The sequence below is a fragment of the Solenopsis invicta genome, chromosome 15, assembly GCF_016802725.1.
Source record: "Solenopsis invicta isolate M01_SB chromosome 15, UNIL_Sinv_3.0, whole genome shotgun sequence".
NCBI classification, from domain to species: domain Eukaryota; kingdom Metazoa; phylum Arthropoda; class Insecta; order Hymenoptera; family Formicidae; genus Solenopsis; species Solenopsis invicta.
Genome location: NC_052678.1, coordinates 9,000,085 through 9,062,575, shown reverse-complemented (window position 1 = coordinate 9,062,575; position 62,491 = coordinate 9,000,085). Strand labels below are relative to the sequence as shown.

The 62,491-nt window shown below is 36.8% G+C and overlaps 3 protein-coding genes across 3 annotated transcripts; 1 reads left to right on the top strand and 2 right to left on the bottom strand.

The window, feature by feature from the left end:
* Positions 1–7,024: 7,024 nt before the first annotated feature.
* LOC105193095 (scavenger receptor class B member 1) lies at positions 7,025–46,923 on the top strand. Its single transcript, XM_026138552.2, has 6 exons — positions 7,025–7,869; positions 34,158–34,495; positions 36,279–36,776; positions 38,059–38,257; positions 41,418–41,626; positions 44,786–46,923. Exons 1-6 carry the CDS (start codon positions 7,812–7,814, stop codon positions 45,026–45,028), a joined length of 1,545 nt encoding a protein of 514 aa, XP_025994337.1. The 5' UTR covers positions 7,025–7,811; the 3' UTR covers positions 45,029–46,923.
* Positions 46,924–47,354: 431 nt separating this feature from the next.
* LOC105193094 (scavenger receptor class B member 1) lies at positions 47,355–51,374 on the bottom strand. The gene is made up of 4 exons (XM_011157430.3): positions 50,411–51,374; positions 49,941–50,215; positions 49,532–49,775; positions 47,355–49,292 (listed from the first exon to the last, which is right to left on the bottom strand). The coding sequence occupies exons 1-4, from the start codon at positions 51,089–51,091 to the stop codon at positions 48,951–48,953; spliced, it is 1,542 nt and encodes a 513-aa protein (XP_011155732.1). The 5' UTR covers positions 51,092–51,374; the 3' UTR covers positions 47,355–48,950.
* A 3,176-nt stretch (positions 51,375–54,550) lies between these two features.
* On the bottom strand, positions 54,551–58,393 carry LOC105193107 (ATPase family AAA domain-containing protein 3A homolog). Its single transcript, XM_026138557.2, has 4 exons — positions 57,930–58,393; positions 56,146–56,620; positions 55,039–56,062; positions 54,551–54,900 (listed from the first exon to the last, which is right to left on the bottom strand). The coding sequence occupies exons 1-4, from the start codon at positions 58,378–58,380 to the stop codon at positions 54,781–54,783; spliced, it is 2,070 nt and encodes a 689-aa protein (XP_025994342.2). The 5' UTR covers positions 58,381–58,393; the 3' UTR covers positions 54,551–54,780.
* Positions 58,394–62,491: the final 4,098 nt, after the last annotated feature.

Here is a 62,491-nt window from a genome sequence, read left to right as displayed (position 1 = left end):
GTGTACAAAAAAATATTTTTCCTCCAGTTCTGAATGTATCTAAACGCCTTCCGAAGAGTTCCGGTCGATTGCATAATTTATTAGTTAATAATAAATTATTAACTCCCGCCAAACACGTTTTTTGTCATATATGAGTGAGACGCTGGTCTTTATTCGAGAGTTCTGTGTACCAAAAAATATTTTTCCAATAGTTCTTAACGTAACAAAGCGCCTTCCGAAGAGTTCCAGTCGGATGCATAATTTATTAGTTAATAATAAATTGTTAACTCCCGCCAAACACGTATTTTGTCATATATGAGTGAGACGCTGGTCTTTATTCGAGAGTTCTGTGTACCAAAAAATATTTTTCCAATAGTTCTTAACGTAACAAAGCGCCCTCCGAAGAGTTCCGGTCGATTGCATAATTTATTAGTTAATAATAAATTGTTAACTCCCGCCAAACACGTATTTTGTCATATATGGGTGAGATGCTGCAGCGTCAACTAATAAATTATGCAATAGACCGGAACTCTTCGGAAGGCGCTTTGTTACGTTAAGAACTATTGGAAAAATATTTTGTGTTAAAAAATGTGATGTATTGTATAATTAGTTTTTGTTAGTGTTGTCGACTTTCTTTATTTATATAATAAATTGATAAACCTGAGAAACTTACTGACTCTTGTTGTTATATTCAAATTTCCGAAAAATTAACTTTTTCCGGTTCTGACAGATTTAATGTGTTTTCAAATTTATATTTTTCTAAACATGAAATTCGGGTACTTGATGAGATTTGTAATTCATAATTAACATTTTCATTATTAAATTGAGTTGCTTTTGGTGAACGAGAAGGTGCACCGTCTAAATGAATAATCTGTTAAAAAATGATCAAAATAATTTATTAATTATGCGACATTTATAATATACGTATGTCGTACATGTATGTATACATACAAGTATATATAAAGAGAATAAAGTGCATGATGAAAACACCTACATAATTTGATTTTATGTAAGATTCCACCCGGTCAATTTCGTCATTCCAAGATATCCTTGGACACGGAAGTGTTGCAATTTCTTTCTTTAATTTCGTTACTTCTATTGCCATATTTTTTATATCTACCTTCTCTTTTATTACTTTCTCTTTTTTTTTCGAGAGAGAGAGAGAGAGAGAGAGAGAGAGAGAGGGGGGGGGGACTGGATGCACAGCATACACACATTTAAATTTTTCCGCATTTTTTGAGTGGGCGACATTGAATTGATTGTATCCTTGAGACAAAGTGCAGAGTTTTTTTAAGAAAACTGGTTCCTATCGATGACGTTTCGGCGACACAATCAATCATGAGAGCGGCAGCTATACGGTAATAATAAATATATCAAGGAGTTTTGGAATAGTCTTATCTGTGAATAATTATCAACACTCGGGAAACAAGGATACCTGTAAAAGATAAGAGAACCATAAGATTTAAATTGTGAATTACTCGGCTCCTCTATTGATTAGGCGATGCTCGAGGGGCCATTCACTAATAAAATCAGGTGTACACCTAATTTGTAATAACGTGTAATCAATAGTGAAATCAATTCGTAATCACGTGTAATCTTGCAATATATTTTGAAATCATTTAAATGAAACTAAAAGCGTAATTAATAAGCGAGTTAATAATTTTTTATTAAATATTAAATAACGGAATCGACCGGAACTCTTCGGAAGGCGTTTAGATACGTTCAGAACTATTGGAAAAATATTTTTTGGTACACAGAACTCTCGAATAAAGACCAGCGTCTCACCCATATATGACAAAATACGTGTTTCGCGAGAGTTAACAATTTATTATTAACTAATAAATTATGCAATCGACCGGAACTCTTCGGAAGGCGTTTAGATACATTCAGAACTGGAGGAGAAATATTTTTTTGTACACGGAACTCTATTATGTAATATTATAAAATAAATGTTTTATAATAATTTTTTTTTTTTTATTAAATAAACTATGTTAAACGCTAGAACTCTTTCTAGAACTCATCTAGAACTATAGATCTTTTAAAATCCTACAAGAATTGGGTCTGGAAAATGACGCAGGACAAACTGAGACGCTGCGTGAACCTGGCGTCTCACTTTGTCCTATACGTTTTTTTCGCTTTAAAGGCCAGAACTATTTGTTTTATCTATCAGGAACTATAGAACTATTGTAAATAAAGTCAGAACTCTCAACATTTCGTGAGTTTCCATGAAATGATACGCCAGCTTCACACACACCACGAAGTCACATTATAATACTCAATCGATCCAATTACTCATGCTTTCGTGTTACGCGAATGCGGTGCAAAAGGAGAATTTTAGAATAGCGTAGCGTCGCAGATGATAGTCGCGCGATTTTAGATCGTGCCTGTTTATCCTTTAATCACACGTGAAATTACGTTCAGATCAGAACGTCGCGTTGTAATTAGACGGTAATTAACTATTCCATCTTAGCGTTCGTCCGACGATATTTTCAAAGCAGCGTTGCGACGAAGTCGCAGATAATGCGGTTCGAAGGATGAGGTCGGGTGTTGCGAAAGATTCGTCGTTGACTTACTTGCGTCGTCTCGCCCCGCAAATTACAGCGCGGACGATTACAACGTTCGCCGGCGTTCACGGCGATGGGGGAAGGGCTATTAACTCTTTCAGACCCGGTATCTGACAGACGTATCTTTTTCTTATTTATTATGTGAACGTGTAGTTTGTGAGACACCCGCGGCACACAACAGTTCACGGTCGTGATCTGAGTTATCACCGTGATTATTCGATGCCATCGTATCTTTAGATATAATAATACCTGTTTTTAAATACAATAGATTCGTGATGATATAACAATAGTAAATATATTAATTATACTACAATGCAGCGCGCACTTAAGAATGAAACAATGAAAAGAAAGAAAGGACTTTCAGCAAGGTAGACCTTGCTGAAAGAGAGCTGCTGTTTATGCAACCTTCTAGTTTTTTGGACGTTAAATATTCTTTATTTGATCGTAAAAAAGTTATGTTTTTTACATTTAATACTAGAGTACGAACAACTTATTGTCAGTAAATGATTATTCTTAATAGTTATTACTTAACAATTAGCAGTGGAAGAAAAAATATGTAATAAAAAAAAAATATTAAAAGTAATATACTCATGAAAACAGCCAGTCATTTTATGTAAGATTCTTTAATTTATTCTTCTTTTTACACATTTTTTTTGTTAATAAGTGGCGATGATTCAAAGTGTCTACCGTGTTACATAACGCGCCGTCGAACGGCACGCAGAAAATGTCGGTGGAAAATACAGCAATTATGTCGGATTACTCTTGGGTTTTGCACATATATTTGAATAATGTTAACCTGTCGAGCAAATTTATCAGGAAGCTATTGTTTGCACAGTACTAAAATTAACCAATCTTTTCAGTTAAAGAGACAAGGCTCGCCTTTGGTAGATCGAACTTGAAATAAGAGCAATACATAATTCAGTAAATTACCTACATCTGAAGCGTTTCGAGCAATAAGAGCGTTCTTTATACTAACGGCCCGTTTGATGTGCACTCGATTAAGGTGGATCGAAATAGAAATACTGACTTTTACCAAGTCAATATTGTCCGTTTGTCAATATCTGATAATTGTGAGACTTCATCACAAAGTCGCTTTACATAAATTTCGAATATATTAAACTATATTGTTGATTTTTTTTTTTCATAGAAATTAATTGACAGCTCGTACGTAAGATTCGCTTTTTGATAATTAAGCGACCAAATCTAATTTATATATTCAGATTTATATGTTGTCTCTTATTTTTTGTCGGTTGAACTTGAGAACGCTAGAGGAACTTTCGGCACGAAACACTGACGTTCCGGTTTTTAATTCTGACGTTAGACATCTAGATCATTTGGCCCGAGTGCCATTCGAACTTCCAGCTATTAAATCTTTCCAGACGATAGTCTTCTAGAACGTGGATCTAATATCTAATCATGCGTACGAGCGCTAAACGCTATAGGTAAAATCGCAGACACAACGCTCTGAGCAGAGAGCCGGTGAAGTATATTTCTAAGAATTTGCAATGTGAACTTTTCCACGCGTAAGATCCACTCGATGGCACTAGAAGTTCCGCGTATCTACAGAAGGACGTAATCGTCTGTTTGTTTTTTGAGCATGCACGCGTTCCTCCCTCGAAGATCTATCTAAAATGAATATTCGAATTTTTGTTGGGCTTGCAACGATTTCTTATTTTTATTTTTGTCTCTTTTCCTTTTTTTGTTCATTTTCTTTATTTTTATTTTTATTTTTTATTTTTTTACTTGAATTATCATATTTTTTTGTATGCATTTTGAATATCATCTCCATCGCGGACGCACCGATCAGGCAAATTAAAGAAACTCGAGAGACGCGATAATGTGTAACGAGTGTCGGAAGGAGGAAGCCTCTTACAAAAACTCGTAGTTTTCCTAGCGTTAACCTACATTTACGTCCTCAATCCCCTGCCATTACGATGGTCTCGGCTGGCGATTGTCGATCACGAAGGCGGTAGCGGAAATTGAAACCGGGTTATTTTTGGAAGACCTCTTTCTCGATATCTCGCTAGATTGTGGGGTCCAGTTACAGCCTTTTGTATCGTTCATCGACCTTTGCAGGATTTACCGTATCGTGGTTTTGCGATGAGTAATAAATTTTGCATGTTTCGAGATGAGAGGAAGAGATTTTAATGCGTGGATAAAATAGCGGTTGTACCAGTCGGCAAAAGTTTGCGACACGTGAAATATGATTATCGTCTTCCGAGATTATGCAAATATTCTAAACGGTGTTTTTATGAGAAGGATTCAAAACATTTACTAAACCATCTTTGTTAGACCTTTTAAAAGATTGTGAAATTTATAACTTTAATAGAACTGGATGATACCAGTTAAAAAATTAAAAGTTAAATAATAAAGTTAAAAAGTTATAACTTAGTCAATTTTAAATGATTTAATTATTTTAATTATTAATTTTTTTCTAAGTTAAAAATTTATTTATATAAAAGAAAAAATACATTCTCACATAAAGAAACAATATTTTTTCGTTATTTCATATAAACTTAATTCACAAATAAATTATTAAATTTAATGATACATATTAATAAATTATTTTGAGTAAAAATTTGCAAATTTCTAATTTATTATAAATAATAAATTTGACTTTTTAAAATTAATTTTTAATTTAAGTTAATTTAATCTTTACGTAAATTTTAACTAGTTAGTTTTTTGTTTATGTAACTTAACGTAACTAAATTAATTTTATAAGCCCTTAATTTTAACTTAATTTAGTTAAAAAAATATATTAACTTACCCAATCCTGTTATATAAAATTTGAAATTTTTGTTATTAAGATTTAATAAGAAATTTGTGAAACGAAACGTACGGTCACTAGGTAGTTAAAGAATAAATAAAAACGACTTGATATATTGCATTTGGAGTAAAAAATGATATTTTAATACAATCTAAAAATTAGATCTAAAAATTAATTAATTTACAATTTATTATTTTATTATTTTAATATTTTTGTTAAACGACCATTTACTGCTGCAATATATTCTTACGCTTATAGGATCATTAAAAAAGAAAGTCGATTTTCAAGTGAATTTTATGCGCGTCAAAAAATTGATGGGTATTTGTGTGTCGAGCTCTAGAGTGACAAGTGCTCCGCGTATCACCCAAGTGCCTGTAAAACACGTAACGTTCAGGAGGACAGTCACTGTGCTCCACCTACGCAGCCCTCGGATTCCTATTATTGCTTGCCAAACCAGCCGCGTCGGGGAGGTAGGTCGCCGAGTAACGGGGAAGCGCGGAAGGAAAGGATTCGCGGCTCCACGTGGGGGACTCCACGCGAACGTGGGCAGAGGGAGGGCAGAAGGAAGTGGAAAAAGTGGAAAAAGAGAAGGAGGACTTATCGTGCAGGGTAAGGCGCGATGGAAAAAGCGAGAGGAGGCGATAGATCGTGGTGGTGGTGATGGTGATGGTGGTGGTGGTGGTGGTGATGGAGGTGTAAAAGCAGGTATACAGGCACCTGCGACAACTGGGTGAAACAGGAAGTAATGAGAGGGGGAAACATATCACGGCGCCGGGAATTTGTAGAAGAATCATCCTACTGTGATATTCCGTTTAATATTCACTTGGAACAGATATCTAGGTTTCTATTTTGAAACACCAAGCTAAAAATCAGTTATCAATATTACGTATATTACGTATATTAATGTAACATCGATCAATTGTCTAATTATTTTATAATTGTGTTTTGCAACTAGTTCACAATCTTGAGTTAATTTTAAGCTGTATAAACTGAATTCAACCAGTTGACGAGTGGCTGGAAAATATTGTCTCGTTTATTAAAAATTATTCCGTTTGACTGTCTTCCGATTTGGACACAATGGTAAAACCGATATTTTTAACGGACGAAGATATAGGTGAGGAGAATTGAAAAAAAAAAAGAAAAAAGAAAAGAAAAGAAATTCTACCGATAGAAGACGAAGGAGATATGGGGTCCGCGAGCGAGGCAAAACGTTCCTGCGCAGCAGGCGCGAGAGAAGCACCGTAAGGGGGGCCGAAGAACGGAGGAGCGCGAAACGTTGCGTCCAGCAGCAGCAGTTGGAGCAGCTGTAGTAGTAGTAGGCACCGACCAGGCGTACCGAAGGGGGCAAAGTGGAGCGTCAAGTGGGGGCAGAAATAAATCGTTCACCTGAGTGTCGTGCCGTGGATCGGTGGTCCCGCAGTGTCTCGGCCGATCTTACATCGATCGCATCACCTACGTCAGATCGTCCAACACTCGCGGGCAACAACACGCACTTAACGCACGTATACACGCATACGCCGAGGAACGCACGCTCTCCCGATTCCGCTCAATTTCATATCGATTCTCTCCTCCTCCTCCTCCTTCTCCTCTCTTTCTCTCTTTTTTCTCCTTCCCGCTCCTCAATCTCTCTCATCCTCTCGTTGATCTCTCCTCTCTCTCTCTCTCTCTCTCTCTCTCTCTCTCTCTTTCTCCTTTCTCTGTTCTCCTCCACTTGAATTCTCCTCTTCCAGCTCTCCTATCTGCATCTTTACGTTCCTCCCGAGTCGTATGCCTCTTCCTCGCCGAGGTACATCATCATCGTCGATCGTTCCCACGATCACTGTCGCGGCCACCAGCGGTCGAGGAGGCAGCAACAGCAGCAGTCGCCGCGTGTACTCGTCGCGTGCTCAGATCGGACGACTTGGACGACTCGACCAAGAGTCAACGGGCGCAGAAATCGCACGATCTTGGGACTGATACCGCCGCGTCGTGAGAGGGATCCATGAGACATGCTCTGATCAGCGAGGGGTGCACGTTTTCTCGGGCGACGAGCAAGAACGACGACGAAGACGATCGGCGCTAGAGAAAGAGAGAAGTAAAAGCGCGCTATTTTTTTTATCCGGATCGTACCAGCATCTCCGGTACATAATAACGGCCGACGATCCGACCGGCACACTTAGCGCACACCGCGAGAGGAGGACCGACTTTCTCCAGTTGCAGTCGAGTCGCGCGCGCGCGAGGCAGCGCTTCGAGGTCGCCGCGAGAAAACGCCGCCGCGTGCCGCGAGGACGAGGTGGACCGTACGCGCGACTCGTTGAATGAGGCCTCGAAAGAAGCCACTTTGACAAGTCGGTTGTTGCCCGTGCATGACGCAGCGTGTCGCCTTCTCAAAGGCGTATCCAGACGCTGCGAAACACGAGGAGAGAGGCACCGCGCCGAAAGAAAACACGCGTTCGCAACTTCGCGCCTCTTGTGTGCTGTGATCTCGGGGTGAACGCTCGGTGAGAACGTCGCCATTCAGAATGAGGGTGCATCGCGGGATCTGCGCCAAACTCCAGAGCGGCTTCCTCAGACGATGGTGTACGTATCCGACAAAATATTTAATTCCTTGCCGCCGTCCGCGTCGTTCGATCGCGACGCGAATCGATCGCTTTGATGCACAGGTTACTCCGAAACTCTGTTCCGCTCGGCCGAAAATTTGAAGAAGTTTTTGGCAACGTTAAAGCAAACGCATTCCGTACACGTAAAGTATCTACGTACGCTTAACTTACAATAATCAAAATCAAAGTCTTTTTCTTAACAACTGTTTTCTTCTATATTAAGTACAAGACTCTAATTTCCATTTAATATTTAATGAAGCTTTGAATAACATTTGCGCTATCCGAATACAAATGCGCAGGCTGTAAAAATGATATCGAGCTATAAAATTCTAAATTGGATACTTTTTCACTAAATTCTAATTAAAAAGGATTGGAAACAATTTTATATACCAAGGCTATTTATTTATATATATTTCTAAAATGTATTTACCTTGGTTACCAATAAACAAAACGTCGCGTGAACATGATAAGCGATTGAATGTGAAAAACGTGTATACGTTCGATGCATACTTCATACGTTTATCGCCGTGGTATATTCAAAGACATACGCGATACTGTTTGCACACCGAGTTTGCATATTTGACGATTAAATCATGTAATGTGACCGATGATTGCCGACGTTGCGAATCGATCGATCAGACGTCGTGGTAATTCAAACAGCGATAATGAAATTGAGGTGAAAAAATTTCGCGGCAGATTTGAAGGTAAAACACGTCTGAATTTCTTATAATAATCCTCATTGAATTCTTCTTGATATATATTTGATGATTATAATAATAAGCAAATACTATATGTATCAATTTGAGATTGAGGTACTGGATATAAAAGAAAATTATAGCGTAATGTTAAACATTATTGTATTTTTTTAATTATTATCCGTATTATACTTTGTCGATAAGCCATTATTTGTTAATCGGCAAAAAAAGTTTACATTAAGAATTATATAACATAAATCATAAATTATTATGACATAAATTATAATTTATTTTTAGTGAATTTTATAATTTGTGTCAAAAGTCCGGGAAACTATAAAACTATTTATAATATGTATGTGTTGCATAATACACATCAAACATTTAAAAAAGTATGCACATATATATATTTAAAAATATACATTCATCATCCATTTCCAGATGATTCGTAGATCTTGGTTTAATCATCACATTGTGATGTCACGATTACTTTAGGAAGATTAAATTATTAATTTCTTATTTACTCAATTTTGAGACTTCTGTCGATTGAACAAAATTTTTTTTCTCAACATATTTTTACATGCAGTTTATTATATACTACACTGAAAAAAGAATTGAGTAATAGCTACCAAATGTTGAGTGAAATAGTGCCAATTAAATATTTGGTTAATGTAACCAAAAATATGTTTATTTTTCTAAATATTTTGTAAATATTACTAAATTTGATAACACTTATTAAATATTCAGAAAAATAAAATTAATTTTTCGCTACATTAACCAAATATTTAATTGCCATTATTTCACTCAATTTGATAGCTACTACCGTCTACCAAACTCTTTTTTCAAGAGGGAATCGAGAATTCTTGGACCGATCGAGAGCTTAATTAATGTGATCATTAATGACAGTTATTCTGAGAGAATATTACGTAAACCTGGTCTTCGCCTAACAAGACTCTAAATTTATCCAAATTCCTAGCATAACATTAATTCCTTTACTGGTTTCGCAATTTGTCTGCTTCGAATCGTTGTTTTTCTACCGGGCGTTCGCTCACACGACGTAGTTCGCTATCCTCGCTACACTCGAAGGCACGAATCGAGATGAATGTCTGGACCAGGAGGCTGCGATTAACCCGATCATCGCGAGTAATGTCACGGCTCTCCGCCGCTGCTCTTAATTCGATTCAATGGATGTGTCATCGCGCGCACACACGGTCGACCACACTGAATCATTGCGGTTTATTCAGCCCGGCGCCGTGCGTCTTTTTTAGCGCCGGTGCATCACCGACGACGTCGACGATGACGACGAAATGCTGACACCTTAGGGCCGTTGTCGCCTGGCGATAAACACACAGGCAGATTCGTAGGCGTTTGCATTTGCGTTCGCGTTTGGTTACTTTCACCTCGGATTCGCGACGTAGCCCGAAAGTTTTTCACCGGGTCCGTTGCACCTCGCGCGAAATGAAGCGTGGCCCGACGTAATTTCGGCGAGCTTTCGAATGCCGCTGTTATTAATAACCCATTAAGCATGGGTTATTAATTCGCGGGCGTTTCCGGAAAATTAGAAAATCTTTCGTAAGAATAGAAGACAGCGTGAGCGCATTACGCCATTAGCTTCTCGAGCAACCTCGCGAATCGAAGATAAAAATTTATTTTTATCAAAAAACTATCTCTCCCCATTGTATTTCACTGTTTTTTTTTTTTTATTCATTTAATCTTCGATGAAAATCTGATTTTTTTTTGTCGGACGAAATGATAAATAGTATTGTGAATATTGTTGAATTATTGAGTTGTCACGTTTCCGCGTTTGTTGTCACTCGATAATAACGTATTTGCCATGATTCGCGGAGTTCGTGTATCACAGCAGCATCAGCAAACTCATCAGTTAGGTGCTCACCAGCTTCAATCACTGATCGCGTGTCTGCTACGAGAAAGACGTCACGATTGAAGATTAATTCCGATGAAGAGAGTCACGTTACGCTTTTATTATTCTTACAACCACATGATGATGTAACGAACCATTTCCATAATATTCTTCCTGGATCTCGTCTTTAATAGAACTCTATCTTTGTCGAAGAATTTTAATTTCCAAGTCTCGTGACGAATGGCACAACGCGTCTCGAATTTTCCGTAGAGTCTTTAACTAAGGGATCACCGTTCCTCCCATGTGACCTTATGACATTTTACATAAGTGTTTCATAAAGACATGATAATCCTTGATATGCGCGAAAAGCGCATGTATGATTGAAACTGACGAGTACGATTTCTCTTATGTAAGATTAAAAGTGCAGAAATATAATGAGAGGAAGAAAATGAAGAGATAAAAGAAGAAAATAAAGAAGCAAGAAAATTATACTGAACAATCAATTTTTTTGTATTAAGGTTGTGTAGATAATTTTCTGTCAATTTTTAGCTTCTGAACATAAATTTGGATATAAAATGTCTTTATTACGTCTGGACAAATCTAATTAATAACTCTGGATGAGATATGTTGTAAAATACAGCGTTTAAAGATTTGAAATAAAAAATCTACTTTAATGCTATACGATAAAAATAGTTCAGATACAGGTAAATTTACCTAATCTTGCTCATAAGCTGACTTTATCCAATTCATGAACTCATTCAGAGATTTGTTTTAGTAATAGAAAACAAATTTTTACAAAATATAACTTCTTTATCCTCAAAATCTTGATATGATAAAGACATTCTACGCTCAGATTCGTGTTTAACAGCTAAACATATATAGGAAATGATTTATTAAATTTCAACCGCAAATTTCATGTTGCTCAGTGTCATTATACTTGATCTTTTGCGTAATTCGAGAGTGACCGTTTCAAAGATATTTTATCTTTTCTATTTAAAGTTACAATTTCCTTTTTGGAAACATGTTTGTGCACCATCTTAATTCGCGTAAAATATAACTTGAAGAAAAACCGTTCGATTGTCTTACATTGGTTATCCTCGTCAAAGCGACACGTTAACTTGAAAAGTCGATTGGTTGGATTCACTAGTTGGATCAACAACTGCCGTGATCAGCGTATTTTCCTTTGTGTCGTGTCAGTCAAAGTGGCTTTTGTGTGTTTTATACTTGTATTATTCGTTACAAGTCTAGTACGAGAGGTCGATCGATTTGGTCAAAGTCCTTCTGGTCGACAATGATAATGATAATGGAAATACCGCTGCGTAGAACAAAAAAGTTGCTTGTCGGCGCGGAGTGGGAATAATTAATAACTATTCAAAGTTATATCGTAAATAATCGACATCTATCTCGAGATGGACGCGTTATTTGTTCGCCTGCAGAGGATGAACTTTGCCACCATTAGCGTTCATGTCGGCCTCGGACTTACCTGTCCATGGGCGAGTTCCGCGATCGTTAGCCAAGTGCATTGTGTACCTGCCTTCTATCATTCTCTCCCCCTCGTAACGCTTGCATGTGTAAGGCATACGTTTCTACATGGGAATGCCAATCGATATCTTAGCTACGTAGTTGGAATTTTTTTTGGTCCTTGAGTTTATCCTTGAATTAATAACAAATTAAAATTGTATTTTAAATAACGTGACACGTTACGCAATTTACAAAATTACTCGAGATAATATCTTAATAAGTCAACAGACATAACAAGTTATAATTAACGCGAGAGAAGAGATATAGAGGAGAGATGAAGCGTAGGAATAATTGTAAATTATTATGTCACATATTGAATTGATATTTATAGAGTGAACTTTATATAATATGATGAATGTGCACATGCTTCTCTTAAAATGCGTTTTTGAAAAATACTTTTCTTTTTGCAAAAGTGTTGTATATTATCTCTTCGTATTTGTAAACAGAGGTAGGAATAAATGAAATGTCATAATCAATGTGAGAAAAGTAGTCGGCGAGAGAAAAATAACAGTGTATTATTACTGTTGAACGCTATTTTTCCTGTCACACAGGTGACACGCTTGGCGCGATAGATATCTGAGACAGGCCTGGTATATTTTACATATTATGTGATGATTGGCGTAAGAACAGGAAGCACTCTTATGTAAGAAGAAGTAATCGCCGCACGCAGATACCTACGTGCACGCGCACCTTTTTTTTACTTATATACATTACTTCGTTATACTTTTGTTTGGACGAGGGTATGCTATATCGAATCCCATTATCGTCCCGCGAATACGTTATATTTGACACTCGAATAGAAATCGTAAATTTCACGTAAAAAGACAATTTCTTATTCAGAAAATTATTCTCCGCCGGGGAAGACTATATACACAGCATGACATGAGAGAATATCCATTGTATTTAATACGAAAAATATATTCTTTGTCTTTGCTCGTCAAATGATAAAAAAAAAAAATACAGGAGAAGATAGTATTATGGCTACGCCTATTAGTTCCTTTATTAGATGACGTTATTAGGTGAATTCTATAACACACTAGAAAAAATGTTTTGTTGTGTAACAAATAATTTGATTAAAATGTACCGAATAAAATTATTTAGCTAATAGAAATAAATATTTAGTTGTGATTAGATTTTTTTTATTTATACGTATTTCGTAGAAGCAACCAAATTTTTTGTTGTATAAAACAAGTTACTTGGTCACAGTTAAAAAATGCCTCGATTAGACATTCTTTGCTGAAGACACTACATTTTTGTTCTAATGTAACGATTGCTTATGGAATTAGTAGCCCGCTGTTACGCAGTGGCGCTAATATGCCAGTACACAATAACCGATAATTATTATAAAACATTTTTATTGTTTAACATTTTGAAACTTATTCAAGGAAATTTTTTCGAAATATTTTAATATTTATTTAATTATACATATACTTTGTTCTTTTTAAACATTAAGTGTATTATCATGTGAACATATATGTACTCTCAAGTGTTTTGTTATTTAACTTTTTATTCAGCTATACACATTTCAAGTTATGTAAAATAATTATTCATATAATAGCATAGATTTTATTAATATGGTTATTTAAGCGAGATTTACATATCGAAAATTTTTCTTCGATAAAACAATTATCATTCTAGAGGACTGCATTCAGAAATATTAGAGATATTTTATTCTTGTTGTTTAATGTTAAACAAGGATGAAATGATATTTTTAATGTTTTTGAACATTGTCCTCTAGAATGATAATTGATTTATCGAAAAAAATTCTCGATGTGAATCTCGCTGACATTATACTACCTTTTCCTACTTAAATGCATATATAGAAATGATATAAACATACTTTAAAATATATAAAATATTTAAAAATATTTAAATATATACAGAACATTCACCCAGAATTTTAAATTAAATCTTTTAGCATTTTAAATATATTTTAATTATGTTATCTTCTCATATTGGAATATCTTGGCGTTTACTATTTATTTCTCTTTTCTCGAAAGAACTGTTCGGCGCATCTTCCTTAAAACTTTTTCCTGACGAATTAATTATGAATGTTGATAACTCTGTTCGAGTTCTCAAAAAAGTGTTACTCGTCCCCGATTTTTCGCTTCTCTGGCGAAAGCGACTAATTTATCTATATTTTGTCACGAACGGCATAAATTGTAACTTTACGAGCGTAGATTGTGGTAATAAGGAAAATTCCTGCAACAAAACGTTTCATTGCCTACGGCTTTATTTGCCCCGGTATAGAGAAATGTGAACTCTAGTAGGTACTGGCGAATAATGCCGTAAACACGATCGACAGGCGCTACCGTACCCTCGCGCGTTCGCGCAGTTCCTTGTCGACCGAGGTAAAGAGAAAGAAAAATTATAAGGCGCGAGCGAAGGTTTTATCGAAGGCCTGCCTCGCTACACTTACCGCGCTTTGTAACATTGAATATTCCGACCCGTAAGACACGCACGCCCGGCAATGTGTCGAGTATGCGTGATATTGCGACAAGTATCTAAACTACAGTACGCATTGCGAACGTAAATTAAGAATTAATACTTGAAACTGATATTTAATGACTCTGAGGTACGGTTTGCCTGCCGCTTGTATTTTGCAATTGATAGAACTCCTTTCTCTGCTTTGCGTTATGACAACAGCTGTGATCTAAAAACGCAACGGTAGACCGCTGAACTCGGCTTGCCTCGTTTGAGACGGTAGATGCACTGAGAAAAAAATTTAGTAATAATAATCTAACTTTGGTGAAAGAATTTCAATTAAATGTTTGATGAATATAATCAAGTATAATATTAACCAATCGGTTATTAAATGCTTAAGTTACCAAACGGTTACTAGATATTACTAAATATTTGATTATATTTACTGTATATTTAATTCAAATTATTTCACAAAGGTTTCGGAATTATTATTTACATAAGTTTGATTATTATTACTAGACTTTTTTCAGCAAACTGTTGTAGCTCTCTGTCTCTCTCACATTTCCTTCGAATTCTGGCTAATTTTCTTCCGCCGTCATTCCGAATTTTTTTTGTAATTAGAGATACTATAATTTCACATGATGAATTTCTCTCGGTGTTCCCTAACGCTCGTATCTCTTGCGAGCATGACGATCGACAAAAAGAATCGGCGCGTGATCTTCGGCGTTCCGAGTTCAACGAACTCGGTTCCATTTGTGCTCCCATTGAATCGTCGAAACGGGGAAACTTTGATGTTTCTCATCATATGGGCCTCTATTTATGATAGCAATCAACCGCGCGAGCGCGGGGAGATTCTCTCCTCGCTACGTGCGATTGCAAAATGCGCGAGAGAGAGATCGAGCAATGCAGCGGCATATGCAGAGCACGAAGTTGAGCTTTAATGAAATTAACTCCGCTCTCTTCCTCGTTCGCTCTCTCGTCTCGATAGAGGATGCGGACAAACGGCAGTGCATTAGATTCGTTTTCGCTCGCTTATCTCCTTTCGCCAATCTCGCTTATCTGACGAAATCGGTAGCTCATCTTACATATACTCGTTCAAGAAAATTCGAGAAAGTCGATTTTACGTGTTGTAAATATTTACATCATTCTCTAATGTTCTCTCAAGCGTTAGAGCGTTATTTCTTTATGAGATTTTCATTGACTCAACGACTCTTTTTGCTCATTGTTAGTATTGATGTGTAAATCAAGATTTTTCGATGCTGAATCGAATCGAATCTAATTTCATTTTATTGTTCGAATCTGAATCAACAAAATTTTATTTGAATCTTTAAAACAACTTTTAATTAACAACACAGCTGTTGTTAAGTTAAATTTTAATAAAAATAATAAAAAGGATTTTATGTAAAATAAACTTACATTGATTATATGATAGTCATTTTAATATGATTTAATATGATTTTTTAAAATTATAAATATATATGAACATTTTAGATTCAAAATTGTTTGAATAGTTCAAATTCGAATCATAGGTAAGATTTGATTCGATTCGTATTCGAATAGTTTGCTGTACTCAATTTTATTGATTCCGTGATACGTGCAAAAAAAAAAATTATTCTCAACGATGGATAATAGATTATGGACATCGTGAAATATGCGATTGAAACAGATTGAGAGTCATTGAACCTGTCGGAGAGCGGATTGGTTCCCTCGCTTATAGACGGGCTCCGCAAAGTATTTTTATTTCGAGAACACCGTCGTCGAGGTGGACTTTATGCGCGTGCCGATTGGAGATCGACTTGCTATTGCAGCTCGGCGGTCCGTGCACCAACGACTGGCTGCGTTATTGGCTCGACAGGAATGCAGCATTCGATCGGCGAGGCGGTGCCACGCGGACGGAACGCGCCTTGGCTTGAACGAAAACCTGCCTTGCAACGGCTGCCTTTTAGCGACTCTCAAAGCTAGAACGACGGATCTCTTTAGATCTCGTCGTCGCGCGAAATTACGATGCTAATAAGCAACGGAAGTGCATTGTTCACGCGCGTTCATGGACTTTAATTTATTTCTTTGACGTATAAAGTACGACATACGCAGTTTATACGCTGAGATGTTTTACAAAATAACAAAAAGTAGGCAGAGATTCTACGCTATACAAGCGCTACACTATTATTTAATATTAGATAATATTCTTGAAATATTATTTATTATTAATAAAAAGTAGTATGTCCACTCCGGATAATATTGCATGAATATTATATGAGAGGTATAAATAATATTTTAAATTATCGGGAATATTATAATTTTTAAATGTAATAATTATAAAACTTGTTAATATTTTACGCATAATTTACATCAATTTTTTATCGCGATAATAGAACATTTTTGTAATATTCCATGAATATTATATAAAAACGGACATACAACATAATACAATATTAAAATAACATTAAAAGTATTAAACAATATTATTTTAACATGATTTTATGAATTCGTATATTTTAAGAATATTGTAGCGCTTGTAAGAGAGATGCTATCAGCAGCGAGTTTTCAGGAGTTTTTCTTCGGGCCCAGCTTATGTTCATACGTTTTCAATCCTTATCTTAACAATATTCCGTTACACTCTGTCCTCGAACGAAGATACAGGTCGTGTGACTTTTTACATGTATGTCATGTGAATTAAGTATCAGGAAATTAAGAGAGATGACTAGATATTATCTAATTCTCCGTAGTAATGTAATAGATATATTATCTAACTGTTGCCACACTCTAATGAGATAATATCCATTCAATATACCATATGTATAGATTTTATCCCGGTGCAGGGAATATCGGTGTTTGAATACGACGACGGCTCTTTGAATGCGATACGGAAGGATGGAAATAAAAATAATGGAGTATTGTGTTGAGTGCGAGTTGACGCTTGACGTAACGGAGATCTCTGTTTTCCACGAGCGAAGTCGAGGCAGCGGAAGAAGCTTTCGGTTGAAAGGTTAATGAGGAGGAACGACGTAACATGTCACGCGAAGATTAGCGGTGACAAATGATGGTCAGTGTTGATTACGTCGACGGTCATGTACCGAAGACGTTCCGTAGGAGTGCACTTGCATAACATCAGTAACATCAATTTGAAAAGATTAATACAATCTATCGGCGGCCCTCATTACAGCCTTCGTTCGACTCGATCTTCTCTCTGAAATCCCGAGCCACTTTCCTGCGGCTTTAGAAAAACATCGGAAAGACATGGAGCACTTTTCTTCGTTTGTTCGAAAGAGAAATTGTATACAAGAGACGGAAAGAGGTTTTATTCTACTTCTCCACAATCCGTGATAAACAGTACCGATTTATTCGCGAAATAATAAGCGAGAAATATAATCGTCTGCGTTTTCGCGCAGCGTAGAAAGCAATCTCAATTTCGACGGTGAGATTTTCAATTTTGTCGTTCGCTGTCAAGGAGAAAGAGCAAGAAAGAGGGAGCACCTTTGCACCTTTTCATACTTTCTCTCGTCGTGTCGTACTTATATTCCTAGCTGCTCTTACAGCTCGGCTTAACGACGACTGTAATCCGCGTTAGCTCACGAAGATGGGAGATCCGGCGCCCGATACGCGCTGTGTCATAATCGCGGAACGCGGACGCCTGTCTCTGTAAATCCGGCTCGATTCGCGCAAACTGTGCCAGATTAATTAATAACATCCGACATACGCATGCTCTAGCTCTTATCGCACGAGCCTGTTAGAGAGCGTGCCAGCTCACGCGTTCACGTGAATGGCTAGAATTCGCGGGGATTGCGCGGCCGTGTGATTACCAGCATCCGCGAATCACGCCTACGTTAACAACGTAATATCTTAATATTTAAGAAAATATCCGCTGCCTGCCACCGCAAAATCATGTTATTTCATGTATCTATTTGATTACTCGTGTCATCTAATATAGTAGAAATTAAAAAATTGATACACGATTCTGGAGAAGATTTCTCTTCGAACAATTAATTTTCCTATTTATTTTTTGCTTAACGAGAGCTACGAATTTTACAAAATTACCCGCATACCTTTTTAATGCGTTACGTGTGCATTTGTAAGAATTATATGTAGAAAAATTCGTCGCTAATGCAACTGGGTAAATTAAAACTATCCGGATAAAACGACCGGTGTACAAAGATTAAGATACAGTAATAACTAATTATATAATGATTGTGTTAAATAATAAATTTAATAAGAGAGAATGGGTTACGTTAGCATCGCGGATATTTTTATAGCGCCAAGTTCTTTCGAGGAGAAAAAAATCGCATTCATGCTGTCACTCGTACATATATTAGAAATTAATCGATCGTTTTCTGCTGTGCAAGGCGATAGAAGTGTTTGTTATTAATTTTTACAATTCATCCACTCACGACGTACAATAAAAATGATCTTATCTTTCGAATGATGCATTGTTAAATCCGCGGAAAAAGAACAAAAGAAAACTTTGCTACCTCTTTACGTTAAGATGATGTATACACAGATGAACCTGTAGGGGATCGATATAATATAATTATTTATTAAAGGCCCCTCTCTTCTCCTCCCCTCTTCTTCAAAGAGGTAAATCGATCTTGAATCACTCTCGAAACTAACTGGACTTTCACTTAGTCTTTTTCGCGCCAACAACGGCTTGCGCGCGGCACCGTTACTTTTGTGCCATCGGCTGGACCAGCGGCCTAAGAAGTGTAATAACAGGCGGCGCATTGCCTGAATAGAGGCTTGGCGCGGGTAAAAGTTAAGAATAGACACTACAATGAGTAACATCTTTTGCGGCAATTACTGTTAGATGAGCAGCTTCGTGCAGCCCGCGAGAAATTACGAAAGTAGCTGCGTCTATAAGAGCGCTGCGACTGCAACTTGCTTGCCGCAACGCTTATCTTTACATACAATTCATCCAGTTTCGTAATGCGCCGTGTGACGGAGGAAAAAGTGGCAATAGCCGTTTCCAGCACCACCCTCACATGGCAATTACACGCTTATCCCGAGCGCATCTCGGGACGATAGCGCCGTTCAACCAGATCGTTTGTTAAACTTTGCAAGAACAACGAAACCATATGTTAACCATATGTCGTTTCGATAAAGGTAACGTGCGATATCAGATTCGACTAAATACTGTTTTATATTTGAATATGATGTTTAATTACATCCACATGTGAATTTTCCGTTCAAATTTCTCTGCGAAGATGACGTAAACTCGGCGATCGTAAAAAAAAAGAAGTCTAGGAGGATGTACGTCGAGTACAACCGTTTGAGCTCTTCCTCATCCTTTTCTTATGTTTTTGCGTATGTGATTACAATGCGTTAGGTTTACTTCCTCAGTTTTACCGAGATTTTCGCATTCAACTGCCGTTTACACGCACGGCACGATCCACTCGTTTAAGGCTGCAATTTTATAATCGCTCGGTGTGCGAATGCACAGGTACGTTAGAAAGTTTCTGCGTGCACCGGCGCCACTTGCCAATATCTACATATATCAGGATTGTGTAAGTCATTATATTTTTTAAACTAATTTAAGTTAAACTTAATAGCCTATAAAATCAATTTAATTACTTCAAAAGTTACATGAGCAAAAAAACTAATCAGTTAAAAGTTACATTAAGGTTAAATTAATTTAAATTGAATTAAAAGTTTATTTTGGAAAGCATTATTCGTATTAAATTTGAAATTTGAAAGTTTTAGAATTAAATTATTCAAAATAGTATAGATTATCTAACAAATTCAATATTTGATTTGTAAATTAAGTTTACATGAAAAATAGAAAAGAAATTTTTTTTTTTGTAAAAATGCATTTTTTTCTTTTACATAAATAAATTTTTAACTTGGGAAAAAGTTGATGATTTAAAGTTTGTGTTTCAAAAATAACTAGTTAAAGTTAAAAATGAAATCATTTAATTTTTAACTAGCTCTTATCTAACTCTGATACATACATTGTACACACTTACGTGATCATAATACATATACATGTACTTTTATTTTTATATCTGTAGCAATATTTTTAGCTACTTCAGCAAAAACGTTCTTTCCGTGTTTGTATGTACACGTAAAATACGTATGTACGTCTAAGGAAAAAGAAACTTATCGAACAGACGTGTTATTTCGCATTTCTTCTTCCACGGTACGGAATAACGGGAGTCTATAAAGGAAATCGTATGACCGCGTATTTAGCCAACCACATCGCTCTGATCCATTTATGATAAATGCCTACGCTCGTATTCTCGATCCGAAAGCGATTCCGGCAATTAATATTTCATCACTTCTCTCCGCTCTGGTGTCTGTGACTGAAAGGGGGGACTTCCGGCGGTGCCGGTCTATGCGTAGGCGGGCGGGTGGGTGCTGAAAAAAGGCGTCATGTCCCACGAGGGATACTTTGCATTGTCAACGGCCGCTCGGTGATAATATCGGGCACGCGCGTGAGAACGGATCGCTTATCTCCCGAGGAGGTGGGAACTGGAGCGCCGAAAGTCCCGGCTCCACGATACGCCTAATTACGGACGCTTTGCATCGCGCGTCTTCTTCCTGACGTCCCCATTTGTTTTCTCCTCCGTCTACCCTTTCCAACGCTCAAAGATCGCTCCATGGATCGCGTTTGCGAAAAGAACGGAAAACGGATGGATTCTAAGAAAGTGACGCTGGGAGATCGATTGTGTACACTCGGAGAAAGGTTTCTTCGAGTCAAAAAATATTCAGTTTGAATCAAAGAAATTTGTGTGTTGCTAATATGATTAAAGCAAAGTTTCTTTTGTTTGAAAAAATTTTTTTGTTATTCCTTTTATTAGAATTAAAGAAATAATTTGGTTGCGCAACGCAAATCTTTTTGTTAAATGAAAGAAATATATGTTTAGCCAGAACAACTACATTATTTCTTACATTTCCATCAGTACCTTCGTCGAATTAAATAATTATTTGTTTAACTTAATCAAATAATTTGAACAAATAAATTTATTTTTTGCGAAGGTATTTTCACTTCAACTTACAAAAATCAAATTAAAGAAACAACTTCATCAATTTAAGTCTAATTTTTCTCTGAGTGTAGTTTGTAATTTCATTAGTCAATAGTTAATCAATTTGCTCATTTTTGTAATCTCTACAAAGTGTTGTGTGACACGTAATCGACTACCTGAGAAGCGAGCCATTTACATGAGCGGTAAACTGTGCGACAAATTGCAAGATAAATTCATCATTATAGTCATCTCAGAGTGCACAAGCCTGCAAAGCGATTCTTCGTACGAATACGAACGTGACTCATCCCTTTCTCATTATCCCCGTGAATTAATCGAGACCTGCAAATTGTTTCTACGGCGAAAGTAAAATAGAAGATATAAAGCAAGCAATTAGGAGAAACCGCGTGCTATTTTGAGAGCAAACGTTCGCTTAAATAAAGTCAAACATCGTATTCCGCGAAGAAACAGAATGGATGGATCGCGCGATCTATTTAAATAAAAAGAAAAAAAAACTTTATTCTCGATACGGTCTGTAATAGTAATAAAAAGATGCATTTCATTAATCTCCATTACTCGGAACATTATTTACGAACAACGTAAAGTGGTAATTGACTTACGTGGGATTCTCGCAATCAACCTTGGGCGCATTATATAGGTACGCTATGAATAGACGTCGGTGCGCGATCGTACAGATAGAGACAATAGGAATTTCCGCGACGTTGCGCTCGGACGTTGCGCGTTTTTCCTCGCGCGCGGACACGTCGCGCGTCGCGGGAAATCCTTTCACCGAGCGTTCGCCCTTTTCCTGCTTTCTTGCACATTGCACGCGGCGCACACCGTCTTTCCGTCATTCGCGCACAGATAAATCGCGTGCGCGATAATGAGACGTAATGTAACGCTTCCCGTCTTCCTAGCCCGTACGTTGCCGACGCCGACGACGACGCGCGAATCCGCCGCGGTTCTGGTATGTCTCATGCGCTCGTCCGTGTCGCGTTCATGTTACCGGGTGACACGTACTTAATATCGCCAAGCGTGCGTTACCTTCGCGATATCGCCGCGTTAACGAGCGTTTCCGCTTTTCCTTTCTGTCGTTGTTATCGTCGCACCTCGACGCGCATGTGTGGTCGTGTGTAATTGCATCGCTCGTCCTCGCGCGTTTCCTCGCGAAACAGTCGGATGCGGTGAATGAAGATGCTGTACATATTGTCAATCCGTACGAGAACGCGAACAAAGCGGATCCGGATCGACGGAAGAATGCCTCAGAATTGGAGGTCTGAATAAAATCGTCAATTTTTATTCAAATCAAATAGAGATATGCAAACTATTCGAATATGGAGCTAATCGAATCATGTAAGATTCGATTCGAATTTGCATCTCTAAGAAAATCTCGTCGAAATTGTACTATTCAACAATTTAGTATCTAAAATACGAAACATTATTGATACAATTTTTGAAAATCATATTTAAAATAACTTTATATTCTATCTACAGAAATCTTTTATTATCTTTATTAAAATTTTATACAGCAATATTATAATTGTGTTATTAATTAAAAGTTATGTTTTAACAATTCAGTTCAATTCAATTCAGGTCAACATTTGTCGATTCAATTCGATTTGAATTCGAACACAAAAGAATGAAATTTTACTTTATTTGTTTTGACGTAAAAATAAATCTTAATTTGCACATCTCTCTACTGACAAAATAAAGTATATTCTTCAACGTTGTTTGCTACACTCCAAAGCGCGGATACATTTGTTGAAGATAAATGATCTTTTGTAATTCCTTTTACTCTGTATTTTTTTATGCAAAAATCAAATTTTAATTGAGGTTTATTTTCTATTGTACGACGTTCGAGATTTTGCATGGAGATACAAGACGGCTGAGAATTTTCATCATTGGGCTTCTCAAGTTTTTGCGCCTCTCGGTGGGGAAATCATCTGCATATAAAAAAACCCTAACACGATGGCCTTGTTTAACATAGAAATACTTTTTTCTCTTATGCAACAACAATCTAATGAATATATGTATCCGACATTTCTTGATATGTAAATGCTTCTGATACACGTAGCGTTTGTTGATCGTAAATAAAACCGGTCTAATTAAATTGCATGTGATCATAATATACGTTAATTTTCGATGATGTTGCGAAAACGTATGCAATATTTATGATTTGTTCAAAGTCATGGACGATGAATTTTCTTTCAGTCAAATTTGTTGCATTTAATCTCTGAAATATTATATAGATACGTTCCATTTTATTTATAATATTTAATAATTCTTTTATTTAGTTTATTTAATGAAATAATTCAAAATTTTATTTTATAGAAACAATGTAGAGACTCAATATAATTTAATTATTTTGATGATAATAGGTTATAATTCAAATTAAAGATGTAACGGGCGTACAATTCTTGCAAAGTAAATAAAATTTCCAAATGTTTTTAATATTAACATTTTAAATAAATTACAAATGTATGAAAGTTGTGTAAGATTACATTTTTATTTAATAACATTTTTATAGTTTTACTTATTCTACTTGTTATAAAAATTTAAATTATTTTTTACTACATTATAAGAAATCTCGATTTTTTTTATATAAGTACTTTAAATATTTAAAATGATTTATACAAAGTTTTATTGTAATTGTCTATTTAATTATTTTGTAAATAAATTTTATTTATTTTACAGAATTGATCTCTGCATCGTAATGAAACTTAACATAAATCATTTTGATTATTTAAATTACTTAAATAAAAAAATTTAGATTTTTTCAGTATTTTATTATTAATTATATTTTTATTAAAGCACATGTTTACTTTTTATTGAAATAATTTTTTATCCAGATAGAAAATCACCGCCAAATTTTTTCTACTTTTTCAAAAGCGATATAAAACAATTTGTAATTTTTTTATAATTCTCTCAATGTTTTACCAAATACATTACGTTCTATACCTTTAACTCAGCGACTTTAATCAGAACGCTTTCATCCAAGGATGTGAATAGAGAAAGGCTCTTATTTCCTCCCCGTGACGAATTTTAATACGGGATCTCCACTGTATTTCACCATAATGACACAAATCACACGGCGCATTTAATAGAATGTTAATCGATTACCGCGTCGTCGCGATGACGGCGACCGGGGCCGGGGTCGCGGGGTATGCACGCCGATTATGCTACACGCGTCTTTTTGCGGCTGGCGTAACTTTCCTTTCCCGGCGTCGTTACGTGGACGATTCCGCGCGCAAAGGAGACGAGAAAATAGAAAAATCTCCCTGCAGAGCGAATCTCACACGCGCGTGCGAGTATACAAGGATTACGACGATCGATAAGGAGCATAACTTTCTTCCCACAAGAGAGAAGGAGGCGGACGGTGAGCCGTCTTGCGCCGTCTTGCGCCGTTACGCCGCTGTGCCGTTTCGATCGCGATTATTACAGCGAGCCGAGAGAGGAGGCTGCTGCAACCGAGACTTTCTTCGCCCGGGTCCGTCGAGCGCGCGTCGTACGTACGTACGGTACGTAGTACGTATGTGCGCCGACCATTATTACCGCCTCGCTTCATTAAAGTCTCTCCACGGCTGACGCATCGCGGCGTTTACACGTACATACGCACGGACACGCGAGCGCGCAGCCGCCGTGCCGCGCCGTATCGCGCACGTTAGCGTAAATAACATGTGTATTTATCGCCAACGACGTTAATGCAGGTGTGCGGGCCAACGATTACGCTCTAGATCGCGCGGTATCGATTTTGCCGCGTGGAAATTTAGAAAGCGGCGATTGCTGCCGCGCCGCGCGCTTTACATCGAAAGCGCGTGCGTTGCAAGATTCTTTTGCGCCGAAAGAATTTAATCGGAATGTCATTTTGAGGTATATCGGAGATATCGGAGATGGTAACGGTAACGCTAACGCCAACGATATCGTTGCTGCGCACAGAAGCGGATAAGCAATCTCTGTTATGTCGGCGCGTTACGACGCGAATCTTGTTTAGTATACTTAATGCAATTGCTTAATTAATGATATATAATTAACGTGATAAGTGAGTAGAAAAGTTTTAAAGCGCGGAGAATGAGAGGGAGATAAAAAAAATTACTTCTATCGAAATGGATAATTGCCTCGCACTCGTTGCGAAATTCAATGTTAAGCAATCGCTACGTTAAATATTTGGGCAGCGGCCATACATATAACCAGTTCTGCCTCTTTTAAGATCGTTTTACATAAATTATATCGCAATGAAAGTCGATCGCGTACGCGCGTAGCGTATGCTAATAGTAATTATAACGACAAGTAGGACGCGGATTTATATGAGCCTCTCGGTGTGTTTTATAGTTTTCCATTCTATTAGTTTTGCAAATTACGTGCACACAGAAAAATACTAGTTCTATTATTAAAAGGTGATTCTTTAATTTACATTTGGTTTTTTTATTTTAAATAATGGTTCTTTTTAAACAAAAAAATATCTTGATAACAGTCTTAAAATATCATACTCATCACAAATTTGAAAAAAATTCATATATTAAAAAAAAGTAATTTATACTTTTCTGAAAAAATTAAAAAATTTTATCAAAGAAAAATCAATAATAAGCAAATTGAAGTTTTACTTTCACTTATTGTTAATATTCTTGATTGGAATAATAAATCACTAGGCTTCAGAATACATCTTGAGCAAATTTGATTATTATATTGGATTTGCGGATATGAACGTATGAAATATTTGAAATAATATTTACGTAATGCAAACAATCTGCAGTATGTATTTTTTTCTGTATATTTTCCTCTACATACAGGAAAATTTTAAGTAAATATTACATATATGTATTATGTACTTGTTTGAAGTAAATGATGAATGTTTTCTAAGGCTATTGTCGAGAAAATGTTTTTTCTAAAAATAACTGTCAATTATAAAGTGACTGAAGAAAAGTAATTTTTTTTCATAGAACGATATTTTTCTGTCTGTAACAATGACATCAATGAGAAGAGTATTATATTTGTAATTGTAATCATAATTATATTTTCTCACTATCATTCTCTTACATAACGTTCTAGAGCGCGCAGCTTTTAAGCGTGAAATTTTTATCGAAATATATTTGCATCCTTTCCCTTTTTTTTTAAGAAGTACGTAAGAAGACCTTGAACCAATATCTCCTCTGAAAGGTCATGGCTTTGCATTTATAAAAACTTTCAACCGTTCTTGTATGCGCGTACATGTGTCACGTCATCGGAAACTCCTCATCTGACTCGTTTTAATTGATCGGTTCAAAAAAGTCGACTGGCCGTGACGATCAACCAAAAAAAGAGACAACTGGGAACACCATATTCGTATAATATCACTCGTATATGGTGCTCATAAGGTCAATCCTTGACGTCAATCGACGCATATGTGCCTCGCATAATTAATTCGTCGTTACACCATCGGGAATTCTTTCATGCCCGATGACAAACCTCGGCGCAGCAACGAGCCTCGAAAGAACAGAATTCAACTTTCAGTTCTCAAAACCGGCATGATCCTCGATCGCCTCGAGATCGGTTCACCTGCGGGCCGCTCGTCGTGATCTTTCCTCCGCGAGTTCGTCTCGTTCTCACGATTCGGCGAACGAATCGTGCATCGGCGACGTCTAAATCTTGCCTGCACGAATGGATTTACTTATCCGACCATTGCTAACATTACGATCGTTAGTTAAATTGACTTGTATTTTTATTTTTTAACGATTACGTGCAAATATTAATCAGCTGCTGTTTTGACAAGGCCGCGATTTCGAAAGTGTAACCTTCTGGAAAAAATTAACACGCCGTTCAACGTAGAGAGATAAGAAGCAAGAGATAAATTTTTTTTGCCCTCGGTAAATAAAAATATAAACAGGGAATTAAAGACATATTTCTACAGAACACATTTATGTAGAATATTCTTTCTAAAATCGTTGGAGTGAAATCCCACTCTAAAAGTGTAAAAATCCTGCCAGTCTTGATAGAGTGGCAGGAGTTTCACACTTTTAGAGTGGAATTCCATTCTCTTAGGTGAAATTTCACTCCAAAAAATTTAGAGAGTTATTTTACAAAATGTCGCAAGAACCTGAACGCATAATGTACAGTAACGCACGTCGATCATAGAGCGCGTTCGCGAGGTATTCGCTCGGTCTCGTGCGACTCGAATCCGTCATGCGGAGACATCCTTTCTCCTATAAGAACGAAGCTATTACATGACGACGAGGTCGCTTATTGCGCATGCAGCCGATGCGCGTGTACGGCTGTCGATCACCGACTTCGCGTTTGCTAGGAGGACACCGTTTCGGTACTGTCACGATCTTTGAGTAAGGACGATCGACATTGCCCTTCTTTGGGATGCTCGCGAGACGGTGCGCCGAGGTCGCCCTATCTTAGCTTAGAGAAGAGTGTTTTCCAGCAGGAAAAATCGCAGACAATGACATTCGTGTATATCGAGTATCCGCGCCGCGTGTCCGTTGAAAGATGTTAAAACTTCTGACCGCGATGTCCAGCGGGAACGTGTCCGGAGCCAACCCTGGCAATAGGAGTTGCCTGTAATCGTCCGTCCGCGCATTGCCGATCGATAATTATGCGCGACGCAATATCCGATGTCTCGAAGCGGATCGTGTGCAATTTTTTGTCGGGCTAATGATACGCTCCTTCGGCCCCTCTACTCTCTCGTTCGTCCCTGGCGCTTGTTCCTTGCGCAGTTAATGTCTTTGACATTCGCGAAACACGTTCAGTAATTTCGGGGATCGCTCCTTTGTGACTCTGGCATCAGAGAGGAATTTAACTTGAGAATGTTATCTTAATATTTTCTTTTACATTCCGACGTCTGCATAATGAAATTTACTTCATAACAATATTTTTCCTTGATTCAAGGTCCACACCTTTCATTCGAAAATTCCAGGAACTAATTTTTATAATAAAAACTAGTCAATCATACTACTCATATATTCATAGTACCGATCTATTGCAACTAGCTGGGGTGTAAGAAACGCTCCAAGTGATTGTTTATGTCATCAAATGAAATACGAGTTTATACATTATAAATTCGAAATAATGATATAAATTGGAATGAGACTTGAGTTAAAAAATATTATAAATTACTAATATGTTTACATGATACAAGTTTATATCATTCTATACATACATTTATGTCTGTTTTTATTGTGATAAATACTTCTCATTAATATTTATATTTGTATAATCTTTTTTTTTTTTTTTTATAACCATTTATTATAAATTTTAATGGTATAATTTAAATATGCTATCTCAACGAAATTTTGCAATGTAAAACATTTTATTAACTGTTTTTTTTAGAATATTGTCACATTAACCTGCTTAATACACTTTTTTTGTTTAATATTTTCCATTTAATAATTTTTACAGATTTCAGAATACTTATTGAAATCTATATATACGTACACTTGGAAAAATTGTGCTAAATTTAATATAAATTGCATCTCCCAAACGGTTCACTCAAAAATTTTGTGTTAATTTAACGTAATCTGGATGTGTTAAATGATAACATACCTTTAACAAAAAAGAAATATAATCTTGATCGTAATTTGAAGTTACTTATATATATAATTAACATAATTTTTATGATAAAATTAACAGAAGAATAGTAAAAGAGTACATATGTTATCCTCACTTTTGTTCTTTGTGTAACATCAACATTCTTTTTCTGTAAATTTTAACAGATTTTTTGTAAATCACTTTTACAATTCTACATTTTATATCTGTTGAATTCAGTTAACAATGCAGATATGTGTTCAATTTACACATGAATATGTTTATTACTTAATACAAAAATTTTAACCAGCAGATTTTTTCACAAAAATACACAAATTTTCCAAAAGTGTACATAATATCCTTAGATATTAATAAATTATTAGAACAATTGCATGTATACAATGTTTCATTGTTATTAACAAATGTAGTTAATAACAACTTTTAGCTGAGTTGTGAAAATCATTCCAGATGATCGTGCACTTACAAAAAAAAAAAAAAATGGAGCGACTATTCCCGGATTAACGAGCGGAATGTTGATCTTTATTCTTTTTTCTCTCTTCGATACTGCATTTTTTGGAGTTTGATCTGCGCGGACCACTCCTCCATAGTTGATCGTGTCCGCCGGACGTCGCAAAGTGGGATCATTCGCTACGAAGGCCGCGGTCCCGCCCGGCGTATCATTCTACGTGACTGAAAACGCAAATGACCTTTTCGCCTAACAATCGCTCGCACACGGCGCACCAACCGGTGTCGCAAGATCCTGGTGTCGCTCGATTTTTACGCTTACGCTGGTTTTCGTATGCAATCACGACCAGGAGGGGATTGCCGCGGAATGTCGCGCGGCTTCGAATTCAGCGCACCTGTTGCGTAAAAGTGCTTCGCTAATCGCGTGTGTCTCTTTAATGTCCGCGTTTTCTGAATATAATATTACACGCGGAAGTGGATCATTTCACAGTTCACCTAATTCGGGAAGAAGATTATGCAGACGGAAAGAACACTGAGGTATTCGCTGAAGTATTTAAAAATTTAGTTAAATACCGATGTATGTGCGAAAATAATTTTGCTGGACTATCAAAATAATTGTGATGGAAGTTTAAGCGTGACAAACAATGCTGGAAAAAGTTTTAGAAACTAGGAAAAAGTTACATAATGATTTTCAAATTCGGCTTTAATTCTCAGACACTTCGGTAAACCTGTTCTTTTCGTGCAGACGCTAAGGACTTTTAGGTGAAAATATTAATTGTCCAGATCGATCGTAATCTCGTAGGTATGCGTAAGATCGCGTATGCCCAGGCTTGGCTTCCCGCGCACGTCCCGGTTGGTCACTCGCGATTAACACGCCATTGTTCTAGAGACGTTACGCACGGAATCACGATTCGGCTGCACATACGTAGCCTAGCACCATTCACAAAGTTAGGCGGCGCCGCTATACGAAGGGAATGGAGGTCAAGTACTCGAAAACGTGGCCGCGGTCGCAACGCCTAAGGAATAAGAGAAATTTCCTCGCTCACTCGAGTTTACGCGGCGGCGAGCAAACGCTGCTAACCGAGCAGAAATTACGGTACTGAGGGAAAAAGAAAACAGAAAAAAAAGAAACAAGCGCGAGATATCGAGCAAATTTTCCTTCGGGGTGTTTCTCAACGTTAGAACGACATCGCCGTTAGACACCACTCGCATTTCTCTCTTTGTCTTTTAACATCACGTATATTCTCGATAGCGTCGATGGATCTTGACTTCCAATTCCGAGGATAGATAAAGCATGTCACGTCTTTGCGTATCTTAATTAGTCGAAACGCGATAACAACTACGTTGAAAAATGTCCAGAAGCACCAAGTCTCTTTGTTCCTCGAATTAAAGATAGTGACTAAACTCGCACGTTTGATAAATCAGGAATCGATGCATTGAGGAATTAATATATGCCGAGATGATAAACGTACAAAAGGGAAAGAAATTACAACGTCCAGAGAATTAATATCGCGTGATAAATTTCGAGAATCGCGATTATTTACCCGGTCTTAGCTGATCTTTTGGTTTCGCTTTACGTGTCGAGCGGAACGCGATACACATTTCCGTTATTTCTTTCGATGAAAAGGTGCTAACCGCAACCGTGCAAAAATCATTGCCCTGCGGGAGCGTGAAATAAATATGTGCGCTTGCGTGAAAATCAGGAAAAGAAAAGTCGGAACCATCGGGGGATAGAGGGGAACGAGAGGGCCGCGTTTCTTCCGTCAGGCGCGAACGCGACTTCGACTCGCGCGGTTTTGTTAGAAAGCGAGACCGATGTACGCGCGCGCATCGATGCATCGGACCGGTCGCCGTCGGCCAGCTTTCTTCCGCTTGCGTGTCGCGTAGGCGGTGATTTTGTAATTTCGAGGAACGAGGAGAGGAACGCGATATTGACATGTTGATGGATCTGCGGGGCTCGCGAGAGAAACGAAACAGCGCGGTCGATAATGATCGCCTGGAGAACTTGAGGATTTAGATATAAGACGTTTTTCAAAACATTAAGAAAATTATGACAAAAATTACAGGTTGTTTTATGTTGCATTTGAGAGTAGTAGAAGAAAAATTTGGCGATGATTTTCTATCTGAATAAAAAACTATTTCAATAAGAAGCAGACATGTGCTCTAATAAAAGTATAATAAAAAATGAAATAAGAAATAATGAGAAAATTCTGAATTTTTTTATTTAAGTACTTTAATTATTCAAGTTGATTTATGTAAAGTTTCACTGCGATGCAGAAATCAGTTTTGTAAAATGAATAAAATTTATTTATTTATTTATTTATTTACAAAGTAACTAAACAATCACAATAAAATAAAACTTTGTATAAATTATCTTGAATACTTAATTTTCATGTGTTTTTTCATATTAAATCTATTTCCAAATTTTATTTACTTTGCTTGGACTATATGTTTGATATATTCTTAAACATTTTATAAATCTACTAAAGATCTAAGAACTTACTTATTTATTGAATAGCTATTTCTCTTAATTATAAATAATTATATAAAAAAAATTATAAGGCATATCTACAAATTGATTAAAGTAAAAAATCGGTTATTAATATTGAATATTTAAATATACTTATAATATTTAAAAATACTCACAATAGTGAGAAAATAAATATACGTTTGACGTTAACTTACTACAGCTAATCATGTGAGGTACTTTTCTAGCACAGTGTCGCGCGAAATTTACATAACGGCGGATGACCTCGCCGCAAAAATTATATTTATATTGCCGCGGAGACTCATTGCTAAACGGTTGTAATTGCCCACAGGTGATATACGAATCAAACGAAATTCCACGCTTCACCTAATGAGGTGAAGGTCTTTGTAAATTTCATGCTGAGACTGTTTGGAATAAATGGCCGAGATAAACGAATTTCTTAATTTTTCGTATTTCTTAATTCTTTGTCCGAAGTACGAGTATATTAAAGGTTCTCACGTATAATGAAATATCAAGTTTTACGTTTGACTTAAAATATCAAAGAATTTTATATTTTCTCTTTTGACATTTAAATTTCATTAAAAAAATAATTTAAAAAGACGTTCTTATTTAAATTTTTTTTAAGTAAAGCACGTTTGCAAAAGCGACGTTTACGGTGACCACAGAACTCACTAGAAAGCAAAATGGCTTTATGAAGTTAAAACGTAGATTTAATATTTGTCGCTGCTTGGAAATTTGTCGTTTTTGGAAATTTTGTGCTCGAGCAAAATGACAACGGTTCAAAGTAGCAATTTTTTACTATAAATTTTATTTCTTTTTTGCTGCAATAAAAAACTTAGCATAAAAAAGTACTACATAAAACATTAGTTTTTTATGTACAGAAGAAGTATGCAAAAATACAAGTCAATCGATTAAGCTGTCTTCGAAATTTATAAGTACGCGTTTTAAAAACGTAATTTGAATTTAGTGACGCCATTTTATATAGCTTTTTTTTTTTCTAAAACTTAAAATGTCACACGAAGAACTTATGATCTTTACACTGGAGAGTAAACACGACTGTTTAGAAGACTACAAAAAATTTGCAAAATTGGGATCTCGTTTAGGCGTACATTTTAAAATGAAAAATAATAATTAAATTAAATTAAAAAACAAAATAAAATAAATAAAAAATGCTATTTTGATTTGAAAAAAAGAAATGTACGCTTTTACGTTCGTCAACTTCATAAGTGTCCTCTTTTCAAGTGGCTTTGATCTTTTACGTTGCCACTGTGATCTATGCGTAAGGTTCAACCTTCGGTGTAGAGTAATTGTTTAAAATTATGATATATTTCCATGATTCTCTCTTATCTCGAGTTCTCGATTCTCGATTTAGCGTTGTCTCTTTCCGATCGGTCACCGGGTGCTTACTTACCGTAAGTACCGCAGAGCGTTAAGTACGCGGCGTATAAGTACATAAATAATAACACGCAATGCACAGGCGAGGAACTGACCATACCAAAGAATAAATATTTACGGGAAAGGTGCAAAGCGCTATAACTGGTTTATACCTGACGATTGTTTCGCTCCGAGACGGGAGGCGTAAAGCTTACATCCAGAATACAACCGCGATACGTGTAGCGGCGGATAGGAAAACTGATCGTTTCAAGGAGAAGCTGCCTAAGGCGCACCCTTTTCCAAAACCGGCCGTCCTTGTTCCTTTTCACGTTTGGCTCCTGCTAATCGATCGCTAGGTCAACGACCTCGCTCGAAGATCATGACGTAATTATATTCGCGATTGCTGCGAAAGATAATCGCATTACTTGTTGTCGATTACTCCAGCGATCCGGGATCGTTACGTCTAGATAGAATTAAATAGAATTAATAAAAATATATTATTTAAGAAGAACCGACAATTGAATAGAAATGAATTCAGTACTTTCGCAAAATATTCACCCTTATTTCTACCTTGCTTATTTCTACCTTGTCACGCGTGTTCTTCGGTTGTTCACATCTATCTCGCGAACAAGTGCAACTGCAGGAATAAATACTCATATCTCGTAACGATGCTTTGTAATCGTTAAGCCTACCTCGCGTTACCTCGCGGCGATACTACACGAAATCACAAGTCCAGAAACGCGAAGTTATGAGAACTTTTTCTTCTTTCAAGCAACATATAAACTGAAATGAATAAATTTCACACTTTGCCTACATACAATAGAAACGAAAACGAGAACGAGTTTTTTTTATTTATTTTTTTTCAACACATTTAATATTTATCTTTATTTCTCACGATTTCAAATGCGGATTCCAATTAGCATTAAAGAAAAAAAAATGCGCTCTTAATGGCAATGACTCATCTTTGCCGTCTCTCTCTCTTATCTCCCTCAGGGGCAGCCGTTGCGTGCGGAGTTCTGCTGATAATTCTGGCCGCCGTCCTGGCCGTCCTGTTTCCGAATCTCATCAACCTGGTCCTGGACAAGGAGCTCGTGATACGAGAAGGCGGCCGCACATTCAAGTTCTGGAAGGAGCCGCCGGTCGTGCCGCGTATGCAAATTTACATCTACAATGTGACGAACGCCGACGAGTTTCTGAACAACGGTGAGAAACCGGCGCTGCAAGAGCTGGGCCCGTACGTTTATGAGCAACACTGGGAAAAGGTGGACATTAAATTCAACGATAATGGGACTGTCAGCTACCATGTCAAGAAGACGTTCGTATTCAATACGGTAAGCCCTTATATAATAATACAATTAATAGAAATGTCGAATCAAGATTCTTCGACGGCGAATCGAATCATTGAAACACAATTTTTAACTAACAATATAATTATCTTCGAATAATTCGGATTTGAATTATAGAGATTCAACTTCAAATCGAATAGTTCTCTAATAATTAATGGCACAGTGTAGTGATACAGCTAATTAAAAGTCTCAATTCGCTTGAGCCGAGCCTAATACTTTTAATTTACATTTAAGAAGTTGTACGTTGACAATGCTCTTTCAATTCGCATTTAATTTCCGGTCGAAATTGAAATTGAAATTTCTCCAAGCTTATATTTCATTGTAAATCTGAATTTAATTAGAAGCCGCTGCTCTCTACAAAGTACATGAATATATACATAATGCTTAACTTTCTTTTCACGCGAATCAAGAAGTGTATTTTTCAAGGCGTTTTATTAAAACTGCTGAGAACGAGAGACTTTGACAGTTTTATTATGAGAAACGCCCTGATTAACATTCGTAACAATGCGCGTCGTGAACGCGCAGGATGCGTCACGGATCTCTGATTATTCGTTTATCGAGAAGCACGAAAATAACGTCGGCCGCTGAGAAAGAAAAAAAAAGCAGCCTATCCGCGCTGAATAACAATCAAAGGCGCGTCCCATCGCCTCCGGGTTATTTAAATCCGTCATAGACGAGCGTTCCTCCGCCTCTGACTTCTCGCGGCTGCACACGACTTGTACTCTTGCCCGCGCATCGAAATCACTGCCGCGACTTTCTACATTCGTCAGAGAAACGTTTCCACAGCGTAGTCGGGTGCATTATCGCGACTCGGCGCGACAAGAAAGACAATGTGTATACAGGATCGTTCTTACTCCGAGAGAAAATTTATGGAAGGAAATATTTGCGAATATTATGCGGAAGCTTTGTAGTCTGCTCGCGTAGCGGGGTGTGTACGTGGAATTTTTATCTACCGTCTGAGCTCTCTGCTCCTTTTGATCACATTGTATATATCGTCGTCATTGTTATTCACGTGCAGATATCCGTCGACTTATAATTTTTCAACTTACTGTTGCTATTGATCAAAAATTAACATAGTATATTTATGTAACGAGATTGATTCATCACTCGTTAACAGTGATCCAAATTAAATATTAAAATTTATACTTTTAAGAAAAAAAATAGTATTGTTCTTTCATCTTCTGTTGAATTAAATATGTATTTAAGCTAAATATAAATTTTATAATAGCGAATATTATATTAAGATAAGACAGTCTTTAAAAAAACGTTTTGTTTTGTTATTTCCTAAATAAAGGTTTATAATCGTTTTTAGCAATAAAATAATTATTTTGCAAGTAAAATGTTTTATTTATATGAAATATAAATGCCGTTGGATTTACGATCAATTTAATTTACGACCAAAGTCTCGGAATGTAACCCCGTCGTAGACAGAGAAATACTTGTATCTTTTTCACTTTCTATTATTATCTTTAATTAATTTTACTTTGTTGTTTTGACGTACGCGCGCGACTAATATTTTTATGTCGTATCTAAAGTTTTATAATACGCTAAATTTCTAATTAACTTATTATCGTGTATGTTAATTATTAGAATCTTTATCTCTTTTTGTATTCCAAAACAGAGATTCTCTCTCTCTCTCTCTCTCTCTCTCTCTCTATCTCTCTCTCTTCCTCACATTGTCTCCATTTATTCTGATTCTACAAGTCTTAATATGTCAGCTGACTCAGCTAGATTTTCATTTTCCTTTTTTTTTTTCACCGAAATCTAGGAGCTGTCATCTGGCTCCGAGGACGATCTGGTGGTCGTGCCGAACGTTCCTATGCTCTCGGCTACAAGTCAATCGAAACACGCCGCTCGTTTCCTGCGACTAGCGATGGCGTCCATCATGGATATTCTGAAGATCAAGCCGTTCGTCGAGGTGTCGGTCGGCCAGCTGCTCTGGGGCTACGAGGACCCCCTGCTCAAGCTGGCCAAGGACGTCGTGCCCAAGGAGCAAAAGCTACCGTACGATCAGTTCGGTCTGCTCTACGGCAAGAACTCGACCGGATCGGATCTGTACACGATATTCACGGGCTCGACCGACATCACCAAATTCGGATTAATGGACAGATGGAATGGCAAGGACGCCCTCGGCTTCTGGACCACGCAGGAATGCGACTCCATCATGGGCAGCGATGGCAGCATATTCCCGCCTCATATCACGAAGCACACCGTGCTCAAGGTCTTCGACAAGGACCTCTGCCGGACGTTGCCGCTGGTCTATCAGGTTTGTGCTTTTGTTGGTCGTCGTTAATTATCTGGTTGATACGGCCAGAGGCGGATGATGACCTTCTCGGACTTTGATTTAACCATTTTTTAAGCTTGTAAAATACGAAAACAAGAGGATACCGAAGAAATCTTCTTTTCTTTCACATAGCGTATTATTCATCCATTAACATGTCGATCAATAATCCGATTAAAACCGAATTTTTTTACTGAAAAATATTAAGTTACCTTTTATATCGTGAAAAAAAAACGTACTAAAAAACCTGAATAGTAATATAATCTCCTTAAAAGTCTTTCTATTCTAATTCAAGTAATATATTTTAATGAAATATAAACTTTAATTGTTATGTAAATTAAAAATAACGGCTGAATTTGTTTATAAATATAATATAAAATTTAATTGTAATAAATTAATAAAAAAGTAAATATAAAATGAACAAATTTAATCGAAATAAAAATATTTTAATGTAAAAAAACTTGGCATTGCTAAACCGATATAAAATTACACATTGTGATCCTTAAACTTTGAACATTTTAATTTAAAGTTTTGCCGAGGGGGAATTCACAACCCAAAATTTTGTACACCAATGCCGATTTTTGGCATTGCTGTAAAACACTGCCGACATTTTTGTACACTGCCGACAATGCTTATTGTTAGTCAATGCCTACAATGCCGTCAATCCTATATTAAAATTAAGGCAATGCCATGCAATTATGAACACTACCGCGTGCCCATTATCATACGCCAATGCCTGCACAAGAATTCTAAAGCTTTCCCGAAGTATTCAAAAATTTTTGTGCTCAACCCCATGATCGAAAAATCGACTCTGAAGTGAGCTCACCACTCCCCAACCACTGACGACAATGCCGTCAATATTATAGGTCACTGCTTACTTTTTTCGGCAGTCCACTGCCGAAATTTTGTACACCAATGCCGGCTGTGAATTTCCCCTCGAGTTTTGCTATTTTTATTTAATCGAACATTCCTTTAATTATTATAATTAAAAATATTGAGGCTATTGCACGTCAAAAAATAATTAAGCAATATATATTTCGATAATTTGGTTTAGCAATGTTTTAATTTGAGTATTTTCAAGATATTAAATTTGATTAATGTTGATCAAATCTTATTGTTAGTAGAGAAATCAAGTTAGAATGTATTTCGCTTTGTTTAGAGTTTTGCTTTCAATTCCAAGTTTCGCTTTTACTTATTTAATGAGAAGCACTGTTTTTTTTTTATCAGCAAGAGTATTGTGGAAAATTTCAGGAAAATTTCTTTTCAGCGTGACGTGATAGCCGCTGGAGGAATCCCCGGCTACAGATTCTCCCCGCCGACGAATGTCTTCACCTCGGTGGAGAATCTGCCGTCGCAGAAGTGTTACTGTCCGGCTGGACCACCGTGCGCACCGGAAGGCACCTTCAACGTCTCCATGTGCCAGTACGATTCGCCGGTTCTCCTCACTTTCCCGCATTTCTATCTTGGTGAGTGCCACACGTAACGCGCGCGCGGTTTCTACCCGCCGCAGCCTCAGAGTCTTGTTTACAAATCACTCTCGTAACGAGGCTCAGTGCTATTTTTAATCGTTGCCAATTATCATATTTATCAGAATTACGTGCGATATTTCGAACAAGTCGGACGATATACGCGTCAATAAGATGACGCGAAACGGTTGGGTAACAACTCTGCGCCTATCTACCGCGCCTTATTTTTGCAGCAATAATTATTATTCTTCAGCAAATTGATTGTGATTTCCCTAATCGCGCGATTCACATCATCCGATATTTGACGTAATTGTCGAGTCACGAATCTCCGACATTGAGATTCCAACATGTGTTGTTCGAACCGATTATTACGCGATCAATCTCGCGTGTATCTAAAGTGTATCGTCTTATGTAAGCGCAGTGCATAATTTGGCGCGAATGATTTTCTTAGCAGATTAGCGCGATAAATCTATTTGCGTCGTATGCAACGTACATCTTCTTCGACGATTCTCCTTCATCTATCCGCGATTTCCTTTTTGGTCGTAATCGACCAAACCGATTTCTCGCACCCACGTGTTTTTTTTTTACGTAAACTATTGATCAACAAGCAGGTTAACGAAGATCGTTTACGTGCGTGCCAATTTCGTAAGCGAGATCTACCTGTCTCGTTGCTTCCGGCTCAGCGCGACTGCAACTAGAAGTCGGATTCTCGATCGTACAGTCTGTTACCATGAGGCCTATTTTTTTCTACGAACAATCTCTTTCGCATCCGCCGCGATTCTCTCACGGAATATTATACGAATTGTTTCTCTCTCTTTCTCTTGCGTTTATCGCGCGCATTTTCGTGCCGCAAACTTTTACTTTCAACGGATTTTAGACGCCCCGTTTCACCCGATTTAAAACGCCTCGTTTCTCCGCCGTGCGAAACCGTTCTCTTGTTGTAAAACAAAATGTGCACGAAATACTCGATTTCGCGTTCGTATTGCAAGATGCCTACATTAAGGAGATATGATCGAAAAAAATTACAATGCTTTAATCTGTTTAAAAATTATATAGAAGAATATTATTTAAAGCAAAATTAATATTATATTAAAATTGATTTTAAATCAATTAACAGCGTAGTTTTCTAAGGAAATAAAAATTTGAGTTAAAGTTTTATACACTAAACAAAGTATTTGCTATTCGTGATTCGATATATTAATTACATGGTAAAATAATTATGATTAAGAGCCTCCATTTTTATATTTATTACTGCTATATGTTAGTAATAAATACTTTATGTTTATAGTTCTACCAATTATAAAACAAGTCTATTATAAATTATGATCATTTTGAATATTAATGCAATAAAACATTTAAAAATATATGGATGTCAAAAATAAAATTAGCATTTGTATGTAATAAATGAAACTACAAATAGCCATAAATATACAAAAAACATCCAAAGTTATAATTTTTAAATTATTGTAATTAGGGGGTAATCCGTACATTTGCCAACATTAATCAAAAAAATCTTAGGCTAATGCGTGCCTAAAATTAATTATTGTCTTGGTAACGGCTATCAAAAACATTTTATTAATTTAATTTTATGCAGTTAAAACCAATAATGATCTCATGGAATCAAAATACCAAAATTTCATTAATTATTAAATTCTTAATAACATAAGTCAGTTTTTGATGAAATTGTATTGATCATATCTGCTTGAATGAAAAATATTTCAAATGCGAATTTTTTGACGAATTTTTCGACGATTGAAATATTTTTTCAATAGTCTGGATTTCTTTATCTAAATTTCTAAGGTCTTGTCCGTAGAAAGAACACGACAATCGAATATTATTTTCTGCTAACGTTTATGAACGTTTTACTTTGAAAAAGTCATTTAATTATAAATGCGGAAATAATAACGAGAAGGTTCGCAGGCTTGAATATTAAAAGAAACAGACAAACAAGATAACACGAGAAATTCCTATTCATTAACATCATTATGTTTATGATGTTTACGCATTTTGAAATACATTAAGAGAAATACATTAAGTTTCAAGTATAGTTCTTAAAAGTGCTCGATCAACGATTAAACGCTATTTAACTGTGACGCATTGTCCATTTTATACATGCAACCGCATGCAGTGACTTTTGACACTGCGAAGTAATATTATTATAAATATAAAGACACATAACGAGTCAGACTGATAGTTAAACTGGTATCTCTCCCTATCCGTACCGAACAAAGGCAATCATCATTTTTATATATTTGCATAACAATAAGAATTATAAATTAAAATAAAAATACATTATTCAAAATTATTTATAAGAAATTAATTACTATGTAATTTTATTATGTGATTTAATCCTAGAACTCGCACACTGTCACTATCATTTTACAAATTTACATAACAATAAGAACTATAAATTGAAATAAAATTGCATTACTCGAAATTATTCATAAAAATTATTTATGATACGTGATCTGAATTCTAAAATGACATATTATCCGTTTTATTAATTGACTAGACACTAGATATGGCAAACCTGACCCAACTTTGATTATTTATAATTTTTATAAAAATAAATATATTGCAATAAATTTTTTTAGTCGAATCAATTACCAGACATTAAGGAATGCAACCAAACAACTGTTTGTATCTTTATTAATAAAAAAGTAACTAGAGAACTAGAAACTTTGAATTTAACGAAAACAAATTTATCATAGTCGAATTTTTTAAAAAGCATAATTATTTGATGAAAATGAAGAAAAATATTATAATCTTAAAAATAATTTTATTTTTAAGAAACGCATTTTTCGCGAATAAAAGCAATGTTTATTAATAAAAAGATATCATGAATAACAGTATAAAACTGTATTATCTATTTTATTAATAAAATTCATTTTCAGCACGTTGTTGCATACATTGAAGACTTTGTAATAATTTAAACTGAATTAAAATTAAAATTTGCCAGATAAATTAGCCAACTTTTAAAATTGCAAAGATGTCAATCTTTGAAAGAAAAGTCCGGGCGTGCTAGTGTGCCGTTCCAGGGTTAATAATAAATTAATTTTTAGAAACAGAAAGAAAGATTAACAATAATAATAGTTTAATTTTCTATCGAGTGATTTGGATTCTCGATCACGTTATTTATCAATTTGATTGTTCCTTCCAGCTGATCCGGCCTTACGAGAAGCAGTAACTGGTATCTCGCCACCGGAAGCCGAAAAACATCAACTCTACATCGACGTGCAGCCGACAATGGGCACGGCTATGAAGGCGCGAGCGAGGGTGCAAATAAATCTCGCGGTCAGCCAGGTGCGAGATATCAAGCAGGTCGCTTCGTTCCCGGACATCATTTTCCCCATTATGTGGTTTGAAGATGTAAGTACATGATATTTTTTAATTATTAATGTATTGTCTATAGATACCCATTAAGATCTCGCACGACAGTAATTAATATAATATAATATACTCATAATAGTTCTGTTCGTACATCGTGCAGTAACATCGCCTGTTAACTAATACATTGTGTGATATATTCTCTAATAATTATAATTGATATATCCTTGATGTTACAATGTATCTCCTGCGGTAATTGTTCGAATTTTTGATCGCTATCTACAGCTTGTGATGGGATGTAAAAACACATTACATGAATATCACATTTGCAATCAATTTCCAATGAAATTTCATTAATTTATGATGAATAGTTACGTATGAATCATTGCGTGCAAATTTTTTTTTTCATGTCAGTTATTACGTAGCAGATGTGATTAAAATGTTAAGTAACCGTGATAATTATTACATGTGCATTAAATTGTAGAATATAATAAGATGTAAGAAAACGTAAAAAGTAGGGACGACCACTTTTTCATGCTGATAATTATACTATTTTAAAGAAAAAAAAGACTACTAAGATCTACTAAGTTCTAGAAAATCGCTTATTAAGCTCGTCAATGTAGCATAAATTTTGTTATAATAATTATGCTGATAATAGCCTTGACAGAAACGAGAGATATTCAAGGCACTTGTGCTTGGAGTCTTTGCAGACGCGTAAGAAAAGCGTAAAAATAATTAACTAACTAAAAACTAAATTTATATTAAATGTATATAAGAAACTTCTCGTTATGGCAATGCGCAAACAAGAATTTCGCCAATTGATTTAGAAAAATAGAAGTAAGAGGAAAGACAGGATAGGCAATAAAATTGAGCATTTAAAATGGAAATGAAATGACGCGGTCATCCACAAAACAGGATTCACAAACCTCGAAATATTGAGGTATGACGAGTCTGGAGCATGCATAAACGGAAATCGAGATGCAAATAAGATTTATAGGACGTTTAATTATTGTTCATTTATGGACAAAAGATGTATTTTTCAAATCTTGAATAATTTAGCGAGTCTTCGATCAAATTAGCATGACACTATCAGAGAATTTCTTTATACGAACGGGCCTAGGTAACGTCAATAACTTTTTTGACATTTTGATGTTAAAATTGACGACATTATGTTATTCATCAACTGATTACCTAGGGAATTGAATTAAGTTCATTTCCTCCCTTTCCCTTCCCTCTTCCCTCAAGGATATCCCGAAGAAAATGTGGAATTCTTTATCACTGCTATTGTTATTATTATTACAAAATATTCATAATTTTCCTAAGAGAAGGAATTTAAAGAATTTCAGTAAAGAACATAAAAGTAATATTTAACAATGTTTTTCCTGTACAAATTAAATATTATTAAAAACGTATATTAAACTAAAAATAAATAAAAACAAAAGAAATGTGTGAAACGAATAAGGTAAAGATCAACAAAATTTGCAAAATTAAAGGATTGTGCGACGATTTTTTTTCAAATCTATAACTTTAGTCTTCTGACTTTTGTTACTGATGACTTTTGTTACGTACGCCGCGTCGCTTACAAATCCTCGAGCTGGTCGCGCGCAGGTGAAATTTTTATCTCTTCCCGCCCGGTGACAACAATAGCGGGAACATGTGTGCCGTTTGCCATTTCGCACAGACAACCGCATGGTAAAGGCCATCATGCGTAAAAAAATTTTAGTCATAACCGTAAGTAAATTGACCAATCGCAATTGAAAGTGTGAATCTTACATTTTAGAATGCTCGACCACGGTTGGTCAATGTGCTTACGGTCTTGTGATTATGACTAAAACTTTTTTTTACGGGTGACGCTCTCTTGACGACACGTGTTTGAATACTGCGCACGTAGAGGAGTCGTATAATATTGCCATGCACTTTTCGCCCATGAATCATATTAATGAAACTCGTCTCGTCGGCCGCTAATAAAGAATTCGACGTCGTCCGTGTCGCGTCACGACATCCTTTGACGAAAGGAAGAAAAAAAAGACGGATAAAAGTCTCTGATTCCGAGAATTTTCTTTGTATTCGAGAGAAATTTTTATTTAGCTACGAAAAGCACTCGCCGCAACAAACTCAAAAATGGAGATCGATCCTCGTCAAGGCGTCTCCACCAACACCTTAGCTCAAATCAGAGTTGAGTAGTAACTAGTTAAAAAAATAAAAAATTTAATGATGCACTTTTAAAGTTAATAACTGTTGTCTAATTTTAAATGAATTTTTAAAATTTTTAATTTTAATTAGTTATTTATAAAAAAATAACAGGCATAAATTTCAACTTATTAATTTTTTTCTAAAGCAAAAATGTAAAAAAAATTGTAAAAGAAAAAAAACGTTCCTATAAATAAAAAAACAATTTTTTGTTATTTATTATATACGTAATCTATAAATAAAATGTTGAATTTACGTCATGATCAATCTTATTGTTATTTAAACGAAGCTAGTTTTAAAAAAAATTACGACTGCTTAATTTAATAATACTTTTCAAAATTAACTTTTAATTTAAGCCAATTTAATTTTAACGTAATTTTTAATTCAATTAATTTTTTGTTCACTTTTGACTTTAATTTTATTATAAAAATATCAATTTACTTTACCCAATCCTATTTCTCAAATAAAGTCTGGCTAAACCGGTTAATTAAATTAATTCTTGCGAGATTAAAAAATATTCTTTTCTGATGCACGTGATTTTGTACTTTTGCTTTAACTTATTTATTATCTTTTTTTTTATCACTTTTTAAATGAAAAAAATTATAAGAAAATGGAATTAGCATACGATTACATGCTAATTGTGCGCATTAACGTATTATCATGTGCATGTATAAGCAGATCTAGAATAATTGTATTTTTATAATTGTGCGTATAAGCTTATTTTTCCGCTCATTTGCCCTATTTAACAAAAAAATCAAGGATTATTATTAGGAAACAATGATAATCTGAACGGAGCGATAAAAATGAAAAAAAGATCGGTAATAAGATGGAAATACAATACGTTATGTATAATTATTATGAGGCAGGACTTATAAATACTAAAACACCTAGTTGTCAAGTATTGCCAGAAAAACTTTTAAAATAAATTAGCAGAGCTATTTAATTAAAGACTGATGAATTAAAAAAAACATTTTTTTTTCTACCTTTGATGTTTTCTTTTTTACTGCTCAGTGCGTCGACGAGCTACCCGCGGAGATGCGCTCCCTGATAAAGCTGGCGGTGGAGCTGCCGCCGGTGGCTCATGCCGCGGTATCCGGTGCTCTGGCTGCGATCGGTGCGATCGTCTTACTCGGTGCACTCTTGTGTCTGGCACGCGCCGCCAAACGCCAGGAGAAGCTGCACCTGAGCAACCCGCTGCCGGCGAACGCGACGAGCACCAAGAGCGGCCAGCTGAATCCAGCCTTCAGCAAGTAGAGTCTAGTCTCGATCGCTTAAACTTGTACGATAATTTTACTTTAAGTTATAGAGAGGCGACGGGCATGTGCTTTATATCTCGATCCCTAATCGAGATATAAAGCACATGCCCGTCGCCTCTCTATAACATAAGTAAGATTATCGTACAAGTCCTCGCGAGGGGGTAGCGCGCGCGAAACTCGCGGGGCGGAACTACGAGCACATTCTCGAGCACTCCGTCTCGATTTCTTTGTTTCGCGATCGAGACTCGCGAGAGCGTGAAGAAAGGGGGAAGAGAGGAAGGGGAGGGAGAGGCTCGTCCGCCGCGACGTGAATTTTCTTATCGCTATCTCGCGGACGGCCGATACGTTAGATTTATTTATGTTACGTATGTTTCTTCTCGGGATGGTATTTTGTCAGACGATGCTAATAGTAGCGCGAGTACAAATTAATTATCGTGAGCGGCGGCTGGCGATGGCTTTCGAGATCTGTGGAGCGGGAGGATATTCGACATTTGGCATTTTATTGCACAACATTTAAATATCGACTGATCGTTCCTCTGTGAACGAGCTAATTCATCTAAAAAAAAATACGCTTTGAAATATCTGCCAACGTTAAAGTCAAGGCTCTCTCGCAACGAAAACATCGCGCTTTGTTTATTAATCTCTTCCACTGTTGACTTCTCAATCGATCGATAGAGTCTCATTTATATTATCTTTATATATCTATTCAATATTCTTTTACTATACACAGAATAACCGTAAACTATTCGACGAACTAGTTATCCTACAATATTTTCTTGCGATACTGCACGGAAATAGAAAATTGAAGCGAAATTATTGTTTCGAAGCGTTCGGCGATTGAAATAAATGTGATGATGCCGTTCTTTTTATCAGAACTATTAATATTTATAATGGATTGCTCCTTGCTCCACACGATCGAATCGATCCTCAAGGATCGCCGTTTTAATCGCGCGCAGCAATTATCACGGCGAATACTGACGTAAGGATCAAAGATAAAATTAATATTCAGTCTGTAACGTTCCGTCCCGAGGTCAAGCTTCGTACACGACTTCAATTTGGATTGCACGAGCGTGTTTGCGACGAGTAGTTTGTGTAATCGAGACGCAGCAACAGCGGAACGACAGAAATCTCTTTTTCTGTACATAGAAAATAAAATCTGACCGTCGTTGTCATCTACCGATTGTAATTACCAAGAATGTACTATTTCTCGTTATTCGTTTGTACATGTATTATTATAAGTAATATTAGTAGACGTAGATTTTAATTAGATTTAATAAAGAAATTACTTTTGTATGATAAAAATCAAAAGATCGAACGAATCGCGCGCGCGCGCGCACGAAAAATCTGGTTATTGGTGTCAGTGTAATCGTTATGTAGGTGTATAATTATATTCTTTCTCAATTTTACTAACTCAAAAATCACGCGCGTAAACTCTGTAAGAAAGACAATTTATCAGCTTGTTGCAAAAGATTTGTCAATTTTCCCATCAAATTTCGTATTATGTAAATGAAATTATAAAACTTAAGTGCCTTGAAAAGAGAATGGAAAACTTGTTACCGTCCCGTGTTGCATAGTTGCGCTTCTATTTTGCTGAAATTATGTTTCCTACTATATTTTGATGAATCTTTTATAACAACTTGATATTTTAATATAAATTCCAGATCTGTAAGAAAGAGAAGGAGAGAAAGGAATAGGAACTCTCACCTTTTACTTATTGCTCACGTCTTATTCTTATGTATCTCTTCTCTTTCGTCCTGAGAATTTTTCCAAGTGTTTTCGAATTTTCTTTCTCCTTTTCTCGTTCCTCTCGCGACGAGGAACGGGGGGAGGATTAAGGACTCGTTCGAGAGGTGAACGCAGGAGAAATGAGGAAAATATATGAGATAGAATTAATTTTGTGACGATTGAGATTGATTTGATGTTCATTCCACTCCCACACGTCACTCCCGTCATATCGCGTTGCGACACAGATGTTATTACGTGCAGCATATTATGCGTTTATCGTCTACGATATGTGTTGCGTGCGTATGCGTGTGCGTATGCAGATACGAAAACACACACACATACAAATTTTTCCGACGAATTAAGAGTTTGCTTCATTTCTCGTAGCATATCGTCACGTGTTGCAGGGGTTATCGAAATGTTAATGTGCGTATGTAGACGAGTTAACGATAAATCAAACGAACAATTTACATGATTTACAATCGGTTATACTGGAGAGATAAATGCCCGAAGTGCGGCATGAGATGAAAAATTGCGAAGCACCTGCGAAGTGAGGTAAGTAAGGAAAGATTCGTCGTATGGCTGTATAAATGCTAAAAGAATAAATATCTACTGTGTGTTGTATTAAAATTGAACTTTTTTTTTCAGCTAGCGTAATACGATGAAAGATAACGGCACGCATGCCGTATGATTTCTTACATATATGTGTACAATATCAAGTACGTAGAATCTTGACGGAGAACTCGCGTCACTTTTCTCCGTATTTAGACTTGTGAAGGAAGGTTTTTCCAACTCGAATATTCAGCAAATTATAAAATAAACACTTAATGATACACAGAGAACATCTTGATATGTAATAAACAATATTTTTCACACAGAAGGATAAAATTAATTCCTGAAAATTGGCCTATTTTTAGTTTTTTTTATTATTAAACAATTACGTTTTCTTTTTTAATTAAAAAATCATTAAAGGAAATAAATTTTCTCTTTTTTTAAATTTTGTTTTATCTCTTTTTGAAACAAAAATGAAAAATGGACCAATTTTCACGGCTCGATTTTACCTCTTCTAGATAAATTTGTGGTAGCAATTAAAAGAATACTTTATTACAAGCTATCCGCTATAGGTATTGTTATAGTTTCATAATTTTTTCCGAGTTGGGTAGCTTTCCTTATTAAAAAAAAAAAAGAAGATACCCGCGCACACCAATAAATCTTGTGGGCCCCAGAGTGAGATAAGTCTTACATTCTACATTAAAACAGCTTACATCGAATCTCGCCGTCAAGACAGCGAACTTATTTAACGAACGGTCGTATGTAATACGTACTGTCGCGCGTGTGTGCGCATTATCGCTTAATTAAGTACAGGTCGTTCATTACGGCGCGACGTAACACACCGTGTCGCGGTCGGCGACACCGTCAGGTAATAACATGGCGAGATGCGTGAATGCCACGACCGTCGACGCGGATTGCAACCGTCGTCGGCGTAATTGCATGTTATTCCCGATGCACTAAAGTGCTCGATCACAGGTTTTGGCCGCGTTGCGGGCGTGTTTACTCTGTCTCGTTCTCACGGTGCAACAACGGTCCGTCAATTTATAAAAGAAATCTTTGCTGGTCCATTGACATTCCTTTAAGATCCTGCTCTCGCCGGATTGATTGTTTAACACCCGCGGTCTTAAATAATTTCACGACGAGCGACTAAGAAGGAGATGCTTCTTAATTCTTTTAAAATAAAAGTATCGTCCCCGTTTATTCATAAAATCCAAAATAAAGTTGCTTGGTAAACGCTTCGTTAAACCGCAAAGTTGTTAAAATATTTCAAATGCGAACGAGCATCTTTAGAATTTTTATCTTCGAGAGATCTATTAATTCTGCGGATTCCCTCAGCGTGCATTAAAATGCTTAGCTTACCTTGCTAATTACGTATATTACTCTCATTGCACAACAATGATCATTCACATTACCGAGCTCCATTTGACTATGCAAATTCGTTCTCTTGTGTAACTTTACGATTCGCATCCTCTGTTTCAAGCTAAATGTCGACTCGATCACGATTAAAAAAAGTTCGAAACATCCAAAAAATTAGACCTTATATTTTTCGGACATCGACATTACCTCGGAATTCTTTTTTTTTTTTGTCTTTCTGGACGGATCGCCGGTCTCCGTTCGTTCGTTTCTTCTTTTCGAGCGGTTTCCGATCAGACCTCGTAAAGGTTGTTGTGAATGAACGTTGTCCTTTGGAGAACCATGTTCTGTTCCATGCGACATTTCCAAAAGCAGACAATCATGGCACTCAAGGAGAGTATTACCGTTATTAGACTGCCCCATTGCAAAGCCATCTCCACGTTGGCCACCGTGAAATGCGTGTCCTCGAAGACCTCCAATATTTCTTCCGAAACCTCGTCTGCTCCGGACTCGACCCAGAAAAGTGGAAGGATCATGCCATCCTTCAGATTCCCGAGAAACGGCACGCCGATCGCCCGTCGCACTTCCACGTTCACTTGAAGCCTCAACCAGCCGCGCATAGGAACCGCTATGCGCTAAGAATGGAAATGTAACTTGTTTTTTTATTTGTTCTCTCGATAAAAAAAATAGCAAAAGATAGTGAATGACGTTTTGCTTCCCAATTTTTTAAAATAAATTATAATAAAATTAATTCTTGAAATAAAACTGAGAGCCAGAGGGAGTCGTGAGATTCTAATTACAATAGTTTAGATGCAACTTATTATCTAGCCTAAATATTTAATTGTAACAATAGTTAAAGTTTAATTATACATACCGGATGTAGATCTACATAAGTTTCGTGATCTTCCTTTCGAGGATTCAAACCGTCTATTTGCTCCAGCAGGGACTTGTCGGCGCCATAAAAATGTGGGAACGACGAGAGCAAGGGTACGCCGAAAGCGCACGTGGATATGTTGAAGAGTCCCGAAGGCGGGCAGACTCTCGTGCCGTGTACTTTCCTGCAGTAGCACTCGTTTTGCTTGTCCGTAAAGTTAAACACTTCGGGGCTGAATTTATATCTATGACGAAAGAAAAAATTACACGTGTAACCTTCAATCAGTTCATTATCTTCCAGTACGAAAAGCTACAATTCATATAATTTCAACATTTCTTTATAATTATAATTATTTAAAATTGAATTATAACACATCAATGCGCAAAAGATATTTAACTTCTTTACTTACCTTAGAGAAGGTATGCCATAGGTGGTCGTATGTTCGGTAAAGTGGAAAGGTAGTTTCGTGCAAAACTCTTTAATATATACATAGAGGGGTTTGCTCGTGTCCTTTGTTAAATGAGGTGGGAACATGTCGCCCAAGGTGCCTCCCATTTTATCGCATTGTTCGTCATCCCAAATGTGCCCTCTATCCATCCCATTCACGCGGTCAATCACGCCAAAATTTTCCATGCCTCGCGTTCCCGTATGTATCGTGATGCGATCCGCATCGATACCTGGTTTCTGTAAGAACAATGTGCATTTCCCACATTAATTTCGACTGAAAGATTGTACTGTATTGTCCCATCCCCAAGGAGAGCAAACGAATCGATTAGACGTCTATTATTTATTATTTCTTCCTGGATCAGTATCCGAAAAAACGTAATCTCTCTTTGACGCAACAATAAAATTCCTTTTGTAATACTTATAATCACGTACCCCAGCCATCAGGCCAAATTTTTCAAAAGGTATGTTCTGCTCGAGCATCATTAGCGGCTTGGCCATGTGAAAGAGCTGAGTGTCGTATCCCCACAGAAAACCATTGACAGTCTCTTTGATGAACGGCTCCTCCTGCAGGGTCGACAGCACCGTGTTAGTGACGAATCGCACCGCGAAGCTCAGGTCCCGGACGTACGCAGTGGCGAACATCAACGGCACGTTTGGCACCAGGACGGTATCGTTGTCGAATCGGCCGCCTATCCATTCGAAAGCCGTCTTGGTTTGGAAGGTGACTGTGCCGTTGTCGTGCAACTCCACGTTCGTACGATTCATTGGCGCGTTGTATATGTAGGGGCCGATTTCCTGGACGTGCAGCTTGCTCGCCTTGCCCGCCTCGAACTCGTTCCAGTTTGTGTAATTGAAGATGTAGATCTTAAATTTCGTTTTGTTGGGTGGATACATCCACCACTTGAAGGAGTGGGTGCCGTTGCGCAGTTTCAATTGTGACAGCACGTAGTCATCGAACGCATCCGTGTACCACAACGCATAGAAGGCGGCGGAGCTGATCAGGAAAATAACGCAATAGATCCAGGCGAGCCAGACGCGAAGACGACGGCTGGGCCGGGCACATCGTCCGATCGCTTCTTTCTCCAGGGCGGTTTCGGTCACCGAGATCGTCATGCCGATCGGTATAAAATTGGTAAAAGAAACGACAGTCGCTTCGATAGACCAAGCTAACAGTCACACTCCGAACCTTCGTCGAGGATCAGAGCTCGCTTAAATTGACTCTCTCAAAAAGTTGTCGCCTAAACCAAAGTCGTTGGCCTAGCCACTCTCCGTCGAAGTCAAACGTTTGGACTCTCCGACGCGGTTGAATGGAAATCTCGATCGGACTCAACAGATAAATCGAGCATCACCGTCGACGTACGACGTTTTCAACGAACTGGTCGATTGAGCCACGCTGACCGCGTACAAAAACCTCCCCGCCTTTTTTAAAATCTGACGATAACCCTGCCATGTGGCGATGACCTCTAATGGCCAACACCTCCGATATATAGTTCGATACGGCGAGTTCAGAGATGATTAGCTCTTTGGGTTCTCGCTATCTCCGCTACCTCGCTCTTCTTCGCAGGTACTCGGATATCAGTGACGTAAAATATACCTGAACATCTATGCGTTTATCCCAATAAATGTTCTGAAAAATGTCTCTCTTTGTCTTTCTTCGGACATATCTTGTATCGTTTAAATCATCCTTATCGAAGAAGCGTCATGAGAGTTGACATTTTATTTTGGGTCAATTCCTGAACAACACTTCGAACAACATTTCGAAATAGCTTGAAGAGTATTCAGAGGAAGAGCCGAAGAAAAAGTAAAATTAGAAAGAATCAGATTGATGATCACTGCCAAGGTCGTTGCTAATCTGAGTATCATGGGTTGTTCAATAACCCTTTACCCGCTGCATCTGCACAATTGCGCGCGTTCAAGATAAAAACAAAGAAAGAGTGAAAGAGAGGGAAACAAAAAGGGGAGGAGGACTTATATCTTCGCACCCGCACCCGTGAGTATGATGGACACAGCGCGTGTCATCCGATTCATTATCGCGCGAGAGTAAAATTGAAGGCTGCGCCGGTTGGGGGATCGTACGACACATTTTATCGCCTCCAGACGAGAAAAAACATGATTCCAGATATCTTCCCGCCCATAGAAGTCGAGTGGAAGGCTCAAGGCTCACGGTTACGCGTACATACACAAGGGGAACGAAATGGATGAAAAAATCCCGGAAGACACAACAACAAACGTCTAAATAATCTCTTCGTTCGACCGAGTATTTTATATTTCTTTTGTTGCAAAAATGCAACTCATTTCCTCTTTTTTTTTGTACTAAAAAACTACCTGGCAATACAAAGTTCTTAGTAACAATAATTGCATGTCATAAAAAAAGAGCTGCGTTATTTGCAAAGTTACGTAATTATATAATTATATAGCGATACAGTTGTATAATTATATAACGATTTGCATCATAATAAGTGTATGCAGTATGAGAAACATCGGTTTAATTTTAATGTAAATTGTTTTGTCTATCGTTTATAGATTCATGCGTTAAACACGTGAAAGAATAATGTCGAAAGGGTAAAATCCATCGAAAAAGTAACATTCCAAGGATGTCACCAAGTCAAGAAAATTTTGCTTGACATCTAATATGTCAGCGAAAATCTTGTGAAAATTTGTACTATTAAAATATAACAATTTTTTCACAAGATCTAAAAGTATAAAGTACAGTCTGCCATGATATAGATAATAGGACTTATATAAACTATAGATTTCACAATTTCGCATGTTAGAATGATTAATGACTTCTAAGAAACGTATCTTTCCTATGTTTATAACTTGTTCGATTAAGTTTCCATTGATGTGGCGGCGTCTTGATATTAAAGACTGCCAAACATATTTATTTCCAAAATATATTCTCGTCAGTGAGGGAGTGAGGGAGTTCAAGGTTTGAACACTGACTACTTGTAAGGTACTTAATCTCATCACTATTAATAATGGCTACATAAATATCAGAGTTAAATACTTAAAATTTTTTTAAATTAAAGTTAATGGTATACAAAAGTAATGTAATTACGTTAAAAGTTACATGAATAAAAACTAACTAGTTAAAAGTTGCGTTAAGATTAAAGTAAATTAAAAGTTAATTTTAACTTTTTTTATTGCAGATTTTTTCAAAAATAACTCAAATTTATCTTAATTTTTGTATATAATATATATAATTAGAAAATGCTAAAAATAAGTTTATTATATTATTCTGTAAATATTTCAATGTTTCTCAGTTTCAATTTACGTGATTTAATTTTATACTATTCCAGTTTATCGTTTTTATAATTTTTATATTAATTTGTTTTTAAAATATTTACACAAAATATTTGATATAAAAATAACTAAAAAACTATATTTTGATGAAACAAAAAAATACAATCATGTTATTTTTTTAATGTCTCGACTTTTTTCTCAAATCCACCTTGATCGCTTTATAGAGTCACTCTCCTTCGGAGGCTTTTTCTTTGTACACTCTCGCTCAATGATTACTTCAATAAATAAATAATAAACGTCATATAATTCTGTGTATGTACATGAATGTTTTTTTTCGACGCGTGCTAATTGTTTGACACGTCTATTCGTTTTTTCTATCGTGAAGTATTGTGTTATGACTGGCGGATGGCCTCTTCACCCGCGTCATCCCCCTACGCCGCGTAGTTCCCTCCATGGTCCTTAATGGCGCGCCGTAATGATAAACGGTGCCATTCTTATCTGGTCGCGTGCACGCGATTACGCAAAAGTGGCGAGATCTCGGTCGGGGCCGGCCAAGCCCACCCGAAGAAACGTGTCCGCTGATTCGCACGTATAACAAAATGCAAAAAATCGGGTGTCGTAATGCCACCAGTTCTGATGATAAGCCCGGGAGCCCGACGGTAATAATAAATTCGTCGTGAAAAGATTTACGAAAAGCCTGCTGATAATTCTCTCTAATTTTTAACACGATTTTATGCGTTATCGCCTTTTACAAATTCGTCAAAATATCTACTAGCGATATCTCTCTCCGAAGAGCAAGGAAGACGTAGATAAAATTGACAGAAGGATTTACGCACTGTGATCTCCTGTGACTCTTTTTACAAATTCGTTGAATCCGCTTTATTTTTTGCTCGGCGCAAAATGTGAAAATAATCACTAATGATATCAACCGCACACTCTTGCAACATTTCCTGTATTTTGTCTCGTATTTTTTTTTCTCGAATAACGAAATTGTTTTTGCTACCAAATATTATTTGCCATAAAATATTGTTAACGTCTCTTGTTAACATTTTGAATAATCTAAATTATTGCAGACTTCGAGATAAGAATTAATTTAGTGAAGTTTCAAAGTTTTTTGGGCGAATTCAAAGGTGGATCGTCTGGCTGTCATTACGATAGTCATTTTGTTATGACTGCAAAAACTTCGATACCCCCGTCGTGTTATTTTTTTCTACAATAAACACTTAATAAATTAACGACTTCATCTCGTTTCTTCAAAAAAATTATCCACATAATTTACGATCGAACATTGTACTTCCATGAAGGTAAGAAATGAATTACAAAGGATGATGAAACGTCATGGTAGAATTACAATTTAATTACCCTAGATAAATGTACATTTGTAACAAGTGACATTTGTGACTCGTCGAGCTCCGCGAACCCGTTCGCGTATTATATCAAATACAAAGATCCGCTGTTCAATTTCCGAGCGGCATTTGTACTCTTCTCCACCCTTAGCACTAGCTTCGCCATTAGCCTGACTATCAAAGATTATTAACAATTCCAATGTTTTCAATTATCTAGGCTGGAGCTATCGTGCTTCCGGGACACGGCTCTGTTGCCGGAGTTCTTGAACGGTCGTCTTCCGTTGCGTATATCGACTTCGACTCCTGCTTTTCCTGTTCACTCTGCCATTGTACCTGCAATGCGAAAAAGATGCGAGGTGAATTCCTCGTAAATATCAAGTATATATAAATAGTATTATCTAAAAAACGTTATATCTGTTAAATAAATTTTTTATATGGTTTTTGTAATCTCAATATTAAATATTAAAGCACCTTCTGTTTGTGCTGCTTGATGGCCTCGAGACACCTGTCCATGACCATTTTTTCCGTCAACACACCGTCCTCTGAGGCATAGGCCGCTGCTTGCCAAGTGACTCCGAGTTTCGCTAACTCTCGACCAGACATTCCCTCTGTCAGATCGGCCATCTTGGTGCACAATGAGCTATAGTCAAATTGCGCGATTTTCAATCTTTTGTTACCCTCGATCGCCGGTTGGAGAACAAATTTGTCGAAGTAGAGACGGACCAGACGTTCGCGTTCCTCGCGGCCCGGAAGACGAAACTCCACCATTTCATCCAACCGATCGTTCACTGCCCAGTCGAACTGCTCTGGCGTGTTCGACGCGAGCACCAACATGAACTTGTTGCTCTGCTCGCCGGTTCTATACAGGAATGCGTTCAACATTGCCCGGAGATCTTCCGAGATATGTTCGCTTGAGCGTTTTCTCAGAAACGCATCCGCTTCATCGATAAACAGCAGCAGTCCCTTGCGGGACGTCAACGCCCAATCAAACACCTTGTGAATAGAAGTGACGCCGTCTCTGCCCAGCGGTGCTAAATCGCCGCCCGTCACAATCGCGTAGTCCATACCCGAATGTTCCGCGAGCTTTTTCGCGAACATAGTTTTGCCAGTACCTGGTGGACCATGCATCAGTATGTTCCTATACATACCACGATTGTATTTCGTATTCTTCGTGGCTATCGCGATGTCACGCAATCTCTCCTCGAGCTTTGGCGCCAAGATCACGCCGGCCAGCGCGTCAGTTTGTTTAGTCTTTAGATTCTTGACCGCTTGAATAGGATGCTGAATGGTGTCGAGAAACGAAAATCTCGAGGTCTCGCGCACCAACGACGGTTTTCCTAAGCGGGACTCGACGTAACGCGCCGCCACGCTGGTCGAGCCCTTGGCAGTGTATATTCCGAAGGCTATAAGCGACAGACCACCCGCGGCCGCGAGGATCTTATCCCAGTCCTCCAACAAGGCTTTGGCACCCGAGCCTAATACTGAGCCAGCTGTTCTGAAAAATACAATAATTATGAAATTAATTTTACATAACTATAAAAAAACGTACACAAATAAAAAAAAAAAATGATTCATTACTTTATTGACTCTAAAACGGTAACCCTCTTTTCCGAGGCTTTTAATCTAATCTGTTCCAGATTGAGATCTTGGTTTTCTCTGTCAATCTTTGCTTTAGCCTTCAATTCCGCTTCCAGTTTCCTCATCTCATTCTTATGCCTCAGTTCCATTTCATGCTCTATTGTGGCTTTTCTCATGGCTTCTTGTTTGGCTACTGATTCCTCTTGTCTTCTCAGGTTTTCATCATTCATCTTTTGCTGCTGCATCAATTGATCATCATAGCGCTTTCTAGCTAATTGATCTTGATATTGTGCTCTCATTTGATGCTGCTTCGTCTCTTCTTGCATAGTTTTTCTTCTTTCATCACCTTCCACCCGTTTTTGTTCTGTCTTAAATTGTTCAATACTGGCTTCATATTTTTTTAATTCGGTCTGTAATTCCACTTGCCTTGTGGTTTCCTGCATCTTAGACAGCTCCAAGGCATCTTTTGCATGTTCTGTTAAAATAAAACTATATTCATTAGTCTGTAGATAAAAGAACATTGTTATTTTAAATAATAAAGATAAGTATGCTGTCAAATATTTAATTTATTGCAATATAAAAATATATACATATACATACATACATACATACATATATATATATATATATATATATATATTATTATTATTATTATTATTAATACTTAACACACATTTAAATCATTTATTTTCTTTAAAATATCTTGCTATAATTAAGTAATTAATTAATAAATAAAATATTTATGTACTTATAATATTTTAAATGCAAATGCTTTTACAAAATGTTAAAGTATATGTAATAGTCACTCAATAATTTTTATATATTTATAAAAATATGATGAAAATTATTGATAGATATGAACAATCATAGTGAAAAATTTTCTTTGAATGTTTTATGTAATTTTTAGAATTTTTATATAAATTTCAATATTTTTCAGAACTTCTATTTAATTTTATAATTTTATAAATTTCTCAGATTTTTTTATATGAATTGAAACATTTCTCAGAAATGTTGAAAAAATCCACGTCTTTTCTAGAATTCTTTATGTAAAGAATTATATAAATAAAAAATTAATGAATTCTTAAATATTTCAAAATTTTTAAAGATTTCTCATTCTATAATTTCTGTTAAAAATCTTATAAAACTTATAAAATTTGAAAAAGTTTAAAGTATTTTTTAGAAATTATAGGATGAAAAAATTTAGAAATCTTAGAATATTCAGAATCACATAAACGAAAAATTCTAGAAAAAGATGTAATTTCCTTATTTATTAAATAATGTAATTCTAATCAAAATTCTGAGAAAATTTTTCACCAGAGAATCCGTGATGAATAATAAGGATCCAAAAACAAAGGTATTAAAGTATTAAAACTATTAATGATATATATCCTCTCTATAGAATATCAAAGACAATTATATCAATTTTTTACAATAATGTTCATATATATTTTTGAAGGTATACAAGTTTTATTTAAAAAATATTTCAAGCAACACGCGATTGACGAGTATTCAACAAGCGGAATACAGTTAACGTAGCAAATTGTCATCGACCAGACGATGGCGTTGAAAAAGACTCGTATCCTCGACATTCCACAGGAATCTCCGTTTACCGGATCGATTGACGAATTCTCCGCGGAAAGTTGCGTCATCGTGCGCGCGAGTGAGAGACGAGATGTCTCCTCGTGCATGCGTATCCTAACCTCTAAAGCCGCCCGCTTACGTAATCGCGCGCACGCGGCTTTTCGCGGAAAATGCGGGAAATGATCATGAAAGGAACATCATACTAGATCGTTCGAGATCCTTGGCAGCTGTGGCGGCTCGTTCCAGCGCGCTCGAGTCGAACCTGTACGCCTCCATCGAACCACTGATCTTCGGCGGTGAACCACCGCCTCCAGCACCGCCGCCACCACCGTCGCCCGCCGGCGGTGGCGGCTGCACAAATTGCGTAAAGTCCTGCGGCGGTTGCGAATTGCGATAGCCGAATAACCACGACATTCTTCCTGCGGTCGACCGGCGTGCTACGAACAAAAAGTTACACTTGGCGCACTCCTCGGCACGCGTGTCCTGGAGAGCGTGCCTTGTCACGTGTACACCGCTGCAATCACGGCGAATCAAATTGCTGGCGAAGTTGCGCAGACTCACGACTGTGACTCTCGGCAGAGAGGAACCTGAGAGCGGCCACGGCGGCCTTTTTCCTATAACGCTTCGAAACTCCCGTACACTAGTGACGCACATCTATTCTGGCCAGAATGGGAACTACGTGTCACATCCATTTTGCAACCCGCCGTTAAAAACAGTGTGGATGCTAGCACGGACAACAACCTACATCCATTTCTCGAGAGATGGATGTAGGTTGTTGTCCGTGCTAACATCCATTTTGCTGTAAATAAAATCTGACGCGTATCGCGTGTGTTGCATCCAGAACAGGGGTCGAGAATGTGCACAAATGATTAATTACGTCTACTTTCGCGTAATTTTTTATTTATTATAGTCTGAATTATTTACATTAACATTGATATTAATACATATCAATACGTTTATGCCCATATTTTGCACAATCATATTTTTACTTAAAAAAGATGTTTAATAGTAACAGAGAGAATTTGGTTCTTTAATAAAGAAACATTCATTTTACGCAGTACTTAAAAAATAATTGTAATTAACATCGCATCATATGATGAAGAAGAAATAAATGTCTTTCCACGAATAAATATACCACCTTTTTATTTTTACATAATTCTTTATTATTTAAATGTCTTCAAATTATGCTTTTGAAAAAATTAGCTTTTTTAATTTTTTTAAATCTTGACGCAACTCTCTCTCTCTCTCTTTCTCTCTTTCTCTTTTAACGTGATTGTCCTTTAATTGTTTAGACCTTCAGTTAGAGAGAGAAAGCATCGCGGTAATAGACATGGAGCAAGCGGCGATGTTATCTCTATGGATACCCTCCTCTTTACTCCCCTCTCGACCCTTCACGTTTTCCGTGCTACGTTTAGGCTGTAAAATTCAGAAAGAGGATTTCGGACGATTTCTGCGCAGGGACGTAGAGAGACTAGAAAGCGCCCACTCTTTTTTTATTATGTTACAATGGCATATACATGCATACGCATGATTTACAAATGACAATACGCGCGATTAACATGGCACAATAAATAATAATAATAATAATAATAATAATAATAATAATAATAATAATGTAATAAAAATCAATGAAATATATGGATACTTGAGTATTATTTTTATTCTCTAACTTACAAACGTGAAGATTATTGATCTGATTTTAATACAACCTTTCAACAGTTTTTACGAAATATCACGTAAAGATTAATCAAAACTTTAGAAAAAAAAATTAATAAAGAATTATATAATAATATACGATATAAGGTATTAAAGTGTTAATCAGTAAAGTAACGGATTTTAATCAAATTCTTCTCGATATTAATCGATGGCAATTGTGGAAATGATGGAAATGGGATGGCAATGGGATGAAAATATTGGAATGAATGCAACGATGTTAATGGAATGGCAATAATGGAAATGATGACAATGACAATATATATAGCCTGACGGCAATGACGACAATGGTGGAAATGATGGCAATTATGACAATGTTCTCGATGTTAATGATGGCAATGGAATAGCAATATGGAAATAGAATCGCATAATGAAATGAATGCAATGATGGAAATGTTATCAAAAAAATGGCAATGATGGCAATAATAAAAATGGTGGCAATGTCGGCAGTGGCGGCAATGGCGTAATAATAATGGCAATGATAAAAATGGGATGACAATGATGGCAACGATGGCAATAATGACAATGATGGAAAAGATGACAAATAGGCCATCCCATTGATTGGTATTGATGGAAAGAATGCAATTATGGAAAGAAGGTAGTTACATTAAATCTTTTGTTTCGGCTGGCCCGAAATTTTACGCATTTCTTGTACGTAAACCCGATGGTAGTATCGTAGAAATTTGCAAAGCTAAAGGTATAACTCTTAATTTTGCAAACAATAAATTAATCAACTATTATTCTGTCAGATCACTTGTTACAGATAAAGGAGATACGTCGATAACACTTCATTTTGACTCTATCAGACGTACGGAGCTTCATAACGTAATAACGAGTACAGAGAGTAAAACATGTAAGCAGAGATTTGATAAACGAAGACGGTATGGGCCTTATGGGTCGTTACCATACGGTCATTGTAATTTATAATTATTTGTTATATAATTGTATTTTTGAGCTTTTGAATAAAATATCTATGTATTATCAGAAGTTTATCGATTTTTCTAATATTTACCTGTATTACAATATAAAAGTTTTTAAGTAAAAACATCAGCCACCAAGCGTTATTCGTAAAAATGGATACACGGTGGAAACACCCTTGGACCTCTATGATCTGCGGTACCACAGGCTGTGGTAAAACCTTTTCTGTGAAAAGATTTTTTCGGAATATGAATTTTATGAGTGATACCAAGTTTGACCGCGTATTATTTTACTATTCAGAATGGCAATCAGGTTACACCGAATATGGTGATACGAGGTGTGTTCAAAAAGTATCGCGAATTTTGTGTTTTTTCAAAAATTATTTATTTATTCATGAATATCTATTTTGTCCCCTTCAAAGTAATCCCCATAAGATATTATACACTTGTGCCAACGGTTTTTCCAATCTTCGAAGCACTTCAAAAAATCATTTTTTTTTATCTTGTTCAGCTCCTCCTTCGATGCCGTCTTTATCTCGTCAAGCGTAGCGTAACGTCGTCCTTTCATGGGCCTCTTCAGTTTAGGGAACAAGAAAAAGTCACAGGGGGCCAGATCTGGGGAATACGGTGGCTGCGGCATCATTAGTGTGTTGTTTTTGGCCAAAAAGTCGCGCACAAGCAACGATGTGTGAGCAGGGGCGTTATCGTGGTGCAAAAGCCAATTTTTGTTCTTCCACAAATCCGGGCGTTTCTGGCGGATTGCTTCGCGCAAATTGCGCATAACTTGCAGGTAATATTCCTTATTGACCGTTCTACCCTGTGGCAAGAACTCATGATGCACCACGCCCCTGCAATCGAAGAAAACTGTCAGCAAAACTTTCACATTCGACCGAACTTGGCGCGCTTTTTTCGGTCTTGGTTCGTGCGGCAGCTTCCATTGAGATGATTGAGCTTTGGTTTCCACGTCATAACCATAAACCCACAATTCGTCACCAGTTATGACCCTCTGGAGCAAATTTGGGTCGTCGCGGACAGAGTCCAACATCTCATTAGCAATGTTCATGCGATGCTGTTTTTGGTCGCAATTGAGCAATTTTGGTACGAATTTCGCGGCGACCCGTCTCATGCCCAAATCATTGATAAAAATCGAATGGCACGAGCCAATCGATATGTTTAGGTCCTCAGCAACTTCTCTAACGGTGATTCGACGATTGGCCAATACCATTTTCTCCACTTCATTAATTTTTTCGTCTGTTGTTGAAGTGCTCGGGCGTCCGGCACGCTCTTCGTCGTTCACATCTTCTCGGCCTTCTGAGAACATTTTGTACCACCGATAAACGTTGCTTCGGTCCAAGGTAGCTTCTCCGTATGCCACAGTCAACATTCGGAATGCATCCGCGCACTTAATTTCGTTTTTCACACAAAATTTGATACAGGTTCTTTGATCCATTTTTTTGAATAGGTAAAAATCGAAGACGATCCAAAACACGTGCAAGCAAAGCAGCTGTCAACAATTAAGTGAACATTCAAAATGGCCGAGCTTGTCGGCATAAGTGAGAGACATGAGTACCAACATAACGCCACAAAAAGATCGAAATTCGAATATACGTAACCCGCGAAAATTCAAAATTCGCGATACTTTTTGAACACACCTCGTATGTCACCTCAGTAATAAACAGCGTGTTGCTATCTTGAAAAAGGCCTACCCAAAACTTATTAGGTGTATATGTGAGTGTGCTTTAAACATATTACGCGGTAATGTGGCTCTTAAACACTCATATAAGCGTCGTTTGAAGCATCATGCGAGCATATTGCGACAATTAGTTGATAAACAAGCTGCTTGGAAGAATAAGAAACGGCTAATCGTACAGCGAGGTGGTTTCTTACCTTTATTATTAGCACTTATATTAGGCACCGTGTTATCTCGCCTTATAGGTGGAAACTAAAAAATAATGGAACACGCAAAAAAAATGGTCTTGATATCCGAAGAAAAAATTGCGCAATTAACACGGACATCGAACGATAGAACAATTCAAACTCCAGGTACGACGATAAGCAGACTAGATGAAGAAATGCTTGAAATTCTCAATTCAAGCAAATTTGCGGATGAAAGAGAAAAATGCAAGGCTTACTTG

Coding starts and splice junctions, on each gene's coding strand:
- LOC105193095 (XM_026138552.2), top strand. CDS start 7,812: ATGAGGGTGCATCGCGGGATCTGCGCCAAACTCCAGAGCGGCTTCCTC. Junction 7,870..34,157: donor CGGCTTCCTCAGACGATGGT/GTACGTATCCGA, acceptor TATCTCCCTCAG/GGGCAGCCGTTGCGTGCGGA. Junction 36,777..38,058: donor CGTTGCCGCTGGTCTATCAG/GTTTGTGCTTTT, acceptor ATTTCTTTTCAG/CGTGACGTGATAGCCGCTGG.
- LOC105193094 (XM_011157430.3), bottom strand. CDS start 51,091: ATGACGATCTCGGTGACCGAAACCGCCCTGGAGAAAGAAGCGATCGGA. Junction 50,216..50,410: donor AATTTGGCCTGATGGCTGGG/GTACGTGATTAT, acceptor TTGTTCTTACAG/AAACCAGGTATCGATGCGGA. Junction 49,776..49,940: donor TATGGCATACCTTCTCTAAG/GTAAGTAAAGAA, acceptor CTTTCGTCATAG/ATATAAATTCAGCCCCGAAG.
- LOC105193107 (XM_026138557.2), bottom strand. CDS start 58,380: ATGTGCGTCACTAGTGTACGGGAGTTTCGAAGCGTTATAGGAAAAAGG. Junction 56,621..57,929: donor CAAGGATCTCGAACGATCTA/GTATGATGTTCC, acceptor TTATTTTAACAG/AACATGCAAAAGATGCCTTG. Junction 56,063..56,145: donor ACCGTTTTAGAGTCAATAAA/GTAATGAATCAT, acceptor TGTATTTTTCAG/AACAGCTGGCTCAGTATTAG.